Below are 72,089 nucleotides of genomic sequence, written 5' to 3'. Positions count from 1 at the left end.
TCATTGAGACATCATCTATTTCCTCAAAGTCTCCCAATTATACAATACAAAAGCCATTCTAGAAACCTCAGCCTGTAGAAAAATTCTAATTCTTTCATCCAAATCCATAAAAAAATTTACTGTCCTGAGCCTTGAGAATCATCATTACTGGGAGTCTGCTGCTGATGCTGATGCTGATGTTCATGTTCTTGCTGCTGATGCTGATGCTGGTGGTGTACTCTGCTTTGACCCATCTGCTGATAAATCTGGCTCAGGGCTTGTGGATTCAAAACCCCAATATGTCCATCTTGAGACAACCCTAGCTCCAAACCTGGCATGTGCTGGTTGTTGCCCCCACCCAAAATTGATGTGAAACTCATAGGACCCATGTTGGTGGTAGCACCAGGCAAGTCAAACCCAGGGAACCCAATTTTCTGCAGGTAATTTGAACTCTCACTGGCCAAATTGGCATTAGAAGGACCAGATGATGATGATTGAAATCCAAATCCAGTGACATGGGGCCATAAACCTGTGGCTGTAGCCACATGGGGTCTCCCTAAATTCCCTCCAACCATACCCCAGCTGGTCCTACTATTGGCACCACCACCACCACCCATTTCATCAAATTTTTGGTGCAAACCAGCAGATAAAGAGGTCCCCTGTTGTGAAACAGAGTTACCAGCAGCAGAAGCTAAAGCAGATGCTGGGATTGTTCCAGTTCCAGTGGCTGCTATGATTGATGGCTCAGCCTGCTGCAGAAGCCACTGGATGGTTTCACCATCAGATTTGTGACCTAATTCTCTGGTCAACTGGAAGATTCTTGCTGCACACAGAGCTGGCATCCTTATCCTCCTTCCCCTGCCTTCAACTTTTGTGTGTCTGTCCTTGTTGGAGGTCCTCTTTGGTGCCAACTGCTTCTTGCTCTCATCTTTCTCAGCAATCACAATCTGGAAATCCTTAACCTCGGATGGTTTGTTCTCTCCCATGTTGTTGTTGTTGTTCCCTTGTTGTTGTTGTTGAAGGAAGTTTGGAACAACCTCCTGGTTCTGCTGCTTTGAGCCCTTGGGATCCATGAACAGGTTTGAAAAGGAAAAAAGAAAAGATTTTTAACAAAAGAAATTGATGGGGCCTCTTTGATTGAAGAAGATGACCTGAAAAGTCCTAAACTTTCATGAGTTTTCACTGTATCTGGCAAGGATTGAGGGACAAAACCATATAATATTGAAATCCCAATGTGCCCATGTCAAAAACTTCACTCTCTTCCCCTCTCTCTCTCTTGTCCTTTCTCACCTCTTTCTTGGTGTTAGTGGGGGTTTTGACCAGCCAGATATGAAATTTGAAAAGCTACTTTAAACTTCAAGTTTCACCCCCTTGGATACTACTACTCCCCTATGTCTGTCTCTCTGTACATACACCAAACAAACAAAAACCCATCCTACATTTCATGGATCCTCTTTGATATCTTCCCTTTTTCTTTTTGAAAAATGCTAGGCAACATTGGGACTCTTATTCCAACATTTGTTTTTTTGAAATTTAAATAGGGTTTACTAAATTTCAATATTTACATGAATTTCAACCGACTAATAAAAGAAAATTGGAAAAAAATGTTAAAATAAGTATTACTATCATGTTTCTTTCTTCTTTTCTTGCATGCATCCTAGAATCCCAACATTTCAATATAGTTTATTTGGACTAGTGTTTATATAATTGATTTTGGCGTAAACTAATTTTAGTAAAATTAAGTAGTGGTAAACGTGAATTTAAATAATTTGATTTATGTCAAATACTTTTATGGGAAAATTTGTTTTTATAAGGCAATATTATGATACTCAGTTAAAAACATAATTAATTATATTTTTTTTATACTCAAACAGCTAATTTATTCATAAGAAAAACATGCAACCTTGAACGATAGAATACCTCCAAATCGGGCGGACATTTATATTTAAGATATAAACAATTGATTATTGTGGCAAATAGATTTAATTATAGACTCATAAAAATAATTTTACTTATACACCCAAATATCATATTTTACCTTGATTTTAACAAGTAAAAATTAATTTTATAATGTTGATTCTGTTTTCCAAATGCTTTGAAGTTCTTTTCTTTGCCTTGCATGCCATTTCTTGCAAGGAAATAAATGCCACATGGGCAGCCACTCTGGTTCTCTTGGCCCCATTTCTTCAAATTTGTGTTACATAAAACATGATCAAAGAACAAAATTTAATAATGGGATGAGCAACAGTGATAGACTAATTAAAGAGAGGTATATGTCCCAGTTTAGACTCAAAGAGGAGGCAATGACTTTGTTCTGTGCTCAGTGACATAGTATCCAATGGTGGGTCCTGGCTTTCTTTAAATACTACAGTTGCTGGCAGTTCATGTCCCATGTTTATGATATATCACTTCCCATACACTTCTGTAGTGTTCTGTATATTTTGTATTGGATTTCCTAGGTAGCCTTCTTTGTGTGGCTCAGTTTCAGACTAACATCATGGGAAATGTCTACTTATTATGAATTGGAAAATGAATTCTGCACATACATAATTGTTGGTCATTTAATCGACATGTGTGTTTTAACTGAGGTTGGAAAATCAGAACTGTAATTGAATGATCGTGTAAAAATTAATTTTTTATTTAATTAGCAATTATTAATTGAGAAAAACTTTCATGCACCGACAGTGTACAATCTTTTTACGTCATCAACCAATCAGATTTTATGAATGTGGAAAAGGTGAATTTTTTATTTAATTAAATTGACTGACATGACAAATCTTTAAAATATGTTGGTTGACGGTGTAAGAAAACTTTACATTATCAATGCAGGTTGCTCATTATGTTAAATTATCTCCTTCTTACTAGAACTTTCTGGTTCCAACCTAAACCTTATATAAGTTGATCAACGTGTTTGATGACTTTATTTACTAAATTTTAGTCTTTTTGGTATTAGTAATGATTAATGTGTCAATGTAATTCTCATATAAAAATGTAACAACGCCAGTAGGAGGATCATGAATCATTAAGGTTTTTAGTGTCTCTCGCTCCGTCCTTAGCCAAATAATCAGTCACAACATTCCCTTCTCACAGCATATGCTTCAAACACACCTGTCATTTTTTTTCCACAAGAAGCTAACAAATTGAACTGAGAATAACCATATATTGATGAAATTTAGAGACACCTTGAGAAGGCAAATAACCATGGTGGAATGAATATCAACAACATTGCTAATGAATTATGAAATGGTGCCAACTAATGTTTAACTATGATAGTTTTAGAATTGTGCTAATTTTCAATTTGGTTCTAACCCAACAGGATAAAAAATTGTCAAATCAATTGTGTGCAATTTGGATGGTGAATAATATTCTCATTCTACATTTTCTTTCCAGTACCTTACCTCTAAACTCTCTATATAGGGACACTATTAATTTCCCAATTCAGAGAAATCTAAATATATGAAAAGATATAATACAAGACTGAAAGTGATATATACCAATATTATAAGAACTAAAAACATTTTTCTTTAATATTTTAGAAGTAATTATTCTATAGAAAGTTATGTTATATATCTTGAAAATAAACCGGACATATATAAGTGGAAACTATGGTATAAGATACTAGGGGGATGTTGGATAAAGAGATAGAGAAGGTCATGCAAGGAAGCTATGAGGGATGCACATTTGTCCATTGTCCAGGGAAATTCAAATTACATCACAAATTTTAGTGGAAGGCATGACATTTAATTACAGCTTGAAATAGTGACAGGAAGAGCCTGCCTCTAATTTCTCTGATGTACAAGTTCCATGCACTATTTCTTGATCAAGCCTGGAAAGCGATATTCCATGTCTTTATTCTAGTAATTTAAAAGCCGTGAGAAACCCAAACCCAACACGGCGACTAGTGCATAATTTATTTGATTTTAATCGAATAATTGATACACTAACCTTTTTGAGCGTTTTTGGGGAAATGTTTAATTTATTTATGGGTAGCACCTGCCCTTTAATTGTATCGGTTGCTCTTTAATTAATAATATCATTTTTGTTGTTAAAAAAATAATTGATATATTAGCCGTACATAGGATCATTATTTCTAAAAGATAACTTGAGTAGTAAGAGCTAAGAACATATACATTGAGGAGGATGTAATTTATCTTTCCGTATGTAACAAAAAAAATGTGTGTATTATTTGTTTGTCGCTAAAGCATGTTTTAATGCTTGTAGGGTTTGTGATTTTTGTTGGTAGAGTTTTTGCCAATTTATTATGTTTGATTGGTTACTGTGCCCTTATTAAGAGAAGTTGTTTCTCTACTTTTATATATTTGAGTATATTTTTTTATTTTGAAAAAATAAACAGTAAATACATCTCTTAGTCATGTAATTTTTCTTTCCGGACTTGTTTGGTATGTTAACTGTGTTGTATAGAATAAAACTTGATATATAGGATAAGACATGATACAAAATTGTTAGTGATCGACTGTATAACTTATTATATCTATTAAATTGATACAATTATATGTTTGGTGGAACTTGACATATTGAATTTAACACAACAAGTTGATGGTCTCTTGTTCCGACCTATACAAACGACTAGAAGGCCCAATATAGCTTATTAGACGACCTAAAGATCTAGCATCTATAAGAGTGTCGTATGGGCGTATTGGATGACTTAGATAATGAGCGTCTCATCTTGGGTAAGGTCGACCAGTGGCACGACCGCCCTTTTAATAACTAACAAGCAAGGTTGCTTGGCAACCTTACACTCGGAGGACCTGCTATAGGGTTTACAAGAGACTTACAGAGACAATGACGATGACCTTTGAAATCTATAAATATTAATACACGTGTAATCATTCATTTACACAAGACATTGCTCATTACGTAAAAGATATAGGAAGTTTGTATTGTCTGAAGAAACGACAGTGGTATGGTCTGAACAAGTTTGTATGGTCTAAAACGACAGTGGTATAGGAAGTTTGAAAACTTCATTCACAAGGTAGGTTTGGAGAAGTACAATGTCGACCATTTTTTCTTCTTTAAGAGATATAAATCTAGTTATATCATTTTGCTACTTTATGTTGATGATATGTTATTAGCAAGCTTATGAACCATATAAAAAGTTTGAAGATGTAGCTATCAAAAAAAATTGACACAAATGATTTGGGTTAAACAAAGAAGATTCTTATAACGAACATAAGGAGAGATAAGCAAAGAGTAACTTTGCACTTGTATGAGGTAGAGTACATCAGCCTTGTTTTCCGTAGATTCAACATGGCAATGCCAAGCTAGTTAGCACATCTTTGTCCAGTCATTTTCACATATCCAAGGACCAGTCCCCTCAGATGGAGGAAGAAAGAGACTTCATGACTTAGATGTATGCTTCAAACATTCATAAGTTTACCGATACTAGGCCAGACAGTGGCCATGCCATTGGAGTTGTAAGCATGTTTATGAAAAATCAAAGAGAAGCTCATTGGGAGATGTACAAGTGAATTTTGAGGTATCTACGAGGCACCACCAAAAACATTTGTACTTTGGGAGGAGAATTAAAAGTATAAGGCTACAAAATGCCTACTTCAGAGGTGAAGTCAGTCATGAAGAAGTACCACCAATTACATTTTCATCAGTGGTACATTTTCATTATTGGTCACCGAACGAGCGGTAAGCATGTTTATGGAAAATTAAAGAAAAGCAATTTAGGAGATAGTTAAGTAAATTTTGAGGTATCTACGAGGCACCATAAAGAAACTTTTGTACTCTGGGAAAAGAAAATTAAAAGTACAAGATTGCATAAATGCATACTTCATAGGTGAAGTTGGTCACCGAAGAAGTACCACCAGTTACAATTTCATTGTTGGTGCTATAGTTGTCAGTTGAATTCCAAGAATATAGAAGATTGTTATTTTATGCACTATAGAGTATGTGTGTGTAGCGGTAGAAAAAGACGATAAAGAGTTGATATGACTTCAACCACTGTTAATAGAATTGAGGTTCATTCACGAGGGTAGTGTTTTGCAAAGTGATTGTCGGAGTGCAATACATATGATAAAGAATTCAACATTTCATATATGCCACCATTTTTCGTTTTTTCTTTTGTTGGTTCAAATAATTTTGGGTCTAGAGTATCTGTGTAATTCGGATGGGAATATCAATGTAGTGATTTCCTCATCTAGCGATACTCAAGGAAGGGACTTTGTTCCTTGATGCAGATTCCTAAGAAACTTTGAAGATTGCTATTGAGAGGTTGAATGCGAATTAGGTCTAATTAACTAAGGGAAATGGCTAAAATAGATAAATAAAGGCTTAAACGGATGAAAACAAAGACTGAAAGGCGATAAAGAAAGATGAAGTAAAGTAAAGTGCTTGAAAAGTAAAGACAGGAAGGTAAATGACACATGTAAATGTGACAAATTTCTAGATTGTATTGATTGTTTGAGTTGACTTTAAATGAGCTCAAACGACTATTTATGGAGGAAAACCACACTTGATTACATCAGTTATTTGCCTTCAACTAAGTGTACCATGTTCTTCTAGGAACTTAGCACGTGTACAAAAATTTAGGATTATGACATCTGACGACATCCTTCAAATATCGTCATATTGACTAGTGGGCTTCCCTTCTCAAGTTGATCAGCCGACTCCTCAACCTCCATCTAACATGAAGTTCCTAGATTTGTGGAAAGCTGATCCACTCCGAATTTATCTTCAAGTTTTGAACAAAAATATCACTTATAGATTATTCCATTATAGCAGACCTCTCAGTATCTATGCAGAATATTCCTTCTTAAAGTAGGGATTTGTTGTTATCACAAAAATTGTATTATCTCTTTTAGCACATGATTTATTTAGGAATTTTACTCAAGTAATGAATTTATGCTATCAACTCTCCACATTTTAATGCCCAAATCAACTTATCAATTCAAACGTCTAGAAACAACTTATTAGCAGTCGTTCAAAAGGCTAAAGGTTGATTCGCCATCATTCATAGGTTGAGAGCTGACCAAATAAGACAAAGGCAATTGCCTGCTTTAGAAAGTCTAAATCCGGTGATTATCAGTCGATCCATCGGCGAACAACTGATTGATAGTCAATTCATCAACTAACAAGTGATCATTAGTTGATCGATCAGCTAACAACTGACCTAATTTGCACCTTGTAATTCAGCTAATTAAAATCAATTGTCATAATCAGATCAAACCCAGATAATTAACAGCCGACGCAATTGTCTAAAATTTCCTTTATTTTGAGTGCCAAAGTTTCAAATAGCATAATAGAAAACTTTTTATACTTTAACTTGTAATTAGCTTTGATAAATAGATCACAGTAATTCCTCTACTCGGGTAACGATAGTAAAGAGTAAGCTTGTTAGCTATTGCATTACGCGTCACGTATGCTTCCCACCATGCGGACATGGGAGTCCCTCTTTTCAAAAGCTAGCTGTTGAAATTCTATAAACAAAAGATCACAAGAGTTCAAAGCTTGAATGGGTATAGATCTTTTTTTGGCACTGAGTTCTCTTTCGTTTGCTTTGATTACTTTCATCACATCACTCTTCTTTATTTAATTTTCTTATGGGATAAGCTTGAATCTATTTTTGTCTTAATCCCTTTAATAATGACTCATGCTTTCTTTCTTCCGTCTTTTTCAGAAGTTGAACCTGTTTTGGCATCAAATAGCATAAATACTTCACTCATAAGATAAGCGGTTATTCTTATTAGAATTTATGAGATATAACTTAATTGAAAAGTTAGTTCAAGAGTTGAGAGTTGTTCTATTAAGAATGTTTATAACATGTCTCTAGTTTTTTTTTTTTTTGATATGCAAAGAATATATTGATTAAGCACAAGGGGTGCTAACCCATATACAAGAGGAGGAGAAAAGAAAAGAGAAAAAAAAAACAGAAAGGAAACACAGTATTGCAGTTTACAGCATCACTTGGTATGCAATTCCCTATCCCTACTGTTACAAGACAATAAAACAAGGCTTAATCCTCATATTAGTCCCTGTCTTTGTGTCGCCGTCTGAGGTAGGTCCCTGACCGAAAAAATTTGTGCAAAAGGTCCTCGTGAATGAAAAACGTATGGAGCCAGTCCTCGCCGGAGCTCGGAGCTCCGGCAAGTGATGAAATGACACGCTGACTAGATTAATGAAGGTGACGTGGAATAAAAAAAATAAAAAAAATACACATTATAATTAACAAAATTAAAACCTATTACTAATTTTAATCCTAATCCCCCTAAACTAATCCTAATTCCCTCAAATTAAACTAATTCCCAATTCATAAAACCCTAGCAGCCATCTCCATTCTCCAATGCTCACCATCAACACACCAATAGCCGCCAGCCACCACCACCACTCTTCCCCACTCTCCTAGCCGGCGGCCACCACCATTACCACAGCCACCTCCTCCATTACTTCTCCAAACCACCGTCGAACCCACCATTCCTCTTTCTGACCTGAAACGGCGCTACAACCATCACCTCTTCCTTTGAATCGCATCACCGCCGTCGTCGTCCGATCTGAAGCCACCAACGCCATCGTCGTCTCTCCTCTCTCCCGTGAAACCGCGCCGCCACTCCTTTCTTTCAAGTCCGAATCGCGCCGCCGTCGTCACCTCCTTTATTCCTTCCTGAGAACCACTGACGCTGCCACTGGTGATATCTTCTCGTGGAGCTCCATTGTTGCCATCACTTGTTCGTCTGTCGGCGGAGAAAAGGAGAAGAGAAGCAGAAGCAAAAGAACAACGGGAGAGGAGAAGAGAAGAGATGCAGAAGCAGGAAGAAAATGAGAAGATGAACCCTAATTCTGCTGCTCCATTGCTGTCATCTCTTGTTCTTCCATTGTGGTCATGGCTGCTGCTCTTAATTTTCTTGGTGTGGCTGCTTTGTGTTTTCTTGCTCCTTACTTTCTTCTTTTCTTCTGTTTACTTGATCCTTGTACTGTGGGTTGTGGCACCCCCTTAAGTGCCACTATTCTTTTATTCATCCTGGCTTTCCAAAACAAAAACCACCACTTCTGGGTTTGGACGAAGGGGCTTGCTTTTCTGGGTTTGTGTTTCTGGGTTCTGGGTATGATGATGAAGAACAAGGGAATTTGGTTTGGGATAAATTGAGGGGGGCGGTTGGAGGAATTTGTTTTTGTTAATTAAATTAGGGTTAATTTTGTTAATTGATTTTATTTTTTTTAATTAAATTAAAATTTCTTATGTGTAATTTATAATTTATTTTTTATTTATTTTTTAATTCCACGTCACCTTCATTAATCCAGTCAGCGTGTCATTTCATCACTCGCCAGAGCCTTGGGCTCCATACGTTTTGCAATGATGAGGACCTTTTGCACAAATTTTTCCGGTCAGGAACCTACCTCAAACGGCGACACAAAGACAGGGACTAATATGAGGATTAAGCCATAAAACAATAAAACCCAACTTTTGCAACACAATCCCTTTAACATTGCCACACCCACGTGGAACTACAGCACCAAAAGTGTTTTGGCAGTAAATCTTCAACACTAACCAGCTCCACGACACAAGAAGGAGGGAAAATATTGCAGCAGGCTCTACAAGGAGTGTATGCAAGCTTCCAAGCTGTTTTTCCATTCAAATAGTGAAAACCCAACCCCCCTTACCTTATTGCGAATCCAATTCCAGGAGCGAAATTGAATTAAGTCCAACAAAGCATACCTATCAATCTCAACAACTTTAAATATAACATCATTACTGAAATTCTGGTTCGTGCACAGGACAGATGTCGAACGCGATGTTGGGACAATCAGTTCGACAATTGCACAACAGTACAGAAATTAAGCCACAATGTTTAATACAGTAGAAACAACACAGTAGCAACAATATAACAATAAAGAACACAGAGGATTGGTAACCCAGTTCGGTGCAACATCACCTACATCTGGAGGGCTTCCACCCAAGAGAAAGATAATCCACTATTATAGAGAATCAAGTACAAAAAGGTCTTAACAGAACTGCCCCAGTTCCCAGCCTTTCTACCTATTCCTACCCGTGGTTTATTACTTAGGTCTCCCCCTAAGTATGAGAACCCCCTCTCACTTTCTCTCACAATCACTGCCACAGTGATTGGTCTCTTACACCCAAGAGTATAAACGATCTCAAGATCAAACACATATTTGAAGAGATTACAACTCAACTAAACAAACCAACTCTAAGCCATATGATTATCAATGGAGGCAGTAGAGTGGTGTACAAAATAACAGAACAAGGACTCACAAAACAAAACCCTAAAAACCCAATCCTTGGGTGCCCAAGGCACACTTAACAACTAGGGTTAAGCCTCCTTAAATAGTCATTCTTCAGGTCTTGATCTTCAATGGGCTTGCACGAAAATAGAGTCCACAAAACAGATCTGGAACAAATCTTTTAAACCAGTAACAAATCTTATCAAATAAGATTTGAACAAAAGATAACAACTTTCACAATTTAAACCAAATCAAATCCTCTTCAACAGATTTGATTCCACTATATTATATTCCAGATAGCACAGAGAAGCTTCTTCAATAACCCTAACTTGATTATCACGAAATCCATCCAAAGCTTCTAGAAAAATCAGCCAAACACACAGCAGATCCGCAGGACAAATGTCACAGCACGATGTTACAACATCTGCTTCGACATCAGGTTGTTTTTGAAAAAATGCAGACAACCAAAAGTAACAACAATTACGGAGTAGCCACACCGACCACACCACAGCAAGCCAAACAGCAATCTCGCCTACCTTCTGAGTTCGATTCCAGCCATGGACAGCAAAATGCAAAAAATGCTCCCGGGGTGAATCGTAAAGGATAAAAGGGCTACCCATCCAGCCATTACACAGCGCCCAAATCTCACGCACCTTCGAACATGAAGACATTAAGTGGGCTGCGCTTTCAACCTCCTGATGACAGAAAATACCGTTTAAATCGTCCTGGGAATGAAGCACCCCTCTACGTAGCAACTGTTGTTTCGTTTGAAGTCGATCTAACAACAACCGCCAAGCGAACGCCTTGACATTTGAGGGCACCGGAGCAGACCACAAGGTTTTAAAAGCTTCATCTGGGACCTCCTCACCATAGACCTGCGAAACAGAATAAGCACTGTTAGTTGTATAGGTCCCCTCCTGACTTGGAGACCACTTCCACTCGTCTTTACGGTTCTCCATTAGAGACACACCTCCCACTTCCTCACACATTTTTTGTACCCACCCCTTCTCTCTCTCTCACTCAAACCTCTCCTCCAACTGAACTTCCAAGACCACACCCCATTTGTCCACACCCCCAACTCTTTGATTGTAGCATATTTTTGCCGAGACAGATTAAAGAGCCTATGATAGCGACCATTAAGATTACCAATACCCGTCCAATCCTCCGTCCAAAACCGAGTCTCATTCCCACATCTCACAATTTTATTAAGGCCTAACTCAAACCAGTCCTCCCCAGATCCACCAATGCATGCCTTTTGAACATCCCTCCACCAAGGCGACTCTGCTGCCTTCCCTTTGCTGTTAAGCTTTGCCTTGACCTCTCGACACCAAAGGCTATTCGGCTCCGTTAAATAGCTCCACCTCCATTTTCCCAACAAAGCTTTGTTAAATTTTATCCAATCTTTCAGTCCAAGGCCCCCCAACTCCTTAGGATTGCACATCCGCTCCCAGCTTACCCAAGAAACCTTCTTTTCACCCCATAAAAAATTACGCATAATACTCCTACATTCTTTTTCAACACCCACCGGAATCTTGAAAAAAGATAGAAAGAAGAGCGGAAGTGAAGACAGGACACTCTGAATAAGACAGATACAACCACCAAAAGAGATGTTTCGACGCCGCCAAGAAGAAAGCTTAGCTCGCATTTTCTGAATGATCGTGGTCCAAGTCGAAGACAAATAAGCCTTGCTGCCCACAGGGATGCCAAGATAAACAAAAGGAATGGTCATAACCCGGCAATATATGTAAGGCCCAAGTTTTAACGCTTTGGATAAGTGAATAAAATAAAAGAGTTATTTGATTAGGATAAATTTGGGAAGGAAAAAGGTTCAGGAAAAGTCCAAGAATTTATCGAAAAACCGATAAGAGTTATAGCACGACTAACATACGCTTAATCCTAGGTCAAAGGTATTAGTGAATAGTTAATTTATGCTTTAGGACACGATGGAAACTAATTCCAAAAATCCTCAGAGAAATGTTAGAACTTCTCTTTTCCGTCCTTAAACAATTATTTCGATGCGAAATCCTGGAAAGTACGAACGTCAAATTCCAATTCTCGGAAGTTTGCCGAAACGGAATCCCTGATAGTTCGAGAAACCTAAGATCGACAGACGATGAAGACTTTTTCTATTCGGAGCTGCAAATGAAGATTCCACCCGCGTTCTCCTATTTCTTTCGTTAATCCCAATCTTTCTTCAGAAGGAAGTTTTCTCATCCGACGATCACTGCAAAAAGTAGTTTTTCGGGATAAACCGACTTACACCGACTTATGCCGATTTTGGATCTTTTGGTTTAATTCCAAGAATCCTGTTTTGAGTTCTGGAATTCTGTCGCCAGAACCAATCTTAGAATTCGCAGAGGAACGCGCAGGAAAAATCGGAACCGCGAAAAAATCATTTTTCCGCTTTTTCCAAAACCTATAAATAGCTTGAAAATTAGATTTTTTGCAAAAAAATACCCATTTCCCCTCCCCAAACCCGCGAGCACCTAGAGAGAGAGAGAGAATCCGGATCTTCGTCGTTTCTTGCCCGTTTGCTTCACCGATTGTCGCTAATCGAAGACCTCGAGGTAGGTAAACTATACTCTCCTTCGAATCGTCGTTTCTGTCCACTTCTCCTACGTCTTTCTGAGTTCAAAATTTTGAGGTTTTTGAAAAACTGTCCAAATAAGCTGATTTCAGCGTCTAAACTTCTTCCCTGCATGCTCCTGAGCGTGTTCTGCGGATTAGATTTTGTCAAATGTCGACGAAATGCCGCCGGGATCAATTTCTACCTTAAATACCCATTTTTCGGTAAAGTCGCAACCTTTAAGCTCTAATCTATCGACTTGGCTTAGTGCTAGTAGGATTTGTCGTCATAAACGTCGTTGTGGACGTCTCCATCCAATCTTTTTTTCAAAAATCCAGTTTTGAAATTCTGAGCTAAAAATAATGACCAAACTACCCCTATATCAGTTTTCGATCCGAAAATTTTTCCGAGCCTAGAACCGTCTTAGTTACGGCTTATGTTAACCTAGGAACCAAGTTTGATCGAAGAAAAATCAACCCTCCCAATTAAAGGAAGTGGCCGAGAGCTATATCAAGGGGGGGGAAGAATCCGATTTTTCGAAAACTTGTCTTAACGCGTTAGATTGTCGTACCACGGAGGTTGTAGTGTACCGTGTGACCCTAGGACTCTTTGATTGCTGAGTTTCTGACTCTTGGTGTTGATTTCTGTGATTTTTGCTTAAGGTTCTTTTGAGGAGATTCCTGGAGAACAAGGAGAAGAGCGTGAAGGACACTTGGAGGAGGAAGCTGGAAGACCCACCGGTGAGGGCTACTCTCTGAATTACTAGATAATGTTTTAGGGGTCGACAAATTCGACTTGATTTATGTGTTATGCACTAAATTTCTAAATGTCTGAATTGTTCTCTGAGGCTTCGGCCGACCTTGCTGAGTATTTGATGCCATGATATTGTGTGCTAAATGATTCACATGCTACGTGCTACATGGTTAACTTAGGATGTGTTGGAATATGCTGTTTATGCTTTTGACTGAGCTGTTTTATTTATGCTATTCCACTTGTACCTGAGATTCTGAGGAGTGAGGATTACGGGCAGGTCATGCCAAATTTTTATGAGATTTTGAGAGAGTTTTAAAGGACGAACGGAGTTCGGACCTTGTTATGTTTTAATGGATCGAGACCTTCTCAGTGAATTATTTGAGATTATGGGATCTCTGAAAACTCTTAGGAAGTATTATAAGATTAAAATGAAAACTATTTTATCACAGAAAACTCATAAGACATTAATCAATTTCTAAATCCTTTGAACAATAATAATACCCTTAGATAAGAGCTTAGAGCCTGAATATTAGTTTGGGAAATATGAGAAGTGTCGTCGAGCCCACGTTTTGAGGAAATATACAAGTCTTCGAGTATGTTGAAACTCTTTTGCTCGATGAGCAGGTTATTATTTGGCTATCTAAAGTTTAGCCCAAGTACAAATCGTACTCTTTCGCTCGATGAGCAGTTTAATGTTTGGCTATCTAAAGTTTAGCCGGAGACTATGAGTTTCCAAGTACTTCGGTACCTTTTCGCTCGATGAGCAGTTTATTGATTGGCTATCTAAAGTTTAGCCGGGAACCATGAGTTCCAAAGTATCTTCTTCTTCTTTTGATTAATTCATTTTGTCGCAGAATCGACGTTTGCCTTAGGGTAGGCTTTTTAGAGACAATAAGTTAGCTAGAACACGTGACGACGTGTCGGGTGAGGTCGGAGACGTTGTTTGGCTAATCACTTGCATTCATGCACTCATTTTGAGGTTAATACACGGCGTGATACCGGACCTCGGTGGATTCCAAAATGGTCATAAGACCCGGATTTCCATATTTAGGACACTACGGTGGTCCTCAGTAGCAGACGGAATGGCAGACCTACAGGTTCACTGCTGATCTGACTACTTTTGTGTGGTGTAAGAGACACGCGAGCAGGAAGGTACCCACCGTGGCTGGTGTTAGGGCCGCCTCGTTGATGTCCATCCTTCTTCCGGAATGCATTTTGTTACCCAGCATTGCATTTCATGCAACATACATGCTGACTTAGTTGCTGAGTGTGATTGGTACCTGTTTATCATATTTGAGGCATGCTATTTGTTATTATGATTTCTTATATTCATTATGATACTTGCAACCCTAGGAAGTCATCCCTAAAATTATAAGCCTGAGAGGCAAATATTTATTATCCTATATTATATCTGGTTTTATTATTTATATAATTCTTTGGAGTTGACCCTCACGTCTGCTGTGTGTGTTTGGGCGGACTACGCCATTTGTCAGATGAGTATGGCGGATTGGTTTACCATGGTCAGCCCCTCGGGGGGGACCAGGTACGAGATGCTTGATCAAGACGACCCAGGTGCATGGGTGGTCGATCCCGAGGGCCACCGTGCGACCTACACCGGTCGGGTCATGGAGGACCGTGTCGACCGATTCGGACGCTTGACAGAGGGGGTGATGAGGAGGCACATAGTGAGCTTCAACCTGCCTCCAGGTGTACACTGTGGACCCGGCTTGGGAGGACCTCCACCGCCACCATCCCCTTCGGATGATGAGGACCCCTCTGAGGAGGTGCCAGTAGGTGGGGCTTCGACGGAGTCTAGTCCGTCTACTGCTGCTGCTGTCGTCGCGGATCTCGTTTCGGGCCTCGAGCCCGAGAGGCCAGTGCAGGAGCGCATTAGGGTGGACAGAGAGGGCAGTGTTGAGTATGTCGACTTAGTCGTCCTGGATGCAGATTCGGATGACGACCGCGCTAGCATGTAGGATCGAGTGCTAGTGTGGGCTCCTCGGGTAGGGATTAGTGTAGGAGTAGTGTCGATGCTCTGACCGTCATGCTTCAGTTTTGGGGACAGGGTAGTTTCCTACCGGTAGCTTTTTGTGTGGTTTCCTATGGAGATCACAGAGAGCTGGTTGGATTTAGGGGGTCTTTTCTTAGGCCGCTGGGCCAACTTGTTCTCAGATTTTGAGGTTTAGTGTTGCGGACACAGTATTTTTACCTTGGACTGTACATATTGCCTTCGGGCGTTACTCTCTTTCTGTCACCCGTCACTGGAGGTTACTCGTGACGTGGTTGTATTTAGCGAGGCATGCATATATAGTTGTATAGTAGTTTCTTTTATCTTTTGTTGGGAAGTTTATTGCTTTCTGTCTTTAGTTATATTGTCGAAAAAAAAATAATTCACGTTTTTTCCGCTTAAGTATTTCTTTTGGTTACTAAAGTGACGCCACCGAAATCGGGGTGTTACAATATAACAAAGAAGCCAGCCTCTCAGTAGTGCTTTCACCCACCGCAATCGTTGCCAACTTACTCTTATGAAAATTAATTTTCAACCCTGACACCAACTCAAAACACCGCAGGATACATTTCACTACCCTGACATTCTGAACAGAGGCCTCACCATAGAAGATTGTATCATCTGCAAACTGAAGAATAGGCACCTCCACTTCCCCACCACCAACTAAGTACCCTCTGAATTTTCCCAGATGCATCGCCTGCTTAAGAAGGCCATTTAAACCCTCAGCAACAATCAGAAAGAGAAACGGTGCGAGTGGATCACCTTGTCTAAGCCCCTTCTCCATTCTGAATTCATATGTAGGGCACCCATTAAGGAGGACTGAGACCGAGGCAGACTCAAGACAACTCATCACCCACTTCACCCACTTAGGACTGAACTGCATTCTTTCCATCATATATTCCAGAAAATCCCAATCAACGGAATCATATGCCTTCTTGTAGTCAACTTTAAAAACCATTGTAGGTTTCTTCAATTTTTTAGCCTCATGTATGACCTCACTTGCAATGATAACGCTATCCAACATGTTCCGCCCTCCCAGGTAGGCAAATTGACTCTCATCAATCAACTTACCCATAACCACCCGAATTCTGTTTGCAAGAAGCTTTGAAATCACTTTGTAGACACACCCAATCAGCGAAATTGGCCTAAAATCATTCAACTGCTGTGGACAATCAACCTTAGGCACAAGGGCTATGAAGGAAGCATTACACCCTTTGGGCCAAGAACCACTGCGCCAAAAATCCATCAGAACTCGTACAAAATCAGATTCAAACAAGTGCCAGAACTTCTGAATGAACCTGAAATTAAAGCCATCAGGCCCGGGGCTTTTGTCCCCACCACAATCCCACACAACTGCTTTGATCTCAGTTTTGTCAAACTCTGCTGTTAAGAAAGTATTATCAGCCAAGCCCAAGACTCTAAACGGCACACCATCCAAAGTTGGTCGAGCTCTTTGTCTACTTGCGAATTTTTCTTCAAAGAACCGCTTGACTTCCAATTTAACTCTCGTCGGATCCTCCTCCCAACTTCCCTCAATCATGATGCCCACAATTGTATTAGCCTTCCGCCTCCAATTAATAGTATAGTGGAAGAATTTAGAATTTTGATCTCCTTCCTTAACCCACTTTGAGCGAGCTTTCTGACAAAGAAGAGATTCATGTAGCCTCAAGACATCCCAAAATTCAGAAATCAGCTGTTGACGTGACTCAATTTCCTCCACACTCAGTCCAACCTCCTCCTCTTTTTTATCTAAATCATTGATCCGTTGGACAGCAACATTCCTCTTACTTTTCAAATCCCCGAACACCTCGATGTTCCACTTTTTCAATTCAAGTCTCAACCCTTTTAGCTTCTCTTTCAAAATATGCCCAGCTGACCATCCCTGAACATGCAGATTTGACCACACATTTTCCACAAAAGACGGTAGACGAGCATCCTCCAACCAACAGTTTAGGACCCGGGATGGTTTTGGTCCCCAATCCTGAAAGATCCTCCGCAAAAGAACTGGGCAGTGGTCAGAGATATCACGGTCAAGAACCAACTGTGAGCAATTAGGCCACCTCTCCAGCCAAGAATCAGAAACCAGAAACCGATCAAGGCGACTCCTTGCCTGACCATTTGGCCGATTCCAAGTGAACTTCCGACCATGCAAAGGAATATCCAAAAGCTCCATCTCCATGATGAACCTATTAAATAATTCCATCTCTCGCGCATAAGCAATAGAGCCTGACACACCCACCCGCTCCTCAACAGACCTGACAACATTGAAGTCACCTGCCAGACACCAACAAGAAATCACACTGCGTGCTTTCCATTCAAGAAGCTCAGCCCAAAGCTGTCTTTTTTCTGCCAGTGCACATGGAGAATAAACATTCACAATTACACACTCTTGATCACCCCAAGAACCGATTAACCCAATGAAGCCTGATCCTTCCACACACTGAACTAATTTAAAAGCCTTCACATTCCAAATACAAAGCAATCCCCCTCCCCTGTTTGTCGCTGCCATTGATTTCCACCCACAATCGTAATCTCCCCAAACTTGCGCACACAACCGCTGGTCAACTGCAACTAATTTAGTTTCTTGAAGGCAAACCATCTGAACTTGTTCCCTTGCTAGCAACTCCCTGATTACCCTCCTTTTACCACTACTACCCAACACTCTTACATTAAAAGTAACAATCTTCATGAGACACCATTACTATCCCTTCTCTGAACAGACATGCTCTTCTGTGCAGCGCTCTTGTCCCTTGATTCAAACTCTACCAATCTATCAACCACAGCATTCTCATCACCTTTACAACAAACACCAAGTTCTTTACCCATAACCCATAACTCTTCTGCTTCTGTTTTCCCATCCACTACCCACACTGATTTGTTAAAATTTCTGAGACAGGGGTCAGAGATTGTAGCACTACTCGAAGAGCAAGTAGACCTAACCTTTGAATTGTGACCTTGGCTAGACCCACGTGGAAGAACCCTCTTCAAAGCTCCCTCATCCGCCGCCCCCAACACATGTTGCGATGGCGGTTCCAACTGACTCTGAGACGCGGCACCAGTCTCCACGACCGCGGCTGTGATGGCGCCATTTTCCACCTGCGATATGCCAACCTGTGTGCGTTGAGTGATAGGGGTCGTCTCCTCCAAACCGTGCTTCAAACGCATCGTTCTGTAACTATCCTCAAACACTAATGCTTTCAAACCCGCACCAGAGGTTAGAACCCGCCCCGCCCCAGGACTTGATCCGGTTTGCTCCAGATTTTTGTTTACATGTTTGGTCTTTCCACATAAAGGTGTTAATTGGCCCATAACTAGCCCATCAGAGCTTGCACGTGAGACATGTGCTTGATTCTTCAAATTTTGTAACAAAATATCATTATTGTGGCCCCCACTTTTAATTGGATCAAATAAAACCTGATTATTCCCTTCATTCTTGGCTGTTAACAAACGCAACGATGTAACTGCCAGTGAATCATCAATCCAATCATTATGTTGATGTTGACCGCCCCCCTCAAGAGTAACTGATGCCGCCACTGCCGCTCCTACATCAATGCTACTCGCGCCACACTCTGCACCTCCGACCGCCGCCAAACACCCCGTCCCAGATTCCAGGGACTTCACCACACCACCGCCAACCTTCAAACTCCCTGCCGGTGGTAAGAAATCTTCCCACGCCTCCTGTTCCGTCCCTTGGTCTGAGTAATTCGATCCATCATCCTCCATATTTAAGGAGTTCTCAGACGAATCTGCATCCCCATATCTATTGTCTGAGCAGTTGCAGATTACCGGGCTCTCAATCTCTTCCACAATCCTCACTGCAAAAACAACATCACCCAACTTGATTCTCCTGTGATGGGAAATAAAATCCAGTACCCTTTTTCTGACTTGGAGATTCAAGTGACGAGAAAGCATTGGTTTGGGCGTCAACCGCGACTAACTCACCTACAGGTGCGACAAGTCTTTTGAAGCTCTCCTCCGTCCACATATTCAAAGGCATGCCCGAACACCGAACCCAAGCAATCCTATAATCCGGCGCCACCGAGGGACTCCAGGGATACAGGGAAGTGAAGATTCCATTCAGCCATTCAGCAGCGTCTTTTAACAGCAGGGAAAGGTCCACTCCCTCGGGGCCAATAAGAAGAGCAAGGTCGTCGCCCAGGTAACGTACTTGCACAGTTTCGAAACCCTGGAGAAGAAAAGCATCGCTCCGGAGCTGCGTGATCATTCCCTTATCCTTAAGCACTCCCACCAAGCTCCTACGCATCCAATCCTCACCCTCCTTAATCTATATATCGTGCCACACCTCCACGTCAGTATTCCTCTCATTCGCCGCCACCGGTTCCTCCCTCGTCGGTTGCCTGTCCACTGTATCATCCTTCTGCATAACCACCTGGGCATATGAACGGTTATCAAGTTTCTTTTTCCACTGCGAAGAACTAGTGGCAGTAGGCATTCTTGAAGGTTTTCTCGACTGCCCCATGTTTCTCCGGTTTGGCTTAGAAAACCTTGGCAAGTTTGCATGCAGTTTCATCGATCCGATCATGACATTATCCAGCACCCGTTCCAGCTGTCGTGAGTCTTTGACGTTCATGTACCTCACAATACCAAAACGACGTCCTGCCTTGTCTCTCTTGGTTGAGATAAACACATCCCAAACTTTCCCAAACCTTTGGAAAATTGGCCACAGATCCATCTTCTCCATGGTGTCTGGAAAGTGAGTAAAGTAGAAAGGCGTAATGTTACCATTACTCTGACTCCGCAATCTGTCTCGGACATTGTCACTCCCTCTCTCCCTCTCTCCCTCTCTCTCTCTCATCTCTCTCTCACATTTCCTCCTATCTTTTTATAACATGTCTCTAGTTAATGTAGAACTTATAACACACTCTCTCATATTTAGGATAGGGCATTTGAAACGTGAAATATGCAGGACTAGACATCTGTGGAGTAAACCAAAAAAAAAATATTTAAGGTATGTTATAATACCATGTTAGAATTTGGGAGGTTTAACTCAACCAAAAAGCTAATTCAAGAGTTAATTTGCTCTATATTTTAATATAAAAATTATCTATATCATATCTCTAATCAATTTAAAACCCCTAACAATTCACTTAAAATCCTCACATTTCACCTCTGGCTGCAATATTTTCAAGATACTCCACCAAGAAACTAAAGATGTATTCATAATTAAGTTTGATCGGATAACAAAAAATTGAAGAGGAAGCTAGCAATACACACTTTTAAAACACACTCCAATACATATTATGCTGGTTTGCTTATTTTTTACAAGTGAGAAATGTATTGATATTTAAAAAATAAATTAATTATAATGACTATGTTGAAATGTTTAGCTAACATTTCTCAAAGTAGAAAACACAAGCATGTTCTATGCCTGCCGTTCTTCCCTGACAGAAATTAGAAAATTTGAAAAAAAGTGATATAAATGATATTTCTGAAGTTCAAAAACTCATGATTTTTTTTTTCAAAAGGAATATAAAAAGACAAAATAATAATCAACACTCTTTATTTTCCGATGTATCAAAAAATAATCAACCCTCTATAACCACAAGAATGCAATATTCGCTCAAAATATCATAATTGTAACCGGTTAGACCAGTTTTATTATATTTATAATCAATTTTAATTAAATTTCCATTTTAACTCTAATGCTCTTGTCCCTTTCCCTTCTCTTTTAATTTACAATCCAAATTAGATGTCTTTTTTTTTTGTCACTATCACTCATACGTGACTGATTGGCAAATTTTCTGAATTGTGACTTTGTGCTGGCTCGATTGTATTGAATTTCCATTCACAAAGACAATCCAACATTGCCATGGCAACAAAATACTTCAAACTAGATTTTCAAATCATAATAAATTTAAAAAACAAAAATGTCATTGTCTTGCTGAATGACAATAGCCCTTAGCTCTGGTCCTTGGCCAGGCCAGCTAGTTACCCAATCACTTTCTGTTTTTTTCGATTATATTATTCATGCAAAAAAAATTTATAACACTTTTTAAGTAGTAACTCAAAATAGTTATTTTGGCCCTTAATATGAAGATGGTCAATTTATTCTCTGAAAAAGAAGAAACTATGAAAAATAATCTCTAAAAGATAAAACGCCATCAATTTTGTCCTTGAAATATGAAAATCACAATTAGTATAGTGCTTAAAAAAGGAAAAAAAACAACTCATTTTAGTCTCTGAAAGATTGAATTGAAATTCAATTTCATCTTTCATAAACTATTATACCTGTTTTCTTAGCAGAGGGACGAAAGAGACTTTCAGGTGTAAAGTGACTATTCATCCAAACACCGAAAGATAACAAAGTGCAATGCTAACTCAATGCATATATGCACAAAATGAAGGGTACCACTTTCTGTTTTGTCAATTATATTATTCAATATTCATGCAACATTTTTTATAATACTTTTAAAGTACCAAGGCTCTGAACTGGTGTGACTTGGAAATTAAACAATGTGCAAAACCTAAGTGCACAAAAAGAAGGGTGTCAACTGTCAAGGGACCCTCCCTCTACTCTATATGTTCTTTAAGCTTATTTTCACTAACACCAAATAGGCATGTCATGAACCAACCCCCAAATGCCATGTCATAATTATCTTTAAGTTGATAGAAGAAAACGCATGAATGATTTTATATTATATTTCTAACACGACTGAATATACTCCCTAAATATTTAAGACACATGAAAACAGATACATCGTGGAAATGAAATAAAAATATTCCGTGTAAACTTACATCCAAATATTTACAGGCACAATGCCAATGAAATAAACATTATAGAGTTTGAAAGTTACTTGATTCAGCTGCTTGCAGAAGGCCCAAAGTACATACAGATAGGGGGATTGACCCTCAAAATAGAGAGCACTGCAGAAGGAATAGTCCATATCCCATCACCACATATCAAACCAGAAGCAACTGCTCCAGCATAGTCCTCTGCCTCCTTCCTATTCAATTTTTCCCACACAAACAATATCACAGTTCCAATAAACATGTCAACTGCAAAGTAAGCACCATTGTAGAAAGGAACTGCCATTGCCATTGGGATAGGTATGTACTGAGAGAACTTCTTGGGAATCATATCCCTTAGAAGATTGATAACAAGGGCTGCCACAAAGAAACCGGCGCACATTTCGAGGCAGTACTTTGGAAGCTCTGAGAACCCCTCCACACCAAGTATGGCCATTTCCCTGAATATGACAGCATATGGTGCCTTGTAAGGGCCATCAGGTGACCCAATATCGAAGGCAGTCCAGAACATCCAGAAGGTGAGGGGAGCAATCACACAACCCATGGCTGTTCCAATCAACTGGCTCACAAACATGGACTTTGCTGATGAGAGGGTGAGGTAGCCTGTCTTGAAATCTTGCATGAGATCAGCGGCAGTGGCTACAATGGACATCATCACAGCACAGGATGCTACCCCGGCAATCACTCCGCCATTTTGGCCGACCACTGAGGCGATGATGAAGAGACCAATCTTCCCGTAAGTGGACGCCAGACTCCAATCGGTGAGACCGCAGCCGTAGGAGTTGCAGAAGGCAAGGGCTGGAGCAATGATGTAAGAGCACAGAACCAAATACCATTTGAGAGGAGGGAAAATGATTGGTATTGTTGCTATGGAAATGGCAGCCAAACCGACGTATCCAGAGGCTGCAAACCAGGTGGGAATGCTGTCCTTCAAAAATATTTCATCCCTCTTCTTTTGTTCTAATTGCACATGAGAACTCCCACCATCTGAAAACAGGAATATGAAAATAATCACCTGATATAAATTATACACTTGTACACAAATCTGGACCAGGCCAGGCCAAGAAAGACGTGCAGAAATGAATTGTGCCCCTTTTTATTGATGAAGTCAAGCTCAACTAGAGCTATACTAGTAATCAGATACCAGAATAATCAAATCCAATATGGCTTCATTTTCAAATAGTGACAGATCTTTGTGATGGCTAATTCTGCTAGGATGCATGGATACGGGTACGGGGTACTATCCAAAGCAGCAACAACAACAAAAAAATTATTTGGCCATATCCAAAATAAAAATTAGTTGTATTATAGGTTAACATCAATGTATACCTCTTAGCAACACTACTTTCAAATGGAACTGGTAGACAAATGAAACTGTGGGATTAGATAACCAGAGTAATCGAGTATTTTTGTGGTTGAAGTTATTAACTCCATTAAGTTAAGTTGTTTTAATGCAACTCAATTTTTTTACTACCCAGAGTAATCGAGTATTTTTTTACTACCCAAGCATGAAAAGTTGACAACATTTAGATGTCCAGCATGAGAAATGACATGGCAGATAAAAAAAAAAAAATGAATACAATAGAAAGGAAGAGAAAACACACTTTGGTCATAGAAATATTTAGACTCACCAAGAACTTCTGTCACAAGAGGAAGGTTGTTCTGATTGGAGCTTGTCCTCCACATCTCTCTAACGGTGATCAGTATAATCTTCAACAGATTGTAAATACCATCTCCCAAAATAATAGCAATAGATATGAACACCTGCGAAAACATGAAAGAAAGAAAAACCTTTACTACAGAATCATATCAGATTAGTCAGTAGCAACCAACTAATGGAGAAAAAGAAAGGGTTAAAGGTCATATTAGTCCCTGTGTTTGTAAAAATGTTTGATTTTGGTCCCTCCGTCAAAAAACCGCCAGTAACTGTATTATAAACCGCCAGTAACTATACAAAAAACCGCCACTAATCATCATTTTTTAGTTAAGGGACCAAAATCAAACACTTTTACAAACACAGGGACTAATATAACCATTAACCCAAAAAGAAATTACTAGAAGACTAAACAGTAATATACAAGAAAAACGCCTTTGAATTAGAACATAAAGAAGCTAAGCTGATCTTCACAAGCAAACTTAAGAACTACTAATTCAGATTCAGGATGACTCAGCTCATCTAAAAGAAAATAACGCAGAAGTATTTCAGCGTAAAGTAAAAACAAAAACAAAAGATGACACAACAAAAGCCTTTTTCCACTAGGTGGGTTCACTAAATGGATTAAATCACACAAGGGTTTATCATAAATCATGTCTACAGACAAACCATTTAATATAGATACTTCTTAATGGTTTACCAATTGTTTTCTAGTTATTTGTCTACTAACAATTGGACTACCCCCTAATATAGAAGGTGGATATCATGATTATATTTGATAATTTAAATTAACAAATTACAAATAGTAGGTTACTCAAGCTTGGGTCCCTAGTTAAAAGTAATCAAGACTAGTGGCAATGAGCACCAAGTATGGATCACAAGTACTATTTGCATAGAGATACACAAGTGATGTTCTGCAAATAAATTTGCTGTGCCATACCTTGTATCCATAAAGACCTTTGAAATCATTGTTTCCAAGGTCAGCAGGATACCAGTCCCCAGCATGCTTGGAAACGAAAGGCCACATAAATCCCCATGATATAATAGCTCCAAGGAGAACTGAACAATTGACAATGTGAGGACAGATAAGACCACATCCAACATAGGTTGGACTAAAGTCAAAGTAGAATCTGCATGAAAAGGATGCCAAATTAGTAATCTGGGTATTTATTTGTATTAAGAGGTATTATCAAGGTAGTTTGAATTAGATTATTGAGAGTACACCTATATTTACTTTGAATTGCATTGAATTTGACTCTTAACCTAGCAATATAGGGAGACTGCACCTAGCATATCATCCCATTATAGTTTATTCTTCCATTATTCTTTCTCATTTTACATGGTACCGAAGCCTATAAGGAATAAAGCCAACCTTTTAGGAGTATAAAAGAGAGACAAATGAGACTTTCTTAACTTGTGCAATCACATACTCTGCTCCACAGACTCCTATTATTGTTACAGGTTTCAAGTTCTTTGAGAAGACATATACTCATATTGGATACTCAATCTCCTCCTCAGGTATCTTCAGATCCTACAAGTGATCTTGACCTCCAAATAGCTTTACGTAAAGGTAAACGTACTTGCACTTGCTCTATTTCGTCTTATGTCTCTTCCATTATTTTATCCTCTACACCTCAATCCTTTATTGCTATCATAGATGATGTTTCTGTCCCTAAATCCCTTTTAGATGCCTTAACTCATGAAGACTGGGGGACATGCTGAGGAGGAAATGTTAACTCTTGAACAAAATGAGACTAGTGATTTAGTTCCTTACACAGGGGGAAGAAAGCTATTGGATGTAAGTGGGTTTACACTACCAAAGTAACGATTAGCTGCTAAGGGGTATACACAAACATATTAGGTTGAGACGTTGAGTACAGTGACATTTCCTCTCCTATTTTTAAACTCTAATCTGTTTGCATTCTCAGTTCTCTTGCTACTATGAATCAGTGACTTTATTCCATCTAGATGTGAAGAATGTCTTCTTACATGGTGATTTACAAGACAATGTGTACATAGAGCAACCACCAAAGTTCGTTGCTAAGGGGGAACACGGAAAGGAGTGTCGACTGGACTAAAGAAGTCATTATATGACCTAAAGCAATCAATCACCTATGTCTTGGTTTGGTAGATTCAATGGAATTTGGGTTAAGAAGAAGTGAAAATGATAGTGTTTTTCAAACAAATTGTCAGTGCCTGCATCTTACAAGTGGTATATGTTGATGACATTATGATTACATGGGTGATAGTGAAGGATTTGGTAAATTGAAGGCATTCTTCAAGACCAAATTTAAGACTAAAGACTTAGGAGCATTCAAATACTTCTTGGGCATTGAAGTTATGTATTCAAAGAATGGGATCTTCCTATCACAAAGGAATGAGACCCCATGGAGTCAGGAATGAAACTAACAGCAAATGGAGTTCCTTTCTCCGACCTGGCAGAATTATAGAAGACTACTAGTGGTGGGTAAGCTGAACTATCTAATGGTCACCGGACAACAAATTGCTTTCCTAGTAAGAGCTGTACGTTAATTAATGTCTTGCTTGACTGAAACTCATTGGGAAGCACTAATCCAACTTATTAAGTATTTGTAGAAAGCTCCAAGAAAAGGTATTGTATACACGAATCCTGGACAAATGTGATTGGAGGCCTTTCTAGATGAGATTAGGTGGGATCAGTTGTGGATCGAAAATCAACCATGGGATATTGTGTTTTGGGCCTTTGGGGAGGTAATTTGATATCATGGAAAAGCAAGAAGCAAAACATTGTGGCACGTTCCAGTGCAAAAGCATAATACATGGTTACGGCTCAAGATACTTTAGAACAAGATAGATTTTGGGTGAGATGGGAATTGAAAGCACATCTCTTATGAAATTGTGGTGCAATAACCAAGCTACCATGCCAAATCCAGTTTTTTCACAGTTTTTTCAGTTTTTTCACAGTTGATTCATGATCTTCAATTAAAAAATTATTATATTAGCCAACAGTGGATCACCAATGGTCCACCCTATACATACGTGTTTCAATCAATATTGCACACTAGCTAGGCACTCTGTTAAGGTTAGACCCACATACATGTAACTCCCAAATTGCTATGATAATCATCAGGTCTCAGTAAACAGTGTATATGATATAATGTTCATGTGATACCCAAAGAATAGTATCTGTGTAGTTTAACGTGAACGGAAAAGTTAAAACTGAATTCAGATAAGTAAAGAGAAAGCCAAAATAAAGAGTCTCACGTGTTCTTATATAGAGTCAAACCGAAGCTAGGGAAGTTGTCAAACCCACATGAATCTCCAACACCACTGAAGAACCACTTAAAGCAACTCCAGAAGAAACTAAAACTTAAATACTTTCCAAGCTGCCGAACTTGGTTCCTGCGAGATTTGCATTTACAAAAAATTAATAAATATATAAAGGGAAGAAAATAATAACAAAAAATCTATGCATTAACATTAAGAGGGTCAATAAAGTTCAAGGTATTTCCTCAATGCTCTGATTAATAACCAGAAAGGTTCGGCAACAAAAATGCATGACCGTTATCTGAGTGTTAGAAATAGAAAGCTTCAGAATGGTTAAATTGACATAATTTGTAATGTATACCCTGCAAGTTCTGCTCCAGATTTTGTATGGAAACTATTAATTAGCATTGCTGTGGCTGTTCCACTGGGATATGTAAGCTTATAATCCAAGACCATAACCTGAAATTGCATTCACAGAGATCAGGATACATTGGAAAAGAAAGTGATTAAACATATAAGCAATAGATTGAAGTAAACAGAGGTTACATCTATTTCAAGAGTTAAAAAGCCATAAACAAAATATACAATCCCTTTGGCTCTACTCATTTATTCACTTTTCTCATTAAAATGCGCAATTAAATCATGTCATCCAAGTTTTGTTTAATAACATTTGAAAGGTTAAGAGTATTAAATTACAAAATTCCCCTCCACGTAAACTTTTCCATTTAGTTTTTAGCATTGACAGCAAAAAATTTGAACATATTTTTTATGCCTCTCAATTAAATATTCGTATCTTTGCCCCAAAAAAGAAAACATACAAATAATTCATATCACCAGGAACATATACAATCCCTTACAAGTAACAAGTTTATGTTCTCAGATGAAACAACAAAATAAACTGGATGAAGGGACCATTATTTTTGGCACATCAAACAATCAAACTTACTCTCAAAAGCTTTTCTATAGGTTTCACAAAAGAAGTTAATAAAAGAATAAAAGATTTCCTATAGAATGTCAAATATTCATCAATAAAATCACAAATATGTAAGTTAATGAAGAAAAGTATACTCATTAAATCAATAGTTGAAAATATAACCCTAAACAACAATAGATACAATGATTAAAAGATCAAAGGTTGACCAGCTTTTTATCAAATGATCTGCTAGATCAAAAGGGGGAAAATTCTTGAATATCTTATTTCATTCTCCTGCTTTTGTTCTCTATTCTCTCCTCCTTAAATATAATTTCCTTTTGGTAAAAAGCAAAAGGAACAAAGAAAGAAGGATATTCTAGCATATCCAACGTAATAATAATGAACCACATAGATTACCTTACGAAGTGGCACAAGACTAAAAAGTCCGAGGAAACCGACAACAAACGTGAAACCCATCATCCAACCCAAGCCCGGGTTTTTAACATCTTCCGCTCTATTACCAGGGTAATCAGGGCCAATGAGTTCATATGTTCTCTGATCCATTGCAATCAAGGATGAACCAAACCCGCCTACCAATAATGTCACGAACTCGAAGTTAGAACTTTAGATATATTAATGATTATGATTACAAAAATCTCACCACCATCAGAAGCAACTCTTATAACCAAGAGGAGTTCACACAGAAAAAGAACAAGACATCATGTGAAACACAATAGTTTCACCTTGTAAAATTAAAACCAAATTTTAATATTCACTATATTTTTTACTTTTGTTGAGAAGGATTTTATTTAGTGTTCTATACAACAGATGAACAGATTGTTTTCCTAAGGCAATCAAATTAGAAAACGGACACTTGCTAAATTATCATTATTCTAAGAAAATGAAAAATTTTAAGTATTAAAATGTCAACCTCTTCAGAACTGGAAATAATAATCCCCTCTTTAAAGAAAGAAATACACTATCTTTGTTTCTTCAAAAGATATGGCTTAAAAAATCCAGTAATAATAAAGGAATGAAGAGCCACAAGATGCAAATCACACTACATCGAAGATCCTCTATTTTCTCCCTGAAATTGAGTGGGTCCTGGTCAACACATCTTAACCATGAAGTCACAAGAGACATACCCTGTCAGAATCAAGGCTATACTTGAAATGCCGCTGCCCAGAAATTTGCTAGAGCTTAAATCGCTGTGGGGTAGCCAATATCTTATTACGAATAATACCCCCACAACCTCGGGAGAAAATAGGCATTCACTTATTACAAAGATGGTGCGATTTGATCAGGTTAGCTCGGTTAGTAATATCAACCCAGGTCAGAGGATGCTGATAAAGCGGAAATTATAAAATTCATCTCTTTTCCTATAGGAATGACCTCATGATCTTTAGACTCGACACTTTACTTACTTTACTTGCAATTTTTTAACTCTATCAACTAATTTGATTCATTTTTTGGTGTTAAAATTCCACATTGATCAGAGATACGACAAAAGTAGGCCTTATTAAGGCTTAGGAAATCCTTACCTCATGGACTAGCTTTTAGGGTTGAGTTAATCCTAATCCAAAATTTTAAGATTAATCCGAGCTTAAGGTAGTAGATTTGATATTGGACCCAAAATACCACCTTAATTGCAGCCACCCCAAAATTTCACCTTCATTGTGGTAGGCCACTAGCCACCTTCTTTGTGACCACCATAGGCTACCTTCATTGCAGATGTCATTCCTATGCTCCTCGGTATAGTGGGAGAGATATAGCCAAAGTAGCCCTTATAAAATCTTAGTCAATCCTCACCATTTGAGCTAGTTGTTGGGGTTGAGGTTAGTCTTAACTCTTAACCCAAATTCTAAGTATAGGAATAGTAGGTCATGAATTGAAGTTGGAAGAAATACAAAGTCATTGAAGTTGTCAAGGTAAAAAATATTAAAGATGTTTTAAGAGAGCTGAAGTCAACGACTGGAGGATAAGGGGTGTTGAAGGATACTATTTCAACATACTATTTCACAAAACTCTCATAAGTCAATAACCTCTCACATCTTCACTAAACAAACAGCAAGCATAAGTATCTTTCAAGAAAACACCCAACTCATGCAGCTGATAACAAAGTAAACAAAATAGAAGCTTATCCTAAAAGAAGAGGAAAAAGAATACAACTTTTTCCAGTTTTGACCAGGGTAGTTAGGCAAAAGTGCACGCATGGATCTAAAGTTCAATTGAATAGCAACAGTTCCCCTCACGTCCAATCAAAGCAAAGTTAACTCATTGAAACAGAAAACACGAGAAACAACCACCCTTTTGAGTCCAAAAGTGAATAGAGAAGAGGTTTACCACTAAAGGCGAGTCCATAGCAAGCAACAACACAAGTCTGGATAACAGTGTTCTCTTGCCTAGTAAAGGGCTTCATGAAAACCCCCATCTTGGACAAGAAACTAGTCCAAGTCTTCACAAAGAAGAATCCAAGCAATCCAGCAGCAATGTTGAGGGAAGGGATGATCCCAACAGTGAGATTGAGCTTGTGAGTGATGATGCAGAACAAACACCCCAACACAGCACTCACCACCAACCCTCTGTTTGTAATCTGCTCCTTCCATTCAGGAACCGGCTCAGTCAAATACTCCTTCTTCCCCTCCTCCTCGTTGTCAGGATCCAGAATCAAAGGCTCTGTAATGTCCACAGATGCTGATTCAGTACCCATGATGCAAAAACAAAGAAAGATTCAATCTTTCCTTGATTAACAACAGTGTAAACGATAATTATTCGTGGGTTTTGAAGATTGTTGGTGGGTTTTGATCTGAGAGGAAAAAAAAATGAAATTTGGCTAGAAAAATGGATTGGATTGGGTTATGGTGTGGGAATGGAATGGAAATGGATCAGAGGTGGGAGTGGTCAATACTCAAAGGGAATGGGTTTGATTTTGACAGGGAAAGGTAACAACAGAAGCAATGAAAATGGAGATTCTGATCCCAATAATGTTATCTTCACACCTCTCTTTGAGGTGGAGAGAGAGGTGGAATGAAGAGAGAGATAGGAAGAAAAAAAAAAGTAAGAGAGATAAAGTATTAGATGTGATAGATGATAAGAGGAGAGAGATAGAAATAAAAAAAAAAAGGTGGAAATGAAGTGTTTCAAAAAAGGTGCATTTAAAAAATAAAGTCATACCATTGAAAACTTCATTTCTATTGATATATTTTTAATTTTAAGTTTCATGTCACATGGTGATTAGAATAGAAGCAAAATCGTTTGAATGCGGTAAGTATAAACTAGGTGTTACTTTCAAAAAAAAAAAAGTATAAACTAGCTAGGTGTTTGATTAGTCGTGGATTCCATTTTTTTTGAGGTAAACCAATTGATGATTGGAAAGTGGAAACGAGTACAACTTGACTAGAAAAATCCGATTTTTTTTTTCAAAAGTGGAATCTTCCATATTAGAAAAAATAAATGAGTAAAAAGCTAAAACATAATCTTCCAAATTAGGAAAAAAATAGGAAGTTTTTTCAGTTTTGATTTTTTATTTATGGCCACAACCGGTTGCTTAACCCGTGGAAGACGTCGGTCTGGGAACGAGCAACCGCTCCCCATGCGGATGAAAGTCCAAGAAAGAGGTCATGGGACCTAGGGGTGTTGCAACCTAGGAAGTAGTATGCGGTGCGAAGTCGTGACTCCAAACCCCGATAAATAGGGGAAACTAACGACAACCATGCAGCACCGGTATGAAAGTCAGTACCATCCCGGTAATGATTGGTTTTCTTGTTTATATGTCAAGGGCTAGTAAGGTTTTGCACGTTGTATCGAATTAAATCACATGCTCCACCGCTTGTGCAGGCCCCCATCAATTCCTTTGAGTTTCAGTCTTGCGACCGTACTCCCCAGGCGGGGTGTTTGACTACGAGCTCTTTCCTTACTCATACAGACCCGGACGCAGGCACAATGACAAGACTTTGATGTGGGGTTCGGAAGATAGGCTTGCAAGGGAATGATGCAGCAGCCAGTATTACGGGGTTTACTCTCTTTCAAAGATAGGTCAAAAATCTTATATTTTTTCCGCAATTGATTCACACTCAACTTCCTCCTTTATTTTATTTCCACTCATTTTATCTTTTTATTTTTTTATCAAAATTTTCCCTTTTATAGTTTTCTGAAGGAGAAAAAAAAATTTCCTTCTATTTCTTTCTTTAGTCTTTGTTTCACCTTTACTTCTTAAATGTATTACATACACACCCACGAGGGCCACGACCTTTGCTGTTTTTTTTTAAGATGTGATATCACTAAGAAAATGAGGAATCGATGGGGTCAACCTGTGTCGGTTTGGTTCAAACTGCCACCAATGGTGATTTATTACGGTGGTTTAGCGAACCGCCGCAGATAGATGAATAAAGTGTTATTTTTTCAATAGTTTCTAAAAAGAAAATTTATGAATTTAATTAATAAAATTAATCTTAGATATGAGGAAATATAAATTGGAACGTGTTTGTGCATTGCGTCATGGTTTATCTATTTCGTGGAGTTGCGATTCAGACAGGAGTATGAGGTAGACTGTGCTGAGCTAGCTTCAGTCCTTGAGAATGGTGAGCGTCTGAGATTTTATGTGGATGGTCGGATTTTTCATGATTTAGAGGATTATCCTTGCTTGGATACACGAGAGGAGAATGATGTTGTAGATTAGCGTACTAAAAGAGGTGTTCACTCGTTTACGCCTAGTTTGACGGTTTTTTGCACACCGTCTATTAAACTTGAGACTTTCTTATTGAAGGACTTTCTGGCAGGTCCTGAGTTCTCTTTTGTGTTGTTTTGTTATTTTCCCAAAGCATAAAAAATGAATGCTTTTTTTGGCGATTCACGTGTCATATGATATTTGTTAGTGACAAAATATTAAAATTCAATCAATTTGTTTTTTGTTTGTATATTTGAATTTAGCATCATTTAATATGAATATTCATTCAGTAATTTGGTAATATATTGTAGATATTGTAAATAGATGACCACATGGGCCAATGGGCCAAGCCCATATGTTTTTGTCTCCCTAATGCTATAAATAAGAGGATGATGCACCAAGCATCACACACCTCATTCCACACAATTTTACTTGTCTCACACTTGCTACTCTCTTTTCCCCTCTCCCTTTCACTAATTTCTTAACGCGTTATCAGCACGCTAGTCTCTCCTTAATCCAAGCGAGTAAGTACCACATCCATGTGGAAGGGTATACTTTATATAGTTTTATTTTCTATTCATCTTCTTCGAATCATTTATTTTTCTTTTATTGATTCATAACTATGAATTCAGAAGTAATGCAATTTTGAAAATGAATACTGAAGATTCATGGCATACAAATTTTTAAGATGAATCATGAAGATTCATGACATACAAATTTTGAAAATGAATCCTCAAGATTCATGACATAAGAATTTTTAAGATTCATAGCATAATCTAAACTATGAGTCCGGAAGAAACATAGTATGATGTACTATAGTCATGGATCCAGAAGATCCATAGCATAATATAAACTATGAGTTTAGAAGAATCATAGTATGATATACTCTAATCATGGATCCAGAAGATTCATAGCATAATATGAACAATGAGTTCAGAAGAACCATATATATGATGTATTCTAGTTATAAATCCAGAAAATTTATAGCACAACACAAATGAACATTGATCATGGTTAAAAAAAAAAAAGAGTGAAAGTATGTCCATATATATCAACATCACGGTTCCTTAGCTTTTTTAAAATTCCTCTTCCGAAGTTAATTGAGTCATTGGTTTTATTATTGTTTTTATCATACTATCATATTTGTAATATGTAGTCCAAAAGAATGAGAAGAAATTCGTCAGCATATATGCTTTTTTTGTTACATCGGAAAATAAACAACAAAACGAAAACCTACGGAATAGCCAAACGGTCCCTTAATACAAGGGTTTCTAAGTCCGAAGGAGGATCCACCAAGACCCAAATGCCCATGGTTTGAGATGCGGCACCCTTCCGGGCTAACCAGTCTGCTGGCGCGTTGCAATCTCTACTGATGACGCTAAGTTCCACTGTCCACCTCCTCTGTCTGAGTTCATTAATTTCTCCAAGGATGGGGAAGAATTGACGTGCTTCCTCATCATTCAACGCCTGCAGCAGCTCTCTGCAGTCCACGTTTCCAATCACCTCTCGAAAGCCGCGATCCCATGCTACCTGCAGGCCGATCTTCAAGGCTCTTGCTTCCGACAGCAGAGCACTTCCTCCTGACATGAAGTTGTGGAAACCGCACACCCAATTGCCATTTTCATCTCGTAACAGACCTCCAGCTCCCATGCTTGCCAACCCCGGGTTATAACTACCATCTACGCAGAGATTCACCATGCCCCGTGGTGGTGGAAGCCATCGGCTAGACATCCAATAATCAGCAGCATCATCATTATCCCCATTCATGTACTTCTCAATCTCATCATGTTCATGACATACTCGCCTCCAAGCTTCGTCAATGGACCACCCAGCTTCCTCAAAAATCATATTATTGCGCCACTTCCATATGCCCCACAGGCAAGCCAAGAACTTGGTTCCATTCCGACCCGTAGCGTGCCTCCTTACCCAGATACCGCAGCCATGCACCATGAAGCCCGGTCACGAAATTGCCCCAGCACGCTGCCATAGCTCCCTCGAATGGGGGCAGTCCCTCAAACAGTGGATTGCATCTTCCTCTGATGCGGAACAGCGAGAGCAATTGGGCGCCCCAGCTATATTGCACTTAAACCGGTAGCTATTTGTTTGGATTGAATCATGCATTACCAGCCATATAAACATTCGAATCCGTTCCGGTATCTTTAATCTCCAAATCCACCGCCAATCCTCGTCTGGAACCCCTTGCAGGCTACGTTCCAGAAGCCACGCATATCCGTCCTTGGCTGTATAACACCCTGTTGCACTACTGTCCCACACCCAAGCATCCCTGCGATTGTGAACTAGGGTCGGATTAATGTGTTGCAAACCTTGGATCAGGTCACTTGGCAAAGGAGTGTATAACCTGTTCAGAGTCCAACTCCCCCCCTCCACTATGTCCTTCAATGTAACATTTACATCATGTATATCTACATACGGGATCCTGTACGCCATCTTGGCTCCACCATTCCAATCTCCATACCACAAGGATGTTGAACCCGTTCCCAATCTGAACCGGAAGCCAGGTATGAGGAGATCTCTAGCCTTCATGAGGCCCTTCCAAACCGGGGAGTCTAACCTCTTTGGTTGGACCTGCAAAACTGAGAGAGAGCCCATGTATTTATGCCTCATCGCCTGCACCCAAAGCTTCTGTGGCCTGTGCATAATGCTCCAAATCGCCTTTCCCAGGAGAGCAGTGTTAGCAACATTAGTGTCTCGAAGAGCCAATCCTCCATGAACCTTTGCTCTCGTCAATTTAGGCCAGCCCACCAAATGCCAACTTCTCAAATCGCCATGACCACCCCAAATGAAAGATCGCATCATTTGGTTAATGCGATTGGTGACAGACCTGGGGATGTAAAAAACTTGCATTGTGTATGTCGGAATGGCCGCAATCACCGACTTTGCAAGGCAAACTCTCCCTGCTAGGTTCAACATACTTCTTCTCCATGTGCCAAGCTTGCGTTTAATGTTGTCAAGAAGAAAATCAAAATTCCCTCTTTGCATCCTCCCTCCCTTGAGTGGAAACCCCAAGTATTTACCTAAATCCCGAACAAAGGGGATAGGAGCAATACTCGAGATAGTGGCCTTGACATCCTCTCGAACTCCTTTAGAAGTGATGGCTTTTGATTTAGCCATATTTATCTTGAGACCTGAGCTATCACAGAAAGCTTGCATGGTGTCTGCCAGAAGATGAACTTGGTTTGCAGTAGCTTGGCAAAACAAAAGCACATCGTCAGCGAAGAAGAGGTGAGATATAGGGGGCCCTCCTCTTGAGATGCTTACAGGGTTCCAAACACCTTCATCTACATGCCTCTGAATAGAGACTGATAGCCTTTCCATACACAAGACAAACAAATATGGGGAAAGAGGGTCCCCTTGTCTAAGTCCTCTTCCGGGCCGGAACTTTGGGAGCCTAGATCCATTCCACAAAATAGACATGTGAGAAGAGGTAACACAGCACATAATAAGGCTAATAGTTATCTCCGGGAAACCAAAGTATTCCAACGTTTCCTTTAAGAACGACCAAGAAACACTATCATATGCTTTTTCCAAGTCAATCTTAAACGCCAAACTCCCCTTCCTTGCTGAGGACTTGTGCATATGATGAATTATCTCCTGAGCAAGGAAGGCATTATCCATGGTTCCTCTACCTGGGATAAAACTGTTCTGCATTGGGCCAATCAAATTATTAAGAAAAGGCCGTAGTCTATTCACCATTACCTTAGTAATAAGCTTATAGGTGACATTGCATAGGCTTATGGGTCGGAACTCTTTTACATTTGACGGATGGTCCACTTTCGGGATAAGCACTACCAAGATCTCCATTAACTCCTCATTAGCCTGACCTGCATGGAAGGCATCCCTCACTAGCTTCCAGAGAGCGTCACCCACATGGTTCCAATACTTTTTGTAAAAAAGAGGTTGAAAGCCATCTGGGCCTGGTGCTGAATATGACTTCATGTGCATCAAGCGTCCTTGACTTCTTCCTTCAAGACTGGCTGCATAAGGTGGATTTTGGCCTCTTCCGTCAACGAAGGAAACTGAGTATGACTGAGATGTGTTCCCTGCAAAGAAGAATCAACAGCAAAGAGATTAGTGAAAAAACTCTGGACCTCCTGTTTGAGCACCGCTGCATCAGAACACCATTCTCCATCTCCAAGCTTGAGGTGGTGGATATAGTTCCTTTTGCGTCTAATAACAGTTTGTGTGTGAAAGTAAGCAGTATTTCTGTCTCCCAACTTCACTCTGTTCTCTCTGGCCTTCTGGTACCACAATAGCTCTTCTTGCTTGAGGATATTACGGTACTCGCGTTGCAGGTCGGTTTCAAGAAGAACCATGCTAGAGGTCACCATGGTATCAAGGTCTCTTTGGACACCTCTAAGGCGAGCTTCGATATGTCTTTTCCTCCTAAAAATATTGCCAAAGACCTCCTTATTAAACTCCAAGGAAGCCTCCCTCACTCGATCCAGCTTTTGGCCAATATCTTCGTCACCTTGCCTCCACGCATTCTCCACCAAAGTCCCAAACTGAGCATGCTCCGTCCAAGCTGCAATAAAACGGTAAGGACGGTCTTGAGAGTCCGTAGCTAAGCTCCCACACTGGAGAAGGAGGGGGGCATGATCCGAGTGAACTCTGTTGAGGATCTCTACAAACGCATCAGGGAAGGCTAGGCGCCAGTCCGTATCTCCCAGTGCTCTATCCAAACGTTTAGACAAGATAAGTCTGTTGTTCACCTTTCTGAACCAAGTGTACTTACGCCGCACTGAACCTAGATCAATAAGGTTGCAACGCTCAAGGATTGATGCAAACAAATCAGCTCGGTTAGGCAGGAAGTCACCACCTCGGACTTCTGAGGGAAGAAGAATCTCATTAAAATCCCCCAGAAGAAGCCATGGAAGACAGATCGAGCCTCTCAGGATCAGCAGGTGGTCCCAAAGAAGGTCTCTCTGTGTTGGGATAGGGGAAGCATACACTGCACTACAAACCCAGGAAAGGTTTGCTTTCCACACCTCAAAGGTCACTACTTGCTGATGAGCTTCCACTAGCCTGAAAGTCACATTTGAACCTCTATGAGCAAGCACCCAAATTCCCCCGCTAAAGCCTCGGGCTTCCTCAATGAAGATTGGGACAAAATCAAGGGAATTCCAGAATCTCCGAACCCTTTGGAATTGGCATTTAGTTTCCAAAAGGATAAACACATCAGGTTTCTTACTGCGTATTATATCTTTCACAGCAAGTTTCCCATGGTCATGCATTGCTCCTCTAATATTCCAAGATATAATTTTAAAATCATCAAAACCAATCATTAAACACTGATTTAAATTGGAGGGGAAAAACCCCTTAAGGCAGGCCGGCTTGATGGGGCTAATCATTGGCATTAATGGTGATTGTGTCGTGTGCCAGCTCCACATCAGTTTCCTTGACTGAGTTGATCCCATTGATTCCCTCGCTAACTGATTCCATTACCTCATCATTGCGGCCCAAAATCCGGAGGGGGGTTTGATGACTCGCGTTGACTGCGTCGTGGTCCCCACGCTCCCATTCATAGCCTCGTGTCCGGCGTTTTTTATTGATCATCATCAATTGGTTTGCTGGCCCATTCGTGCTTCCAAACTGGAACACCGCTGTCCCCTTACTCCCTTCAGTAATAATAACTTCTTTGCCTTTCTCCTTTTTACTTCCGGTCCCACCTTTGCTACTATACTTGTCAACGTGGGATATGCCTAAGATTCCGTGTTGTTTCTTGCTGGAATCATTAGCTTTAATTGGCCCCTCATTACCTTGCTTTCCGTTGGGATTTATCCTCCCCTTGTTTTCCTCAGCCGCCGCCTTCTGCACGTGTACCGTTGACTTCTTTCTATTTTTTTCCTCTTTACCACGGTCATCCATTGGCCTAGTGGGTCCCCCTCATCATTGGCAATTAATTCTGGTTTGTCAACTTGAATGGCGTCATCAATGCTGATTTCCTCTGTAACCGCCTCACTAGGTAACAGAATTTCCATGGCTTGGCACCCCATGTCTCCGCCCTTGTCTCCGGTGGCTGGCACCTCTTCTTGGGCCACCGCCGTCACCCCGGTTGCTCCTTTCTGAACTCCATTTGGCGCTGTAGTTGGCAGGCCCGTGCATTCCCTGGATCTGTGCCCGTAGCATCCGCACTTGGTGCAAATGACATGGAGCCCCTCATATTCTACCTTGTACCAGTAGTCCTCCAGACAGATCTTTCCCACAACTGGTTTAGCCAGGTCAAGCTCTACACATATTCGTGCAAACCGTCCCCTTTCCGCCTTGAGTGTGCTCCTATCCAGCTTCACAGGCTTGCCTATGGCTCTTGCAGCCGACATCAGATAGCTCTCATCATAAAATATGACATTGAGACCAGGGATGCGAATCCATGCCAACGTTTTCTTAACCTTTGCAGCCGGTGATATGAACTCCGGGCTCCAGGTGGCCACCGCCAGGTAATGATCAAAGATCATCCAGGGTCCTCCACTAATGACCCTGTCTCTGTCCTCAGTTCTGTCAAATTTGACCATGAAGAAGCCATTATCCACATCCATGAGATCAAATTCGCCAGCCAGCCTCCAGAGGCTCGTCAATTTAGCCTTCATGAGCTTGTATCCTAGTCTTTTGCCCAGAAGGGAGATGACAAGAGCATCCTTCCACGGTGAGGACATGTTCTCAATCACCTCCCGTTCCACTACTATTTTTGGTAGCAGTGGATTATCATTCACATAGATCACCTTCATCTTACCATTGTCAATCAAGTCTACGAATTCACGTGGTGGGGAAACAGGAGAACCCCCCATGAGCTTGTCCTTAAAGGAAACATGTTGCGGTTGAGTGCCCTTGTCCGGTGGCTTCGCGCTGCCATCTCCAGAGGGAGAGAGAACAGACATATCACACTCCATTGGATAGCGAATCAATATTTATTTGTTGGTAATTTGTTTAATATATATGTTTTCTTTTCCCTTAAATCTGTTTTGAAAAAAAAAACTGTCATTCATTAGATTTAATTAGTCTTTATAATATTAAGTATGATTTAATTGCATTCATTTTCAATATTGAAACGGAAATTATTATCATATATCAAGATAAATTTGCTTCTGGTTGTTGTACGTTGTTAGTGGTGTGGATGCGTGGGTTCAAATCATAATAGCCCCAATATCTCTCTATCCTAACAAATAATCAAACATAGAAAGGGCAGGTTCCGCTCAATTACTAATTTTGTCTTTTTTTTTTCTTCTTTCAATTTTGTTTTTTTACGTTTCAGTTAATTTCTTTTTACGTTACTTTACGTTACTCATTGTCTCTTTAGGTTACTTTCTTACATTCATTAGTTTTTTTTCATTATTTTTTTTAAGTCCAATTCATTATTTTGTTTTATTCTCTTATTTTATTATACTGATATCCTATGTGTTCATAAGAACTATAAGAACTGCAATGCAATTATTTTTTTATTTTGAATACAGAAGATTTATAATCTATGACTCCAGAAGAACTGTAGACTGTAGTGATTTTAAATTGTGAAGATTCATTCCTAAATCCAAAAGACAAGTCTGCGAGGCTAGAAGAACTGTAGATTATAGTGATTTTGAATCCTGAAGATTCATTCCTAAATCCAAAAGAAAGGTCTACGAGTCCAGAAGAACTATAGACTGTAGTGATTTTGAATCCTGAAGATTCATTCCTAAATCCAAAAGAAAGAGTGCAAGCATTGAAATGCACTAGAAATTTTTGATGCTCAAAATATAATATTTTGTTGAGCTATGGATATTGATTTTAATGGCGAAGGTGTTTTGTCTCGCTGATTGTGCAACAACGCACACAATACTTAATGATAAGTTCTATTTTTCTTCTTTGGTAATGCAAGAAGCAAATGCTCGTACTATATCTAGTACTACAAAAATGATTGAAGGCTCCGGAAGAGCCAAAATATTATTGCCTACAGGAACACAATTGAATATTGAGAATGCATTATATTCCTTGCCTAGAGGAACACAATTGAATATTGAGAATGCATTATATTCCTCTAACTTTGTCCTTTGAGTTGAGATATATTTTGCATGTATTATTATGATTGAAATATTTCCAGAAGTAAATATTTCATTTAACATGATAAAAAGTTGTAATCCGTCATTAAAGAATTACTCATTGTCCCTGAAGGACATGTAATGTGGTGGTAACTCACACTTGAGGGGGAGAACGTTGAGAATTAAAGTGTGATTTAGAGTCTTATATTTTGGGCTCTTCCTACCTCACGAGCTAGTGATATCAAAGTATGAAGATAAAAATGTGAAAATCCCTGAAGGATTCAAAATGCGAGGAAATAGTCTTTGAAATATTGAAGCATTATTTTGATTAGAGAAGTTCTTCGTATGAAACAAGTGATTGTGATTGACATATGACCGGTGAGACCATCCCGAGTCTTATGATGCGAAAGTCTATTTTTCCATATGTTGTTCTCAAAGCCAAAAATTAAAATTGTGGCAAAGTAAGGGGAATTCCCTGTGATTCTTGAATATATTTGATGTGATACATGTGCACATATTCTGTGTTTATCGATGCATCAACCTTAATAGAATGAAATTTCCAACCTTGATCAAGTTGGTATGTGACATGATTTAGAATGTCGAGTTGCACATGTTCATATTTAAAATGATCGGGCAAAGATATTTAGCTAAATGCTTCTTATTTATAGCCAGACAATCATTAAGAGAACAAATGTCCTTATTTTATGGACATGTGATGTTGCTACTAGCAACATCTATATGCATCAAACCAACGAGTCAGTAGAATTCTCCCTTGCAATTGGTTCATGGTCAGGAACCTAACATCTCTCATCTATAATTTTTTTTTTATGTGCACTATGCGTCATTAGACCGCACTAAAAGATGAGACTACAAGAAAAAACCGAGATTATGTTATGAATTTGAATCATCCACCGAAGATAATTCATATCTTACTTATCATTATTTCTCGGCATTAGGGGGAGAGAAAAACTAAGCAGCTCAGAAATTTTGTTTTGAATGCATATATGCTCGCATACTACAATATGAACCTGAAGTTCAAAAGATGCATTCTCTGATAAAAAAAAAAGGGATTTCTAAATTCCTTAATGTGCAAATAACCTTCTCTATTGAAATTTTATTAGGCTAAGACATGCCTAAACTTGGTTCCAAAGATAAATTTTAGAGAAGGAAGATGGTCTTGTTATGAGGAAAATTATCATGTAGAGATTATCAAAATTGTTTAAACCTCATGAAGAGGTTCAGGTACCTGTGATTTATTGATACAAAGATATCTCAATCGATTATATCTCTACAAGTTTAAACAAGGATCCAAGAACTTGAAAAATTGTCGACAAATGAAGTAGCGCTCAATATTATAAGTGCGAGAATATCGAACCCATATAAAAGGGTGTGGTTGACCAACATATAAAGAAGCAATTCATTTGCAAAAATATAAGAGTCTTTGGACTTAAAGTCTATACCCCAAAGATGTTAAAGGATATTGCATAATTGTTTGGTTCTGAATTGGTCATTGATTGACAAAATGGAAAATGCTTTTAACCAATTTCGGTTTCATTGTCCAAATTTGAATATGAGAAATTCTACATCGGATATTCATCCATCACCTTGCAGACAACACAAGGCTAAAGAAAGATACATCAAGGGAGATATAACAAAGCACATATCACCAAAGCTCTTTTTCACTCATGATCTACAAAAGAATGGTGACATAGACATCCAACAAATTCGTTCAAGTGATAATTTTTATGAAGGCTCTTCCAACTACAACATTTGAAAAGCTTGTGCAAAATATCGGAATTCGTTGGCTGAAAGATCTCAATTAATATGCATTGTACTCTTTTTTCCTTAACCGTGTTTTTTTCTCATTGAGTTTTTCATGGTAAGGTTTTTAATGAGACAATATACAAAGACGAACTATAGAATGATGTACTCTTTTTCCTTCACTAGGTTTTTTATCTCACTGGGTTTTTCCTAGTAAGATTTTTAATGAGACACATTCTTAAGAGATGGTCATCTAGGGGGAGTGTTGTAAATAGATGACCACATGGGCGAATGGGCCAAGCCCATATGTTTTTGTCTCCCTAATGCTATAAATAAGAGGATGATGCACCAAGCATCACACACCTCATTTTACACAATTTTACTTGTCTTACACGTGCTACTCTCTTCTCCCCTCTCCCTTTCACTAATTTCTTAACAGCAGAGAGTTTTTATTTTTTTCGAACATAATATATTGCAGAGAGTTGAAGAAACATATACGGGTTAATACAATGCACTAAAAAATCATTATATTAATTAAAATTTGTAAGTGAAGTAACTATATTGAGGACAATGCTCACAATCACGATTATTCTAACGCATTTCACCCAAAAAAAAATAAGCAACAAAACTACACGTGGTAAAATTGTTTGATTTTGTTTTGTGATATTTTTTTAAACAATAAAGAAATAAATGACTTACTTGGTCACATTGCAAAAAATCTCTTTATAAACTATATTTAAAGTACTGTAAAAGTTGTTGTCATCAGCGTCATAATAAGAATCTAATCTTGTACAATTTATAAGGTTAGAGATTTATAGTTGATCATATAAAAACACGAATTTTGGTAAATATGAACTAACAAATTTCAATGATTGTCCTTGACTTTGTTGATTGTCATGGTAAAAGATATTACTATATGAAAATTATCTTTTGAAACTTAAAAAGTACTATTCTATAAATGTTAATTTTAGTATAAACCCTCTTTGTCCAAATATCCGCCAAACCACACCAATTCCCATATTAGACATAATCTAGATATAAATCCTATTAGTATAAACCCTTACTTCTTCTCTTTCCTTCAATCTTATTTTTCTTCTTAAAAACCACACCAAATCCCAATTTATATATATTCTTGAAGGAAATTTTCTATCTTTCTAGCAGCAGGAAGACTCTTGAGATAATATTTGAGAGTTCGAGTTTATGCTCTAAGTAAGGAGAATAATATCCATCTCTTTAAGATTGTTTGTTTAATTTCATTGATGTATTCACACAACCCATAGACTTAAAAAAATATATATTATAGTACGTGTATGCTTTTTTTTTTGAAACTGGGTAATTCATTAAAGAAATCAAAAAGCCATAGAGGCTAGTACATCAACTTAAATCAAAGACTCCAACACCGGCGGCACCTCCTCAATCCAAACAGAGTTATGGAATTTTGAGGAGTTCTTAGCCAAGTGATCGGCTACAGAATTGCCAGTTCGACGAACAAAAGACAAAACAAAATGCGAAAAAGATGAGACTAAGTCTCTACAATCATTAAGAATTGAAAACAAATAGGAATCACCACGCTTAGACTTCTGCCATGTCTCAAAGAGATATAGACAGTCTGTTTCAAGGCACACCTCTCGGAACCCCAAGTCTTTGGCCAAAGAGAGCGACCACCGGAAAGCTAAAGCTTCTGCAATAACTGGTGAGGGAGCATCCACTGGAGACGCTACTGCCGCTGCCATAACCTCAGTTGCGTTATTTCTGGCAATAAAACCAAGGCTCGTCGCTGCTTGTTGCACCCATGAAGCATCAAAGTTAATCTTGATAATATCCCCATGCGGTCTGGTCCATGATGCACGAGCAAGGCTCCTCCTTTCCACCGGAGCTCGATCCAAGGCCATATCCTCAACTGGCGAAATAAGGCTGCTGAACCGTGCCATAATACTTGAAAAATCTGGTAGCTTTTGCTGGTAGATAACAGCATTACGGACAGTGTTTTAAAACTCGGCTCGATCATTGACTCGGCCGAGGCACCGAGTCAATGAGTCACTGGTCGGACCAGTGAGTCACTGGGTGGATTACTTGACTCGGTTACATTAAAAAAATATAAAAAAATAAAAATACTAGCTAACATTGATTAATAACTTGATATTTCAAATTTAAAAATATTAGCAAGTAGTGTTTTAAACATTACCAAATAAAAATTTATTTTAATATTTGTTTTCTTCACTTAAAAACACACTGATATGTTTTTTATGTTTATGCATTACATTTAGTTATTATATAGACATTTTCATACAGTATGCTTAACAACATACAATAGTGGCTTAGTGGTGATTGTTTCCCCTATATGCTTCCTTGTCCCGTGCTCAAATCCAGCTCATATCACTTTTTTTTAAATAAAATCACTGGAAAACAAACTTAAGGGGTGACAAACCGGTTCAACCGAGGACCGGCCGAGTCACCGGTTCAATGATCAACCCGGCCGAGTCAGTCCGGTTTATTCCGGTTCACTGCATATCCGATCCAATTACTAGTTTGGACCGGCCGCACTACCGAGTCCCGGTTGAACCGGTCGTACCGGCCGGTCCGAGCCGAGTTTTAAAACCATGATTACGGAGCTCCCACAGTACATACAGAAACGTAAGGCACAAACCTCCCAACTCATCGTCATGGTGCTAAAAAAACTGCTGTAGAAAATCCATAGGCTCCTCGCCATGACGGAAGCGCACACACATGGGAGAAGCGAACCACCATCTGGACACAATCGGGCACATGAAGAGGACGTGAACCACGGTTTCTGGGCTCGCGCCACAAAATGCGCACTCCTCCTCCACTTGCATCCCACGAATCCGCAAAGCATATCTCACAGGAATAATCTTCTTAGCCACTCTCCAAGCCAGCTCCTTACAGCGAGGTAGAGCTTCGACGAACCACAAAGCTTTCCAAAAACTTGCATGAGATTGCTGGCCCGATGAAGAAGAAGGCTCCTCGCGGATCCTTCGTTTCCGAATGAAGCCATAAGCAGACTTCGTAGTGTACCCGCCATCACTAGTATGAGGCCAAAACAAGACATCAAGAGACAGTTGCATAGGGAGAGGAAGCTGTAAAATCTCCTGCGCCGTCGGGGGCCAAAACACTAACTCCACCAAATTCCTGTTCCAAACCTGCATGTTAGCCACAAATAAGTCTGAAACAGTATGCAAGTTTGCATCAGTTGCTAAATCATGTCTAAACGCAGTTGGGACCCCACTTGGGAGCCATTTATCCCTCCACAAATCAATACTCCGCCCATTGCCCACTCGCCACCGGGCACCTTCCTCAAAAATCCATTTTGCACGAAAAATGCTTGTCCACGCATAGCTTGGACGCCCATGTTTCTTAGCTGCAAATAGAGAGGATTGAGGAAAATACACAGCTTTGAAAACTCTACCCAACAGAGAGTCTGGGTTTTTAAAAATTCGCCACCAATTCTTTCCAACCAGCGCCATATTGAACGCTTTAAAGTCCCTGAAACCAATTCCTCCATCAAGCTTAGACCTGCATAAGGAGTCCCATTTTAGCCAATGAATACTCCTACGGTCTGCGTCCCCACTCCAATAGAATTTACTGATCATTCGCTCAATATCTGCACATAAACCATCAGGTAATAAAAAACAAGACATAATATAAGATGGGATTGCCTGGGCAACCGACTTAATAAGCACCTCTCTTCCCGCTCGAGATAGAGAACACTCCTTCCAACCCTTTAGTTTCTTTCAAACTCTTTCCTTGACAAATTGAAATATTTGGGTTTTTGACTTACCAATGATGGTAGGAATGCCCAAATATCTGTCGTAGCTATCCACAGCCTTTACACCCAAAAGCGTCTTTAGCTCGTTAAAACGGGGACTAAGCACATTACGGCTACAAGATAACATTGATTTGTCAAAATTGATGACCAGACCAGACACAAACTCGTAGGAAGCAAGCACCCTCATCACTGTGGAAGCTTCCTCCGGCGTTGCTCGGGCAAAAACAATGTTGTCATCTGCAAAAAGAAGATGTGAAATAACAGGGGTAGATGCAGGGCGTGCAATTTTAATACCATGCAAAGTAGAGGCCTCTATCTCCTTCTGAATCAAGGCCGAAAAAACTTCCCCACAAAGGATAAATAAATAAGGAGATAGAGAGTCTCCTTGCCTCAAGACTCTACCTGGATCAAAAGGCCTTTGAGGACTTCCATTTAACATCACCTGAAATTAAACTGAGGTAACACAATCCATAATTAAATCAACCCAGGCTAAAGGAAAGCCCATTTGCGTAAGCACACTACGAAGAAATGACCATTCGACCCTATCATAGTACGTGTATGCTAGAATTGAATAATTTTGTTTTAAGTCTAGTAGGGCATTAGATTAAAAATTCTAAACAGTTGAAATGTATTGGTGGTGTTCAAATTTGCCGGATACTAGTTGGAGAGTGCTTCTCAGTCCTTGCAAACTGCAACAGACTTGGATGCCACAAGTTTCTGCCTCTGGTTTTATAATAGTCAAATTTATTGGATTTGGAGGGGGGGGGGGGGGGGGGCTAAAATGGGCCTTTAGTTTGGGGTAAGTGTGATTGGTATAATGTGACTGTGGTGTGTCCCTACCAACTATCCACTATTGGACTTAGATTGGACATGCTCTTATCTGAACTTGTCTTGGTACTCCTTCAATTCATCTTAGCCTTAAAAGCCCAGACTTAGAACACATGTAATTGGAATAGGATACTATCCAACAATTCTACTAAACGTTATCCGAATTCCTATTCTTATTACCCAACTATTTTTCAATATCTAGTATTTTGATTTCAACTGTACATCCCACTTATGTATACTTGCCCCTCCTCACTCTTTGGAACTCTACCTCTAGACTCTAGTTATTCATATCTTCACACCATTATTAGTGATTTCCAGTTTTTATCACTGAGTTTCCTTGGTTGCCAATTTATTTATGTTAAGAAAATCTACAACTCATGTCAGCAGCTGATCATGTGGCAAAGTTGGCTTGTTCTCATGTTGATCAATTTTGGATTGAAGATCACTCTCCTGGGATAGATCAGCTTCTACTACTTTGTGCTTCTTAGGAAAATTTAGATCATCTTCTACTGATTTGGAACGAAATTTAATTTCTTTGTTTCTTCATAAAAACTATTCAAGACAATATATATCACTACATTTAAAGTATACATATATGTTTATTAGAAGTGAGAGAAGTTTTATTGACTTTTATCTGAAGACTACTCTCTCTGACAGCAGAGAAGGGAAGTTCAGTTGATAAAACTGAACTGAGTTAGCAAATAATACACAATTAGTTTTAATTGTTTTAGTTAGTTATACACATGTGATGTGTAGTTAGCCACCTGTGATACATAATAGGTGTACAGTTAATCCTGTATTACTATCTAAGCTGGAATGTAAACTGATTCAATCATCAATTCAATACCAATTCTATTTCCACGTTACCAATTTGTTGCAATTCAACATTCTGTTAACTTCTCAACAAGGTTAATATTTTTTTGGCAACTATACAATACATGTACAAGACGTGAGCCGCACTGAAATGGTCAAAGATTAAAACCCAAAACAAGAAAGAAAAAAAAAAACGAGTAGTTGGGTTTGGTGTGGAAGGTATGAACGATCAATGGAATGTTTCCATTATAATAGGAGGACCCTGGAAAAATAAAAAGCGATAAGACATTGGGACCATTGAAACCAATAATTTGCAGATCAGCATTTGGGAACATTGAAACCCATAATTTCAAATCACCATCACCATGCACAGAAAGCCCCAACCTATAGTCCCTACTAGCGAACTCGTCAAATTCAACTAAATTCATAAGAATCAAGATATATTTTAGGCTTAAATAAATTTTTCGTCCCTAACCTTTACTAAATGCTTGGCATTGGTCCCTCGCCGGAGTAAAGGTGGGTTTTAGTCCCTAACCTTTGTCAAAATGTTTGGTTTTGGTCCCTCCGGAGCTCTGGGTCAACGTCGGAGCTCCGGTGGCCCATGTGGCATTGCCACATGAGATGAATGAGCTGACGTGGAATTTGTTTTTTCATTTAAATTAAAAAAATTAACTAATTCTTAAAAAAAATTGTTTAAAATTCTAAAAAATAAAAAAATCTTCATTTTAATTAAATCATTAATATCTAATCCTCCTCCATATTCATCTCTACTGAATCAACAACACAAATTCTGGAAACAAATAAAGAAGCATCTAGAGATCAAAAACAACAAGAAACGAAAGAAATTTCATAAACAAAAACCAATTTTTCCCCTTCCTTCAACCAAATCCAAGTGAAATAGAATTGAATCAAGCAGAATACATGGAAAAACTGCTAGAACAACAATGAATTTCCCACCCAATGTCAATGCAAAATGTCATATAGGATTACAAGTACAAGTGTACAGACACCAGCAAAATTCTACTAATTTAATCAAACTCCAAATCAATTCACTATCAGCACAGAATCTTGCTTCACCCCCTAAAACCGTCCAAATCTTCATTCCACTGTGTGCTCAAACCCCTTCATACTATATCCACATATCTACCTCAACGAATAGTAGTAGCAGTACCCATTCTTTAAACTGTACAATGTCAACAATTTTACATATCTCCACTACTTCTTCTCTGAACTCTGCACCTGTTCTGGGAACCCTGACCGGGAACGGACAGGGCACCCTGGACGGGGCTGGGTCCCATGGAACGTCCCGGCTAGGGGACACCTTGAGGGATCTTAAAGGCCCCCTACTCCTGGACCCCACCACCAAGGGTGAGGACAAGAAGCCTTGGGCCCACTACGTAGAGGTTGACCTAGGCCAACTACCCTAGGGGGTAGGTTGGCTGGTGCAGATCCGTAGGGGCCCCCAGGCCGTTGGATCACTGTTCCTCAGCAGGAGATCCAACGGTGGTCCGTGCCCCCAAGTACGAGCCATGCATGACGTTGCATGGCTCCAACCCTAATTCTACCTCTCCTATATAAAGGGAACACTCCTTCAAGCTAAAGGTAAGGTATTCTCTCCATTCTCACAATTCTCACAACTTCATTCACTGACTTTAGCATCGGAGCGTCTTGCAGGAGCCCCTCCCGGGACCTTGCCAGCTTGGAGCCCTTCAGCACGTCCAGATCTCACCTCCCCTACCCCTTGTCAACGGGTAGTTTGGTCTCTCCCTGATCAGCACCATTCTTGAAGTTCCAGATTACACCCACTGTTGCCACCCATATCAAATTCAGAGTTTGAGCCACCTTCTTGCTCCCCGGTAACAAACTTCCATGCTGGAGAAAGTGAATTCAGTGTCTTTGTCGTTTTGATCAAATGGGGCTGCCACAGGGGCCTTATGAGAATCCTCAACCTCAACCCTAGCTCACGTGTACTCGTCGTCGACACCTCAACTACCTTCGTGACCAGAACGACGCCGTCGTGGTGTTTTTCACTGACGACGACGAGAAGGAAGCTAATCAGATCTACGATTTTTGTTCCCCCGCTCGGATTTCGCCAACGCCGCCACTAAGCTTCCCGAATAGGAAGACCCGGACCGCGAAGGATCCGGATCCGAATCGGAAAGTAGCAGTGACGAAGATGTAGAAGAAGAAGAGGCAAATGGATCTGGAAGTGGAAGTGGAAGGAAGAGAAAGAGGGATTCGAATTTAAAAACGGTGGAGGAGGAGGAGGACCCGATTAAGCTTTACAAGAAGATGCAGAAAGAGGGATGTCGACCATGGTGCTTCTTGTTTTTCTTTCCTTTGAATTTGGGTCTGTGATATTTCTGAGGTTTTTTATATTTCTTCTTTCAATGTGGTCCAGATTGGATGCTATAGCTACTCTCCGTCAGATTGTTTTTTCTGGGTTTAGGATGTGAGGAGGGTGAAGATGTGAGGATGAAGGTTGTTTGAAGATGTTGAGATTACTAAATTAGGGTTTTTTTAATTACTGAATTAATGTTTTTTTTTTAAATAATAATAACACGTGGCCTTATTAATCCCATGTGGCATTTGGCCTTATTAATCCCACGTGGCAATGCCACATGGGTCACCGGAGCTCCGGCGTTGACCAAGAGCTCCGGAGGGACTAAAACCAAACCTTTTGACAAAGGTTAGGGACTAAAGCCCACCTTTACTCCGGCGAGGGACCAATGCCAAGCATTTGGTAAAGATTAGGGACGAAAAACTTATTTAAACCTATATTTTATTATTTTGATACTTTTTTTTCTAAGATATCCCAAATCCAGCAACATAATCCTCTTAAAGTCCGGAAATCACATTAAAAGGGTAAACATAAAGACTTTAATTAGTTATCTACTAGATGATTATCTTAATGTATTTTATTTCAATTTCCAATTTTATTTTCATCATATCTTCTTCATAGGACCTGCATAGAAGCCAATAATCCATTTAACGGTGTGCTAATTGGATTAGTGGCTTCTATGCGAGTCATATGAATAATAATGCTTTGAAAGCGTTGGTAAAGCCATGAAACATGGACTGCATCTATTTTGGACCTTGCATTTAACTACTTCAATTTATGAAACAAGTTGTTTGGAGATGGTGGAAGCTCTATAGGATGAGAGATTCATGTTTCATTCTCATGCCAAGCTCTTTTAGATATTCGACGTTTGTTCGAGTAAGATTTGGAGGTGCAGATATGCTAATGTGTTGGCTGATTGTATATTAGAGCTCCCTTCAATGTGTTTACACTTCTCTTGATATTCCCCCCGGAGAGGATTGGGTCGCATTTGGCTACAAAAATCTTTGGGCTGTAGTTTATTTATTTGTTTGATTCATTTTTTTCCATTTACCAAAAAGAAATAAATACATCAACACAACCCCCACCATGACTTTTGTATAATTTTCACAGCACCTCAAGACCCATAGTATCTACACTTCAATAGTAACAGAAGTAAAACTATTTCAACGATGCCCATAGCTTTTAACTTTTGTGTTAGTTTTTACACACCCCAAAATTAGCATCTTAAATAATGATCTTTCTCACATATCTCTATAAAAAACAGAATTTCAATTTCCAAAAATTTAACAATGTTTGCTTTCCAAAGTTTAAGGTCTGAAAGTGTTAAATATTTTGCTATCAGAAGTTCTAGTTTCGAACTGTAATTAACAAGAAAAAAAAGAATTTCTAGATGTGTAAACTTTTACTTACTCAATTTCAAGTTTAAATGCTGGAAGTGTAATTTTTTTTCCCCTGAAGTTTAAGTTATGAAGGTCTGTCTAATTCATAAGTAAGAAAAATTACACTTGCGGAAGTTCAAATTCTAAGTTTTTTTTACTTCCTAAATTTCAACTTCCGGAAGTGTAAATTTTGTTGCTTCCGAAAGTTCACATTTATGAAAGGTAAATTTTTTTCCTCTAGTAGTTCAAGTTGGAGAAAAATTAATATTTTTAACAAAAGTATAATATATGCAAATATTGACTCCGCAACATAAAATTTGGATCTGCTCCTCCCACTCTCCCCCACCAAATAAAGTTGTCCCTCTCCTCTCTTCTCTAACTCTCTTTGTTCTCTGTCTTCTCAAACTTAACTTATGTTTTTTTTTTGGTCAATAACTTAGCTAATGTACAATAAGTAAATGCGAACCCATCAAAAGTATTTGTTTCTTAAAGAACAAACAGATTTTCTCGAGAAAAAAGTTAATTGAAGCTTTAAGAAAAATAGCTGTTTGTTCTTTAACGCCTGGCAGATCTAGAACATGCGAACCCATGCAATTAATTGAAGCTTATGAGCTCAAAATTAATTGAAGCTTAAGATAAAAAACATGCAAACAGCTATTTTATGCAGTGATCATCAGAAATGATTGAGCGAAAGTGCTAAGAAGCTACTCAGGTCAACCAAATCCAATTTCCCTAACCATGTGGATCAACACGGTCACCATCTATCCTATCTGTCCTGGATATGGGCCTCTCTTGTACTCAGCACTAACTCCGAAGTGACCCATAACTGTGAGAACTTTGTGTTTGTTTCGTTTAGCACAATTTGAATGAGCATGTCGTATCGTAAGAGTAATGATATATACACACCTCATTTTTTAAACACTTCATTTCCACCTATATTTGTTTCTATCTCTCTCATCTTATCATCTATCACATCTCATACTTTCTCTCTCTTACTTTTTCTTTTCTTTCTATCTCTCTCTCTTCGTTCCACCTCTTCCACCTCAAATGAGAGGTGTGTAAGTAACATTATTGATATCGTAAAAGTTTTGATTCACTGTATTTTCTCTTCCATCTTATTTAACTGACGGTATAGCACCTATGTAGGAGCCTTAGAGAAAGATTTACCACTAACTGAGATTTTACTCGACGAAGAGGATTCGTATCCTCAACTAACAAAATCGTGAAAATTAAACCTGGAACATGCAATCGGTTAGACTCATATCTCTCACTTGGTGTGATGTGAGTGATATCAAAGTGGGAATTCATTATTCATCATCTAAATCCTCCAAAAGCGGCAACTTGCATAATTGCATGTTCTAGATCTGCCAGGCGTCTAGCTAAAAATGAAGATGCCATGACACAAACATTGATGGGGTTTCTCTGAATTAGGTGCATACCTGTCTCACTTCACAATAATTGGGGACACATTCCCCTGTTGAAACGTAAGTGTATCAGTGTCGTGATGCACGGAAATTATTACTAAAACTGGAACCCCAAATATCGCACTTGGTTTTGTGTTATTAGATTAAACTAGTTCCACATGCAAAGTGGATAATAACTAATAAGTACTGGTCATGTTTAGCCACTTGAAGGAAAAAATAAGCACCACAAGCTAAATAACATCTGAGTGAACTATAGGCTATGTTTGTTTTTCTGTTGTACCCCTTCAATGTGCTTTTGGTTTGCATGTAACAGTGTGTCATCTTGTTTGGACAGTTTGAACTCACTTTCACCTTAACCCACTTTTGCCTCAAAACCCAGATTCATCCAACTTGACACAATGCTCACTTCTAAGTTGGATGAAAGTTGGTTGGTACATTAATATTAAACTTTTATAGTAGTTATACATATGAAAGTGCTTTTGATTAATATTATCCAAACAAGATTAATTTATCAAACTTACTTTTAAAATAAAAGTATCCAAACATAAATCACATTACAACAAACTCACATTCATCCAAACTCTGTTTTGCAAACCCACATTGACTTAAACTCTGTTTTGCAAACTGAAATCCAAACACACACTATGTTTCTGTGAAGCAGGTTAGCAGCATATGACAAACAAATGCAGTTGAAAACTGCTACTGTAATGCTGACGCTGAATACTTTTTCTCAACCAATCCGAGGTTAGATGGATAAACCAATTGATAGTGGGGCAATTGTACCTGACACAATAATTCATTTCATGATGAATATGCAGCAGCAGCAGCAACTAGAATTCTGCACTCTTTTCCTGAAAACTATGGGCTCAAAATGCACAAAGAAATTGACTAGAAAGAAAGGTCTAGCTTGAATTGAACCCATGTGTTCTGATTGGAGTTGGAAGAGCTGATCAAGAATGTTCAAGATACTAATCTAATCACAAGAATATGATTCAATCACTAAGCATGGGTACTTATATTTACCTACTGGATATATACCCGTATCCAATACTTACGTACCGTATATATACCGAATTTTTTTTTCAAATAAAACGCATGAGTACTGCTTGTGTACTTGTTGAATACTAATTGAGTACTTTTTGAGTACACATCAACCAAAACTAAATTTTGTTAACAATTTTTTTTATCTTATATATACAAAAATATAATTTTTACATGTATCACGCACATAAAAAGCTTGATACTTATGTCATCAATTTGCATCAATCAATTATCTCATTCCTTCCTGGCCGATGCTCGTCTACACCGGTTAATGGAGGATAAGTTACTAAATTCATGGTTGGGTGAAACTAAAGCCATCATCCGTTCACCTATCCTAACCATCCTCGCACCATGTTCCTAAGATACTACCAAGTACCAACACACTGCATGTCGTTAGTGTACTTTTTAAAAAATCAACAGGTTTTTTAATAAGAGAGAAATATATTGATTATTTTGAAAATACATTGATCATTGAGTGTTAGAGAAATAGAATGTATTACTAGCACTCCTATTTTTCAAATACATATTAGGGCAGCAAAATTGACTGCAACAATTATTTGACCGTGTTCCCACAAATGAAGTAAAGACCGAAAGAAAAAAAACAAAAAGTACTCACATTGATGTATGTTCTACAACTGGGAAATGGCTTCACAACAGTTTGCACGTGTGCAACTTGGTCCATCGCTTTTTTTGCATAATGTTGATTTCTCAGAAACAGCAACAGATATTATCTCTGCAATCTCCACTACGTCAATAAAGGTAGTTCAGAAGGCATAATAACAAAGAAAGATGGCTGATATATAATCCTAAGCTTGAAGTATTGGTAGCATTATAGCACTAATAAGAGAATTGCTCCTTATATTTGGAAGGATGCAAAGATATCAAGTAATAACCGAAGTGCTGGTTGAGGGCTTAACATGATAACTTCCCTTCTATGACCTTATTCCCAATGGATCAGGATCCTCTCAATTGTATAAAAACTTGACCATGTCAAATTTCACCATCTAATCATTGATTTAATTATCTTTTATTTATTTAATATTAATTAAACATAAAAACAATTATTAAAGGGTGAAACTTGACATGGTAAAGTTTTTTTTCCTATCAATTGAGAGGATCTTTTACCATTCCCTAGTGTAAAACTGCAGTTTTAGCTAATAGTTACCACAAACGTGAGAGTTTATAAAGCTCCCACTATGCACAAGGCCCAGAGAGGAGTCGGGCCAACTTTGTCGATTAAATGTAGGCAGCCATACCTTGCATTTTTGCAAAAGGTTGATTCCCCGGTTCGAAGCAAAGTCACAGAGCAGCAAATAACCTTACCGTTGCACCAATGGCGACCCTCAACGGAAAACAAAATTATCATAATTACAGCTAAGGAGCTTGCAGCTCAATGGGCATTGGTCTAAGTATCTAGTTGTGATAATGACGGAAAAGGTTTGATCCTTAAGCGGTGTTTGTTGCAGCTCCTACTGAAAAAAAAAAAATGATAGTATATTAATATATTAGCAGAAAAACGTTGCACATCCATCATGGCTAGAGATTTTCAGAATGCTTTCAGTATATCCAAAATGTTTGCAACCTAGTCTTACAAAGTATAAAGGCTTCCATTGTAATTATAACTTCATATTCGATGTATCTTAGCAAGTTCTCAATGCTCACATAACAGTCATCAGGCAGTTCAAAAAAACTACGTATGGACTAAATATGCAGAACTTGGAAAAGTTATCAGTTACAGAAATATGGTTTACACATACAAAGTACAAATGTAAACAATGTTTAATAGAAGTGAGGATTCTGATTTACGAAGCAGTCTTTCCAATAACAGCATGTTATCAAACCAAGTCCTATTGAAAAATATAGAATTACAGAAATTGCTTCTGTGGTTCCTAATGAGTAATAATTTATTTCACATTATTAGATACCTTGTAATCATAAACATCGAACCTGTTTGGATGAAGACCAAAGAGCACTTGTAGGAGCTTATCTAGTGCTTTTCTTAGGAGATGCCCTCCAATCATAAACGGGTCCATTGAATAGATATATAATTTCCTGCTCAGCAGTGACAGTGGTTTAACAATTGATATTCATACATCATCTTTCAAAATTGACAGTGCTTGGGCCTCTTAATGCACCGTTGGCATAACTTAGATCAAAGGTTATGGATTTAATACATGTGTTATCTAATTTCATGAAAGTTCATACAAAGACAAAAATATAGACAAATAGCAAATAGTTGGTACGCAATCCACGCCCAATTTACCCACATGATTAGATTTTGAAATGAAAAGCCAACCACATTGTTGTAACTATCTAATTGTTTTTCTCTATGCACACAGCTATCTGAGACCCTTCAAGCACCTACCAACTTCCAACTCATGAGTCACAAAGAAAAGATCTGTGTTTTTTCACTTTATAGCCTCCCAATCCTGGAGACCCTTTTCCTTGCACATATATATCTACCAGCAAACTCTGTAAACTAAGAAATCCTTGGTTATCAAATCAAGAAAAAAGATCAAAATGAAGGTAAGTCATAACTCAGCCAATTTAGAATGAAAATTTTCTTAGTCCTTCAGCTTCATCGATACCTTTATTTCTTGCAGTTATTTCAGTGGGTGCATCGAAAACTTCAGCAGAATAGTAATGATCCTCTCAAGGAGTTCACACTTGGTATTGAACTGCGTTCTTATTATCCTTATCTCCTATCCTGCAAACTTTTCTTGCTTTCTTTCTTCTTTTTCTAGGAAGGTTGGCAATGTAAATGGTCTTTACGGCATTCATTGGAGGCTAAACTGTCATGAGGCACATCTTGACAACGTTTAATTGTCTGACTGAGTGGTCATTGTCCATAAATGCAATAACAAAATATGTATCATTGATTATTCTGAGGTGCACCAGTACCTGTGGCTGTGAAAACTAATCTAACAAAAATGTTACATGACTCTGGCTATTGTAAAAAATAGGTGTTTTGCATATTAGGTTTGTTAATCAGATCAGGACCTATTAGGACCTCTATAATTCTTGCATCTGCATCTCACATAAATAGGTTGGTTACAACCACAAACTTACAGCCGAAAAAATTTAACTTAATCACTCTCAGCCTCTTATCCACAATTAACTCATCGAATTATTTTCTTTTTTGTTCCCTTCTTTTATTGTGCAATCCTATTTCAAAGGTTTATTGAGAGCAACACAAGAAATATATGTTTCACTATGTTATGTGGACTGTAGATCTATCTTTAGTTGCTAATATCACCAATTTAGTAATTTCTTTCTGCCATTTCAGGAAACCCTTGTGCTTGTCTCACAGCGCAGCCAACACTAGACAACCAATACTCTGAGACAAAGCCAAGCTTCAGTTCAATCAATCCACCGAGTTTCTTAAAGCCACACCATCAGGAGGGCCAAACATCTTATTATGAGTTTGATGACAACAGAGAAGACAAGTCCCAAGAAGACACACCTGCAGTCATCTCTGAGCTCTTTGAAGGCTTTCTGACAATTGGAACTCTTGGTGCAGAAACAATCACCAATGAGCCAGGAACACCAACATTTGCCACGCCTTCGGAAGAAACAGAGCATGAACTGAAGCTCATAAGCTACGAGCTCGAGAAATTCCTTGAGGATGAAAAAGAAGAAAGCTTCTATGAATCATCAGGAAGAAACAGCCGTCTTAGCAATATCACACTTAGTGGGAAGCAAATAGATGCACCCGAAGCAGAAGATTATGGAAACAGAGATGTATGTCCGTTGCAAGGATATTTATTGGGGTCATCATTTGAATTAGCAGAGACAACAGAAGTGAGGAAAGAAAGGGCATCACTTGCTGAGCTATTTCATAGGACAAAGACAACAAATCAAGAATGTAAGGAGACAGGAGCAAAAGAGACGCATCATGTCAAGGAAACACATAAGTCAGCCATGCATATCATGAAAAAGATGTTCAAAATGGTCCACAGTTCTTCAAAAGGCTGTAAGACTTCAGGGAATGATGTTGATTCTGCTTCAACCAATAAAAAGCTCCCTAAGGTTGGTATATGTTACTATAGATCTTCTTTTACCGTATTTCTCAACAAATCCCATGGTATATGTTCCTATCACTTTCATCTTTGACTATTGCCTGTGACTTCAGAAAATATAGCCAAAATTCGAATGCATGTTTATTTCTGAGTTACTAGAAATATAATGAGAAATGTGAAACTGGGAATCATTTAATTCTCAGATAGATCAGCCAAGAACTATCAATAAGACAACAACATAAATTTATTGCTTGATTGTGTTCATTGAGAATTAAGTAAAACACACTACATGTAGGAGAACCAAAAGAAAATCAGCATATCAATATTTAGAACTTGTAAAGAAGGCTTAAGGCGATTATCAGAAGGGATTCCTGTAAGGTTTACAACAAAATGTAACTATGATAAAAATAAGGTAATGTGCCAATCACCAGGTCTGGCCAGTCAGCAATCAGTATCTTCCAGAATAAGTTTAGCTATCAAAATAAAACCACAATTTCGACATGAATGATGAATGTCTTTGACTATATATTAAATAAAACCATCACATTGTACTAAATTATTTGGTTCATTCATCTGGATATGCAGGTTCTACGTATGTTTCACAGAAAAGTTCATCCTGTAAACACCATAGATGAAAAAAACCATGTCAAATCCCATAAAGGTAAGATCAAAAATACTCCTCAAGACTGCTTCCAAGAATATGATAATGGAGACCCCGCAAACCCAGAATTTGGCAGAAGATTTGATTCAGATGCCAAATCAGGAAAGTGGTCTCAAGACTGTAAGACCAATTGGAACCCACCGCAACATGGGCTAAGTTGCAGCAGTTCAACTGGAAATAATGAGCACTGGATCAAGACAGATACAGAGTGTAAGTACTACATAGCTCTAGAATGCAATTCACACACAAGTTTGATAAACATTTTCCATCAGCATTTAATTATAGTCCATGCATTGTTATTTCTTTGTCTCTACTATTTTATACAGAAATACTTTTGTATTAATATAAATAATATTAATCGGGTAAATGATTAATAATATATAAAATTTATAAACAAAATGACATAAGAGAAGACTAATAAAAAGAATATAATAAATACAATTTGTTTTAATAATTAATATTTGACATACCTGAGGTCTTTTAGAGTTCATTCCCCAATTTTTATCACGAGGAATAAGCTGGAATATTTGTAGGAAAGGTATAACAGATCGTTCATGTCCCAGCAAAATATTGGAGAGGAGAATTGTTCAATGGTGGAAGAGAAAAGGATATGTGAATTAGGATTAAAGAGGTAGTAAGGATTAAAAATTTGAAATTACCTGTTTCCGTTTTCTGTCCAATTTTCTGTCTTTCCAATGAAAGCATAATAATACTGAGTAGTATTATTGTTACTTAGAAAGTTTTTCTGCATTAATTCCAGTTCCTATAACCCTATAATTATTTACTTAACAGAAATAAATTATGTTATAACATCTTTTACTTGATACTTGTAGGGAATTAAGGATCAAGAGGTTCAAGCCTATCTCCTCTTTCCCACTTCCTAACACTGACCTTACAAAAGAAAATACCCAAACACCTATCAGCAAATGTTTTGAGAAATATATTTCCCTTTAAACATAAATCAACTTGACAAACATTGAATGTCATATAATATGTAACCCAAAACAAATCTCAAACTAAAAAAAACCTTAGAAGTCTTCTTGATGTCAATACAAACTAATATATTATGGAGCACCATTATATATGCAGGATTGCTTTATGATTAAATCATACTGTATTGCTGACTCACTTATAATTGTTGGTATTGTAGATTTGGTGCTGGAGCTGTAACAATATAAGCTGTATGAAAGTTGCAATAAATTGAGCCTCCATAAGAGACTTGTAAAAAGTAATATTTTATACGATGGTCGTGTTTTGAATGTACTTTTGAGTGGAAACTAATAATGCATTCAATAAAGCTGTGATTTTTATGAAAGATTCCAAATAAGTAGACATGTTTTGGTCGATTTTACTATTTTTCTTTTGAATTCTTGATAATCATTCTTGCATCACATGAGTTGTGAATATCAGTGCTCTGCAGTCAAACTTGGGACATGAATGTATCAATACTGCCACTTTTAAATGCATCATAGAAGAGAAGACAGATGAAAATGAACAAAATAGCCTACAACAAAATATATGCATCAGAATGGATTTCCAGGATTTGTTAGCAAATCCTCTCCTCACTAGGTTTTAAGAAGGCATGCAAGTAACCCTCTGATAGACCAAATGATTGTATAGATGACTGATCAAAATAGAAAAACGCATAATCTACTATTCAGATGTTAAGCCTTTTAGAGATCACACGTACACTAAGATTCTTATATGCGTATTACTAGATAATTATATTTCTAAAATTACCTAACTCAAACTCTAGCTTGAAGCACGGGCAAAGCATAATCACACCATAGGCATATTGAGAATTTGTAATTTAATTACGAAATTGGGAGGATTGAACTCCCAAGTCCTGATCACTTGGTCATAGAATTCTTGAGATCATTTGAAGGATCAAATGTCCCAAAAACTTAAGTTGTAGGGTGATAATATGAGAATACATTATATTTCTAACAATTAGTAAAGCAGAGCTACAATCTTTTTCCTTTTAAAAATTTTCCTGTCAAGTATCGAAAGTGCAGTCGAAAATACATCAAGCACTGGAAGATAAAGGTTCAGACCTCGTGCGCAATGCTGATTAACAAGGAAATAATTATAAATTATAAAGGTAGAAACTCCTCTCTAAGGTTGCCACCCATTTCCATCCTCCACGATCGATCGACTAGACTTGCAAACTCTCTGAAATGCACAAAGGAAGCTCCGTAAGTAAAATTAGCAATACATAAAGTATGGGATGGAACAAGGGAAATAAAAAATACTCAAATTAAATGATGAATTTAATAATGGAAGAAAGTATTTTCTTCAAAGATAGAAAGGATGTTATGGATTAACCTAGGGATCGCCTAGCAAACACATGGAGTTGTGCAAAGAGCATCTATGCTGTCACATTTTGCCCTTGACTATAACGTCAAGGACTATTTTCGGATATATGAATCTTAAGATTCATGATCTATCGCTAATAATAGCAAAGGATATATTTTTCACAAGGAGAAAGAAGTACTGAAATATGTAAAGAAATAGAAATGTTTCTTTATTTTCTTTTTCTATGTACATTAATTACTGGGTTTTCTATGTGATCTTCTTTCTATCTGCATGGTATCAAGACTTAACAAGAGGAGCCCTATTTGATTCAGCTGCCCAATTTGTTTCACCATAATGCTTGCTTCTCTAATTTGGCTTTAACACAAGCTGTCACCCTTCATTTATTTAGTTAGATTTATGCTTCCGTCTTTACTTCTGAAAGAGTAAATTGAGTCACTTCATTGGGATGTTTGTGAGTTTTCTAAACACCATTTCATAACCTTCAATCCCAGTTCTAATATAACTGTTGAAACATTTGCTCTTAATCATTTTGATTTGGGGCCTTGCATTTACTTCTAATATTCGGGCATAAAATGGCCAGCTTCATTTCCTTCATTGATGACTGTACTTGAGTAACTTGGCTTTTCCTAATGAAAGAATTCAGTAGAGTATCAATTGTTTGCTCAATTTTATCACATGGTTTAGACACAATTTGACAACCACTGTTGTTAATTGCGGATTGCGGAAAATAGCGGAAAGCCAAAAATCCGCCATTTTAAACCTTCATAGCGGAAAGTAGCAGACAGTGTTATCAAATAGCGGCTACGCGTAGCGGATTTTTGGCTAATCGCGACGCCGCTATTGCCCACTATAGCGCGCTATTCCCGCTAATGGCTGCTAAATAGCGGCTGAAATAGCAGATTTTTGGCTAGCCGCGATGGTCCGTGATCGTGATTTGACAACACTGATAGCAGACAATAGCGGAAAATAGGAATAGCGGTGAGCCCTCAGAGCACTACAATATAGCACTGTTATAACCGCTATTTGACAACACTGTTAACTATTCAATTGAACGCTTGCATTCTGGTAGTGGCAGGGGGTATGTGATAGGTACTCACAGACACACTTGCGCGTCAGTTAGGGGTTAATTATTGGTTATCTGGGGGTGAGAGTTAGTTACAGAGTGAGTCTATAAATAAGTGAATTAGAGAGAGAATGGAGTATCTTTGTTTTCATTGGGTCTCTCTCTGGGTTAGGGAAAGTGTTTGGTATCTCTCTTGTGAATTAGGGTTCTATCATTGAAATACTATCAGGTTTGGCTGGGTCAGTAAGTCAATCAAACTTTCCCTAAGTTCGTTCTAAGAACCCAGGATTGTCCAACTAAACCTGAAAAACTAGCTCATAAGGTGAGGTGAGGATTACATTTATCAGGATTATTTTGGTCATATCTCCGGTCGATGTGGGATCTTAATACACACCTCTTACACACAGGATTAGACACTTGGAGTGTGAAGTATTGAAGTTTGTGAACTAACAGTTGCAATGAAGCCAAGTTAGGGTCTGCCCCGTAAAACAGTCACCTAACGTTATAAAATTGAGGGCTTTTCCATCAGATCTCTACCCCTCCCAGTCGTGCCGTGATAGTTTTGGCTGCAATTTGGGCCGTGAAAGTGGCCGCTCTGACCGTGATTGCAAACTGCAACACAATGGCACCCTACATAGTGGCAGCCTGCCACACCGCTATACTGCTCTATTAACTGCACTGGAAAGAACCCAACAAGGCTAGCCTATATTTAGGGATAAAGAAAATTAACACATAAATAAAAATTGAAGCATTGTAGAACATCCTGAAACCCATTTTCACTGGCCTTACCCTCTGGTCAGCCATAGAACCCAAGGTTTCACTTAGTAACATCAAACTCAAACTATTTAAATATCATAAAAATGTGACTATTGAGTTCATGACATGCACAAAATCAAACAAGTCCACAAGTTAGAAATTGTTACCTACATAGACCAAGCATCTACACTAAACACAGGAAAGTCATATCAATGTCACCAATTCACCATCATGTTTTTATCCAGCAATATATCAGCATCCTGAAGCTCACATCAATTCAATGTTTTTCTAAAGTTTGCAGTTAGAACTCCTAATTGAAGAGGACAACTCATAAATTAAAGCAAAAGATAAACTTGCATACAAGTATAATATCACAAAAAATCAAAGAACAGTAATTATGATCCTAGTAGAAAAATTAGGATTATGACCATATTCGGGGAGGGGGTTGTGAATCGTAAATTGCTAAGTCGTAAGATTTAGCAGATTTTTAGGGGATGTATCTCATGAGAATGATGTTTTTATATATTTACGCATATAAATTCTTATATGCATAGGCAATAGTATAAATAACGAAAAATTTTAGGTATCTGTGGGAATGTCATACATAAGTCATAAAGTACTAAATCCATACACCATAAAACTTAAACGTCAAGTTCTCATCAAAATGTAAAACTTAAACATCAAGCAAAGTAAAAGCAGAGGAGATGTTCAACAAAGAAGAAAAGGCAGAGAGCTCAATTCAACTGTTCAAGCTGCAAACAGAAACAGAACAGGAGAGGAAGAAAAGGTAACGCAGCCGTCGTAGTCACGTCCAGAGGTTGTCTGTAATTGACGTCGCCTCTGGCTCTGGAGAGGGTGAGTGGGTCATAATGTTGTATGAGAAGCTTTGTGTCTCAAACCCATAAAAATTAGAGTTTTTCTCACCTCAGTCACACACAAACGCGTCAAAAGTTTTGGTCTGATTTAGCGATTTTGGCGCGATTTAGCAAGCGGTTTACATCGCCCAGGGTTGCAGATTGTGCGATTTAGCGATTTAAATTGCGATTTTGACTACCATGATTAAGACTAAAAAGTTCAATAAATTAAAACTGATAAATTCAAACTACCTCAAATCATGGCTGACAACTAGCACAGTTAATTCTTTTTTTAGATGCTTCAAAAGCTTCACAACATCTGCACGTGCTTTCCAATCTGACCAATGGGAAAGTATTAGATACAGCTTTAAAAAACATATACTCGAGTTAAATTAATACAGTATATTTCTTGAAGGAACTAAGACTCACACCCTTCAAACCAAAGTAGCTATAATCATGTTCCTAAGCCTAGGCTCAATTAGCACCAAGTCCTTTTGGGAAATACTTGATCCCATTATCAATTCCACAGATTCCACTTTGCCCCTACCCTACAGCACCCTCCCCTCCTCACTACGACTTAGACCTCCTTGTTAAAAGCAAAAGCAAAAGATAAACAAGTAGTGGTCCTCAATGAAAATCAGAGAGAAATATCCTTATCAATCCTAAATGAGAGGATCGACCAATTGACTGCAAAACAGCTATAGTTGGATGGGTACTAGATTGAAGACAATACATGAGGTGCTTCGTGGAGTTATGCCTTAAGGTTGAGTGGATGATGCCATGATTGCACAGTACATGATGGGTGACTCAAACACAACCAGAAAAACAAAAAAAAAGGAGAGCAACAGCAGAGAGGCCCACGAACCTATGTCAAAACTCAGAACAGAGAATAGGGATGACCACAGGTCCAAGTAGACCCACGAACCCAATTAATCTGTCCCGATAAAAAACAAAGTGGGTTGGTTCAAGTAGTCGGATTAAATTGAAACAAGCATAGTATAATCAAACCACTATTGAGTCAGGTATCAGGTCATACAACTTCAAACTCAATCAAACCCAACTCAGCTAGATCAATGTAACTTATCTTTTTCTATAATTTTTCCAAATTTCCATTTTAATTTTGTATTCATATCTTAAAAGCAAAAGATATGTAAATATATATAAAATCTAAAAGTATTTTATATTTTCTAAATTCATTTTGAGTTTTTTAATATTTTTTAAAAGATAATACAAAATCTTATCAAATATATGCAATCCAATTACCCAACACGAAGCAGCCTGATCGAGTTGGACTCGTTCAAAAACTTTTGCAAAACCCGATCCAATCCAGCATGAAATCAATTAATAGAACAGGATTTTTTTTAACCAAAACCTAACCCATGATCACCACTAAAAGAGAGTATGCAAGAAAACTAAAAAATGGGCATGTGATAGGTACACATGGTTTAGTTAGTTAAGTGAGGGAGTTATCATATAATTAGATAGTTAGTTAAGAGGGTTAGTGAGGCTTGTTGCCTATAAATAAGAGGGGGTTAGAGAACATTAATCATCTTGTTATTCATTTGGGAATTGGGTTTAGAGAGAGAAGTGGTTCTCTCTTGGGTTAGGGAAGGTGTTTGGTATCCTTCCTTGTATCTTTCCCCTAATTCCCAACTGGGATTAGGGTTCTTCATCAATATACTACTGCTATTTTTCTGGGTTCTATCAGCATGCATGGACAAGAGAACAAGGTAATGGGACTACATTTGGCAAAACTAGCTAATAAACTAGCTACCAACTGAAAGTTGTTAAGATAGCAGATTAAATTAGAAGTGTTTACTAATATTAGCGGTTAGACTAGTCACTAGTTGAAAAAAGTAAAATTACGTAAAATGATATATCTATATGATTTTTTTTAGACTTAGCATTAGCTAATTTTAAGGTCAATATATCTATATAACATTGAAATTTGACTACTAACATAATGGCCTTCATTTATTACTGTCCAAATATCGAGATTGGATGTAAAAGAGAGAAAATAAAAAAAATATTATTAATATGATATAATATATATGATGTGATCCTAAATTGAACTTGCTTATTATTCATTTATACAAAATTACAAATATACTAGGTCAAGCAATAGTGTAGTATAATTAGTGCAAGCCCAGCCCATAACACTACTAGCATAATAAGACTCCCCAGACTATATGAATCCTAATACCAATTACAGTGCAAAAAAAAAAACAGTTTTTAAAAACAAAATTATAGCAAAATCTTGACTTCAGTCAAATTCAATTTTATCCTTTTTAGTGGGGAGAAAGCAAAAAGTTCATTAAGTGCAATAACAAACACCAAAGAAGAATCAAGAAATCACATGTTGCAGTTTTATACCAAGTCCAGCAAGAGGCTCATCCAATATCAATAGATCGGGGACTTGAACCTGAAAAAATACATTGAAAAAAACCATTATCTACTTGATACTTCGATGATTGACAGCTAAACTAATAAATTAGATTTCATCAGCTATTCAGGAGTCAGTCAGGCCTTAGACATGAATCAAGAACAAGCAGACATGTCTGTACTTAGTATATAATGTTCTTTAAAATAATTCTTACTAATTGTATTGCCAAGGCAAGACGACGTTTGTAACCACCACTGAGCGACTGAGGATTTTTATCCAACGATATCCCACTTAATCCAACCTATAATAATGAATAACAGCAATATGTACGAAATATATACATGAATTAACAGAGAAGAAAGTACTTACTAAATACTATAATGATTATAACAAACTTCCCAATGACTTTGAAAATAAGATAGTTAGATATTATAAGATAATAAGTCATTCTGCGATATCAAAGGTATAACTACCCAGTTAATTGCCCTCTGTAGCCCTAGAGCAAGATTCTCCCTCAATTGATGGCCACCCTTTTGCCTTGGCCACCCAAAAGTGACTTCATCAAGTACATTATCAGCCACAAAATACCTAGGTTGTAAAAGCAATATATGTAGAAGTTTAGAAATGAACACCCAATAAAAATGAACAATGATCAGACAAGAATTACAAACTGCTAGGGGAAATAGTTAGACATTAAACAACATACCACTCTGACAAAAGGATAAAAAAGGATTTGATTAATTATCATGAATTATAAAAAGTATTTGGGGTAAATTGCTATGCATATTATGAACAAGATCAACAGAATTATCCTTCAAACTTCAATGATCAAAAGATTTCATTTAAAACAAAGAAACAAATGACAGATGAAAAGCTCGATTTCTAATCCTACAAAGGTATTGAGCTGCCTATTGGACAAGTGTCTGAAAGAAATATCTGATTAACACTCTTTTTTACGCAAAATATATTTATTAAAGCAAGACAAGAAAAATGGCGAGCCTCCAGTGATGCTACCTTGTGACCAAGTGGTCATGGTTTCTAGTTACAGAAACAGCCTCTATGTCCATAGGGGTAAGGCCACGTAGATTTGACCCTTCCCAAATCCCTCAATGGTTGGAGCGTCATGTATTACGTTAACCGTTTAAAAAGACAAAAAGACATAGGAGGTATATGGAGGGTAAGAAATTATCCATAACGAACTAGATAAGGACATAATACAAATACAATAAAGAAAATAGATAAATGAAATGTTCTCAAATCCCTCTACAAATTTGACAAAGAAAGTTCATGCGAAAATAAATCTGTTAAAGACCACAAAGAAGCTTGAAAATGAACCAATCTCATAACAAAGACAGACAGAAAGTGAAAAGATAAGACTGCATAAACAAAACATCTACATAAATTTTCCATGTTGTACCATGTTGTAAATAAGGAATTAATATAAGAATTATTATTAGAAGATTATATTCAGTATTAGGAGATTTATTCTCTTATTAGGAGATTATGTACATAATTAGTTATTTCCTTATTTAGGATTAGTCTTCTTCTATATAATGTAATTACCTTTTGTATTCTGATTAAGAAATAATAATACAATTTCTCCTATTCAAGTTGGTATCAGAGCCTATCCTAGATCCATTTGTTGTTTGTTGTGGAGACCTCCCATAATTGGGCCACTCATTGTTGTTGATCCCACGTTCCAGGTTGTTCAGTCCTGGACGTGAGGGGGTGTGTTAGAAGTCCCACATTGGCTAGAGATAGAGCATAGATAGCCTTTATAAGGGTAGTGCAAACCTCAATTGTTTGTATTTACTCTGTGAGTTGTGTTTCTACGAGTATAGGCCTTCCAAATCCTCAAAACAATCAACAGAAATTCAGCAAAACTCTGAGGGCAGTCAGATTTCACCAAAATGATCCACAGCCACATCAATACAACATGAAAAATATTTTGGTACTCATTTTAACATAACGTTTCATACCTAAGTAACATATCATACCGGTGGTCATCATATGTGTGAATCTCTTCCATGTAGCTGTGGGCACTGAACAGACTTATTTTAGGAATTTGGTCTGTACCAAGTCCATGTCTATGATGTATTGCTTATTGTATCAATGTCTATTCTCTGGTAGAGCCACATTAAATTTGTAGGGGCCCCAGCAGTAAAACAATGCACATGATGTATAGCTCAAGATTTACAACATAGGATTAAAACAAACACAACTCACAGAGTAACAAAATCCATTACTGCATCCAATTAGTTTATATTCGTACCTCTCGGGAAACTGGAAGACAATGCCAACCCTTTCTGGCACCAAGGGCTCTTGAGACTGACTAGGACTTCCATCATCCCCATAATTTTGGATGTAAATAGATCCAGATGTCGGTTTGTTTATACCAGCAAGAAGCTAAATGAACAGAACGAAGGACATTGGAGAAGGGGTGATGATAAATAGCCAAATAGTAAAGTCACATGAATGTTACAAAGTAAGGGGGGAAACCTGCAAGAGAGTTGTTTTCCCGCTTCCACTCTGTCCGAAAATCAGACCAAAACTGCAGGAATTGACAGAAATAAGCTACCACACATATGCAAAATCCTTTTCTTTCATGAAAAATGCAAAACACTCAGCATGTGTATGTTTAATCACGTCTCACCGGGTATGTAGCTCAAGTGATTAAAAGAGGGACAACAAGGAAGGACAATATGAAGTAGCATACATCTTATTAGCTACAAATACTGATCATGATTCACCCAAACCCCCTAACAGGAAGATCTACCCCTTTTGAATCAGTTATAAGTAATAAATTCCTAAACATCCCAAACTCATGCTGAACTTAATGCAATCAAATAAAGACACAGAAAAGTACCTTTTCTCAGGAAGTGAAAAAGTCACTGAATTCAGAAGCTTGAGCTGAGTCCCCGGAGCTTGATAGCTAACATCTCTAACCTTAAGCAAAAAAAATATTACAGTTTTAGCAAATACATTACGGCAATTTCAACTGCAATGTATAAGCCACACGAAGCAATTGAGAAAGTGACCAAAGGTGCATTACAGAGAAAGAAAGCAAAATTGAACTTGTGGGAGGGTTATTGGTGAAACGAAATAGAGAGCATACTTCAAATGAGGAGTGAGCGCAGTTGATTCTGAGAAGAGGAAGCGGTGGTGGGAACTTGAACCTGCAACGAGGAAGAGGGTGGTGAGGGAGAGACATGAAAAATGCAATTGAGGAGAGGGAAGAGTGGAGAGAAACGCACGGTGGTGGAGCGGTGGAAAGTGGTGACGGCGGAGGTGGTGGTGGTTTGAGGAAGCGCAACCCAATTGGTGGATTTAAAGTGGTGGCCATGGCCGCGGGTGGGGGCTGAGGTTCGGAGTCGTCGGGATATGTCTGTCTCCGGCATACGAGACAAACACTGTGTTTGGTTGTAGGAAGAGTTTTTGAAGAAATAAGGTTCACTTTGGTTTGAGAAAAATAAAGAGGATAATATGTTTGTTTTGATTTTCTATTTTCATTTTTAGTGATATTGATGTTATCGTTACCTCCACCATTCCACCGTCATTACTGTCACCACTGTCATTATCACCGCTATTGTCGCTATAATCACATCCTCCACCGCTTATTGTAGTCGTCATTGTTATTACTGCCACCACCACCACCTCTGTTGCCTCCACCCCTACTAGGGCTGCACATGGGTTGGGTTGGATGGATTTTCAGGCTAATCAAGACTCGAACCGATCATAACTGTTTGGGTTGGGTTGGGTTGGATTTTGTGAATTTTCACCTACGAATCCGAAACAACTCAATCCGACAATCTTCGGGTTGGTTTGGATGGATTGATTGGATCGCTATATTAAAATAAAAATAAATATGAAATATTGAAAAATATTAAAAAACAAGTACTTCAAGTCTCTAACATGCGATTACATCATAAGTTAATAACTACTGTCTACACACATCTATACGACAACACATAACTAGACGAGTACTTCAAGTTTTTAAATATGATAAGTAATTACAAACAAATTAGTCTCTGAGTCTCCTAAAAATTACTCAAATAATAGGATCCAAGTCTTCATAAATTACATACCCTATTAGTAGGTTAGGTAAAAATTAAAATTATTAAAAATATATATTAAATTATATATTATTATTACATGATTAGATTTCGGGTTGGGTTTGATGGATTATTATGAAATCCGATATCTGATCCAAAGATGATTGGATCGTAATAAAATCCATCCGGTGGACCCGTTGGCCCAATCCAACCAGCATTTTTACCACTGGATCGGATTGGGTTGGATTGATTTATTGGGTTGACCCGGCCCATGTGCACCCCTAACCCCTACCATTGTCACCATTATTGTCACCACCACTTCCTCCACCGCCTTCACTCACACCTGTCACTGCTACTACCATCATCGGTCACCACCACCATCAACCTCCATTGCAATTGCTTTTCATTTCACTAGTTGGTGGCGGTGGTGAAGGCGGAGGTGGCAACAAAAGTGGTGGTGGCCGCGTGGTAGCCTCGTTTTCATTTTTTAATTTTTTAAATATCAAACAAATATGTTTTAGCTTTATTTTCTATTCTAACTTCCCATAATATTGATATTTAAGGGTAAGGTAACTAAAAAATAATCTTTATTACTTAAAGTTTCTCTATAAATAATTCCATCTTTTTTATAATTAATCTCAAGTAATAAAAGTATATATATTTCTGATGTGGCCTAAATTGTAAGTTGGGACTAATGAGGATGAACATTCGCAATAAAGCTTGTGGGATGGATTCCTTGGATCGACAGGTATGAACGGTGGCTAGATTAGTCGTAGAATGCGCATGGTGACCCTTTATTTATAGGTGGTAAAAATCATACTATTATGAGAGATAATAGAAGATATCATGTTAATTGGTTATGATAACATTATTAACTAAGTGTGTTAATTGGGGGAAGGAATTTGGGTTTGTTAATTAAATTATGGTTAGTTTTGTTAATTTCTTTATTTTTGTTGATTTAATTTAAATTTCTGACGTGTTATTTTTTTTATTTACATTCCATGTAAGTCTCATTAAGACAGTCAGCAAGTCATGTTATCAGTCATCGGAGCTCCGGGCTCCGGTTAGGACCTAGTTCAGATGACGAGACAAACACAAAGATCAATTTGAGAATTAAGCCTAAAAGTAATTTAATTGATGAAAATATTACTCAATATTATCAATGTACACATCCTTTTACTTATTAAAAATTAGAGTTTAGCATCATTAATTATTTAAGTGAAGAAACTATCGGTACTCCCTTCAAAGTATAACACATATCATATACTCCTTCTCAATTAATCCTCTTCTCTCTGAAACATTGTCATTTTCCAAAGGAGAGGAACTTGGAGCGGTGGCGAACTCATATTGAATACATGATTGAAATTGGTGTTCTTGTTCACAATTGAAACAAGGTTTATCTATATAGTTGTTCATATTTGAAATAGTCATCATCTCTGCCTAAAGTATTATTTAAATTAAATAAAAGACTTACATATTAGTTTGAATCAAGTTCGGCGACGAAGCAGCGACGACAAGCCACCAAGCGTCGATGAAGCAGCGTCAATAAGCACAAGCACCTCCTCCAAGCGTTGTCGTTCAAACAACGTCGTCGATGTGTCAAACAATTGAAACATACTAACCCTAATTTAAAAACTTCAAATACTTATTAAAATTGAATACTTACTCATTTACGGTGGTAATTGTTAGTTTTTTTTTAAGGTCCTATTTCGCAAAAAAAATCTCTCTGTCTTTTTTAAAAAAAAATGTGAAATTTATAACTTAAATTACCACATGTCAATAATTTATTGGACCACCTAATTCAAGGACCACACCCATAAAAATAACT

At 38.1% G+C, this 72,089-nt stretch overlaps 5 protein-coding genes across 5 annotated transcripts in view; 1 reads left to right on the top strand and 4 right to left on the bottom strand.

The window, feature by feature from the left end:
• Nucleotides 1-1,402, bottom strand: part of LOC130729726 (transcription factor TCP20) — a 1,767-nt gene extending 365 nt beyond the window's left edge. The window contains exon 1 of the mRNA XM_057581562.1: nt 1-1,402. This exon is cut by the window's left edge and continues 79 nt beyond it. Coding sequence (XP_057437545.1) covers nt 117-1,052 — 936 coding nt within the window. The 5' untranslated portion in view covers nt 1,053-1,402 and the 3' untranslated portion in view covers nt 1-116.
• A 20,816-nt stretch (nt 1,403-22,218) lies between these two features.
• LOC130729722 (probable metal-nicotianamine transporter YSL6) lies at nt 22,219-31,081 on the bottom strand. Its single transcript, XM_057581557.1, has 7 exons — nt 30,437-31,081; nt 28,511-28,683; nt 27,542-27,639; nt 27,178-27,315; nt 24,875-25,064; nt 23,912-24,044; nt 22,219-23,267 (listed from the first exon to the last, which is right to left on the bottom strand). Exons 1-7 carry the CDS (start codon nt 30,801-30,803, stop codon nt 22,333-22,335), a joined length of 2,034 nt encoding a protein of 677 aa, XP_057437540.1. The 5' UTR covers nt 30,804-31,081; the 3' UTR covers nt 22,219-22,332.
• Nucleotides 31,082-38,120: 7,039 nt separating this feature from the next.
• LOC130721259 (uncharacterized) lies at nt 38,121-39,664 on the bottom strand. The gene is made up of 2 exons (XM_057572028.1): nt 38,601-39,664; nt 38,121-38,502 (listed from the first exon to the last, which is right to left on the bottom strand). Exons 1-2 carry the CDS (start codon nt 39,662-39,664, stop codon nt 38,121-38,123), a joined length of 1,446 nt encoding a protein of 481 aa, XP_057428011.1.
• A 15,107-nt stretch (nt 39,665-54,771) lies between these two features.
• LOC130729721 (ABC transporter I family member 11, chloroplastic) lies at nt 54,772-69,678 on the bottom strand. The gene is made up of 11 exons (XM_057581556.1): nt 69,464-69,678; nt 69,325-69,385; nt 69,076-69,155; nt 68,709-68,760; nt 68,482-68,615; nt 66,683-66,797; nt 66,424-66,510; nt 66,200-66,248; nt 64,079-64,163; nt 56,105-61,009; nt 54,772-55,629 (listed from the first exon to the last, which is right to left on the bottom strand). The coding sequence occupies exons 1-10, from the start codon at nt 69,550-69,552 to the stop codon at nt 60,931-60,933; spliced, it is 831 nt and encodes a 276-aa protein (XP_057437539.1). The 5' UTR covers nt 69,553-69,678; the 3' UTR covers nt 54,772-55,629; nt 56,105-60,930.
• On the top strand, nt 56,678-60,152 carry LOC130721242 (protein LAZY 1). The gene is made up of 5 exons (XM_057572007.1): nt 56,678-56,683; nt 56,761-56,827; nt 57,444-58,186; nt 58,762-59,047; nt 59,988-60,152. Exons 1-5 carry the CDS (start codon nt 56,678-56,680, stop codon nt 60,005-60,007), a joined length of 1,122 nt encoding a protein of 373 aa, XP_057427990.1. The 3' UTR covers nt 60,008-60,152.
• Nucleotides 69,679-72,089: the final 2,411 nt, after the last annotated feature.

Source organism: Lotus japonicus, chromosome 1 (assembly GCF_012489685.1).
Source record: "Lotus japonicus ecotype B-129 chromosome 1, LjGifu_v1.2".
Taxonomy (NCBI): Eukaryota; Viridiplantae; Streptophyta; class Magnoliopsida; order Fabales; family Fabaceae; genus Lotus; species Lotus japonicus.
The sequence above is the reverse complement of the archived record's forward strand: the minus strand, read 5'-3'. Positions and strand labels throughout refer to the sequence as shown.

Bases quoted from the DNA above. Each gene is read 5' to 3' on its own strand.
- LOC130729722 (XM_057581557.1), bottom strand. From the start codon at position 30,803: ATGGGTACTGAATCAGCATCTGTGGACATTACAGAGCCTTTGATTCTG. The intron at 27,316-27,541 runs GTATACATTACA...CAAATCTCGCAG, and splicing joins TCTGGAGCAGAACTTGCAGG to GAACCAAGTTCGGCAGCTTG. The intron at 24,045-24,874 runs GTATGGCACAGC...ATGTTTTCGCAG, and splicing joins AAGGTCTTTATGGATACAAG to GTGTTCATATCTATTGCTAT.
- LOC130721259 (XM_057572028.1), bottom strand. From the start codon at position 39,664: ATGGAGTGTGATATGTCTGTTCTCTCTCCCTCTGGAGATGGCAGCGCG. The intron at 38,503-38,600 runs GTACACGTGCAG...TAATGATTCCAG, and splicing joins AAAATAGAAAGAAGTCAACG to CAAGAAACAACACGGAATCT.
- LOC130721242 (XM_057572007.1), top strand. The intron at 56,828-57,443 runs GTATTGAACTGC...CTGCCATTTCAG, and splicing joins TCTCAAGGAGTTCACACTTG to GAAACCCTTGTGCTTGTCTC. The intron at 58,187-58,761 runs GTTGGTATATGT...CTGGATATGCAG, and splicing joins CCAATAAAAAGCTCCCTAAG to GTTCTACGTATGTTTCACAG.
- LOC130729721 (XM_057581556.1), bottom strand. From the start codon at position 69,552: ATGGCCACCACTTTAAATCCACCAATTGGGTTGCGCTTCCTCAAACCA. The intron at 69,156-69,324 runs GTATGCTCTCTA...TTTTTGCTTAAG, and splicing joins GCGCTCACTCCTCATTTGAA to GTTAGAGATGTTAGCTATCA. The intron at 68,616-68,708 runs GTTTCCCCCCTT...CTGTTCATTTAG, and splicing joins GGAAAACAACTCTCTTGCAG to CTTCTTGCTGGTATAAACAA.